Genomic DNA, 70,666 nt, shown 5'->3' on the forward strand with positions numbered 1-70,666 from the left:
CATCCACACCTCCCTGGGGAGATTTCTGCAACAAAAAAAGTTCTACATTGTGAGCAGCGCATGCTCAAGATTTCAATTTTTTTTTTGCCGTTGCATTTTACTATGCTGCGTACAAATTGCTTTGCCTTTTCTGTTTTCTGTTGTGTATATGGCATTAAAATAACAACATGTCAGGGCCACCCTAAAGGATACAAAATGTTTTCTGAAATGGGTGCCGAGAGGAAAGGAGGCCTTTAGGGAAAACAACAAACTCTAAACACGCATAAAGACATGGCTATAAAATACAGCATTTTCTATTTCATTTTACGGGGAGGACCAAGTATATCAAAATCCTACCCCAGCAACCTCCTATACGCGCCTCAGCATGCGCTCTATTGAAAACATCTCCAATGAAATACATAAACAGATTTCTAGGTCCCATTACGGCGCGCATTTGGGCACTGAAATCTGATTTCTCTCTCTTTGATGCCTCTTTTCATATCCCTCCTTCCTTCCCAGAAACATATGCCCCTTGTTACATCACGTCATGCCAACGAACAATCAGTTTGTCAAAACACATCTCCAGGCTCCAAGAGGAAAGCAGAGAAAGAGAGAGAGAGGGCCTGAGAGAGAGAGGGCCTAAGAGAGAGAGAGAGAGAGAGAGAGAGAGAGAGAGAGAGAGAGAGAGAAAGGGAAAGAGGGAGAGAGAGAAAGGGAAAGAGGGAGAGAGAGCGAGAGGGCCTGAGAGAGAGGGCCTAAAGAGAGAGAGAAAGGGAAAGAGGGAGAGAGGGCCTAAGAGCGAGAGAGAACGAGAAAGAGAGAGAGAGAAATAGATAGAGCCTGAGAGAGAGAGCGCCTAAGAGAGAGAGAGAGAAAGAGGTAAATAGGGAGAGAGTGAGAGAGAGAGCGAGAGAGAGAGGGAGAGAAAGAGAGGGGGAGGAAGGGAAAGAGGGGGAGAGAGAGAGTGCCTGAGAGAGAGAAAGAGGGGGAGAGAGAGAGGGCCTGAGAGAGAGAAAGAAAGAGAGAGAGAGAGGGCCTGAGAGAGAGAAAGAAAGAGAGGGCCTGAGAGAGAGAAAGAAAGAGAGAGAGGGCCTGAGAGAGAGAGAGAGAGAGAGAGAGAGAGAGAGAGAGAGAGAGAGAGAGAGAGAGAGAGAGAGAGAGAGAGAGAGAGAGGGGGCCTGAGAGAGAGAGAGGGGGAGAGAAAGAGCCTTTTAGAGGCTGCAGAGCAGGGCTGAAACAGAGGATACTGTCAGGGTATTACGGCGGCCCCCGTAACAGATACCTCCTCTCAGCCATTAGCGCTGGACTGACTGGCTAGCTCCAGGGGTTCACCGGCAGCACCTTCTCCTTGATGTGAGCGCTGGGCCGCGCTGCGCCACCATTGGGGCAGCGCTCCTGAGTGACAGCTCCAATAAGGCTAATTATAGTGGCGCGCAAGGGCCCAGAGTTATGCCGTCTGCTGACCCCACCCACTGTGGAGCCACGGCGACGGCGCTAACTACTGTGTCAGCCCAAGGTAGGCATCACGCTCCCCCCGCTGACCCTGTAGTGTACACACACAACAGACGTGTTGTTGTGGCACGCCCACGCACACACGCGCGCTTGCAAAAATATACACAAAAGCGCATAATCACATGCATACACTTAAACAAAAGGCAGACACACACACACACACACACACACACACACACACACACACACACACACTCTCATATAAAATAAGCATATGAACACAGGCATAGGCTGAACCAAAACACAGAAACACACACACACACACAAACACACACAGTGTTGCAGATACACACAAATAGGAGTGTGCATTATATTGTCGTCATGATTCATGCAGTCGTTGTGTGTGAGCGTGTGTGACATATGTCAACAGAGTAGCTACAAGAATGCATGCAGACCTTTGTTCTCGTCTTTGGGGTGAAAAGGATTAGTTTAGACTAGTGAATTGAAAGTGAGTCTATTTAAACATCCAAACGTGCAATGTGTTCACCGTCATGGCGCTGTACCTCAGGCTCGTAACAACAAATTCCCTCATGTGTTTTCTTTGTCATGTGATTGCAGCTTTAAATAACCTGTGGTTACCGCTGCTCATCCCTTAATTAGAATCCCGCCTGATGACTGCCATTAAGGCACATCACAATTCATTCCACCACCGTGAAGCCTTTATTTAACGCAGGGTTCAAAGTTAAATCACAAGCGCAGCAGTTCACCCTGCACAAGGGCTGCTGCTGCTGCTGGCCGGACCACCTGCAGTGACACACCTCCCTTCAGGGAACACTCAGCATAGTGTTGAATAATGGATATTGTATTTAGCATGTTTAGCGTTTATGCATCATATATGTGAGTCTCCATTTAAAAACCCTATCATGATATCTACAAATATATATGTATATATATATATATATATATATAAAGAAATATGCGTATAGCTAAATAAATATGATGAATATAATATATACCTATACATATATAATGGCTACCAAGGGGGGTTTGGCCGATGGGGGTTTTGTGCCGCCCCCAACCTGGCAACCCAGCAGGCAGGAGAGCTGCCTTTGAAAATGGGTTGGGATGGCGGGGGAGGCTCATTCCACAGTGGAGCCAGGGCTGTTTAGAGGCCCGTCTGGAGTCTTGCGGCGGGTCACTTTAATATCAGCCCAAGGCCTCACATCTGCCCCCATGCCGCTTCAGCAATTACTGCAGGATCTCCCCTTCCTCCCGCCACTCGCCCTCCCCTCCCCGTGTCTTCCCTGCTTCCTCCACCATTTCCCAGTCTGCCACTTTTTCTTGTTGTGTCTGCTCAATCCGCCACCCCCCCCCCCGCCCCCCCCACCGTCTCCACTTTCACTTGACTTTTATACTTTATCTCCTCCTGCTATCTTCTATACGTTTGTCTGCCGGCGAAGGTCAGGGCCGTTACAGAAGAGTGTAAACAAATTTGACACGGGGATGCTGGAATAATGCTCTGCACGCGTCGGCGAGCGCTTTGCCGCCATGAACATTTGTGCTTTATTCCCGCTCTTATTTATTTGAGGGGATTTTGACCAGAACCTCATTCATTCCATCCTCAACGCCGTCTCCCTAAACTCTGACATGAGGTTCTCGGTGATAATCGCTGACCCCTCATGTTTACACCACGTTGCCTCAGTCATCAGCTCTTGGTCCTCAGCCAGCTCTAACCCCCCCCCCCCCCCCCACCCCCCAGCTCAGTGTTTACACAATCAGCCATTCGCCTCTAAACAAAGTTCCCCCCCTTGTTCATGTGTATCTGGGCCTGAGTCTAAGTGTACACAATCTGTTGCCCGTGAGCTTGCGTGCGTAGCGTAATGCTTAGAGGGGGATCGCTGCCTGCAACGGGGGCCTTTTAACTTCAGTCAGCGCTGCATCCTGATATCCTGGTGAGACTGGTTGGAGGGGATAATTCGCTCCACCAGAAACACAGCCTTTTAGAGGTTCCACATGTACCTTGGCACCAGACAGAAGAGACGCCGGTAGGTTTCGCTAATTGTGGCAACATTCCTGGAGAGTTGCATGCAGTTTTTATTTGCGCCGGTTTCGCTCGCAGGCCCTATCATTATGCCTCATTTGGGGCTCTTATGCATTTCATAGTTGTCAAATAATAGTGTTCTATTAAAGACAACCATTAACCACCAACCCGCTCATTATCCACTAACGCATTAGGGCTGTTGTGTTTAACGCCATCGTGTCCCGGGAATCATGCGTTGTTGGCCACGAGGTTAATAACGTGTGTCCAATTTCCACAAATAAGCCGATATCTCCAAAGGTTTTCCAAATGAACTGAAGGAAATGAAACTTTGATAAGATCAAAGCTCAATGCTCCCATTTGGATTATTTTCTAGTTTTTGTTTGTTACTTTAGTCCAATGTTCAGCTTCTAGATCCTAGATGTCTACACTTCTCCAATATCCATCCAAACAGATTTCTGAAACAGATCACATTTCTCAAATTCTGATTGTTGTCGGCGGCCTTTATTGTCGTGAATGGCGACAAAGTGGCAGGAATAAAGTATAGTTCCTTCCTTAATATGATCTCACGAACACAGAGGAGATATTTCTCCTGACAGCTTGAGAGAAACATCAAGCTCTCTTTGAATGGGCCTCGGTTCACAGGGCCCCCGATCCAAGGAGCAATCTTCCTAATAACAGTAAATCCACAATAATTGACATCCCCAATTGCAGGCGCACACAAAAACCCTTCTTCCCTTGACAGACACATTGAGACAAGTTGAGATGATCCAGTGGAGTTGAAATTGAAAACAGCTCATTTGATTGTTTCTGCGGGAATTGACCCCGATCTCCCCAGGGTCAGGTTTGGCTACTGAAGGTCTGGCCCAGCTACCCCCCCCACCCGCCGCCCCGTCTCCCCCGTCTCCCCCTGACTCCCCTCCCCCTCCATGACCACCATCACACCCTGTCACCCCACACCCCTTCCTGGCTGCTTCCTGACCCCGGTGGAGCAGACAGGCTATCTCTCACCACCGCCGTCTCCACGGTTGGTCCCGAGCGATCGCCACGGTGACGAGACTGGTAGTAGACCAGTCTGGATGTGCATTGGTTAGCAGGTCACACTGGTGTTCACGGCAAAAGTTCTGTGAGCTAAAGGGAGTGGGGTAGGAGGGTCTAGAAGGGGCGAGGGCGCTTGACTTCCCGACCCAAAGGATCTGCGCGGGTAGCCCCCAATCCATGCGTCCTTGAGTATGAGTCCTAGCCCGCTCATGCATCTAAAAAAAAGTCATACAAAATACACCGGAGTTGTCACGCGAGCGAGGCCTGAGGGTCATTCAACAGAAATACACGATGACAATGTAGCGTGGTTGAATGTGTCAGCGAGCTATGAGGTTTCACCTCTCTTTCACACGCCCATCATTATGCTCCACACCTGAACAATAGTTGGCCTACACAAATAAGAACGTGCTGTCAATGCCAAGGCATGATTTGTTTGCACCAATAAAATGGCCTTGGAAATGTTTGTGCTGTGCAAGCATGACTCTTTTAAAGCAGTTTTCCACCGCCTCCTCCAGAGCCAGGATGATGGCGAGATAATGACGCTGATTTGAACTGCGGAGAGAAGACGACTGATTCAGTTGTAACTGCGTCGATGAATACTGGCATAATGTATAGCCTAAGTGCTTACCCGGCGCAGCAATGGACGCCGTGAGCGTGCGTTTCTGTATGTGCGTGCCATGCGCGTGTCAGCGGTGTGTGCGCGCTCGTGAATGCCTTAACTAAACACGACCCGTTGAAACGATGCGTTTCACACATCAAACGGGCGGACGGTACAAACAACCGTCTCCCAGCACACCACTTATGCTCCCCCCCCCCGTCTCCACGATGTCCAATCAGCCGCCGGCAGCGGTGGTCCGGCAGCACCCGTGGTTGTGTCTACGGCCCCCTTCCTGACGGTGCCTGCCTGGCGCTGCCCATCTCTCTGCACCCCCGAGGGGCTGAGCGCGTCAGGGTGCAGGGGGGGGGGGGGGGGGTGGCGTAGATCTCCACGGCTGTCGGCCTTCACATCCGATACGAGCCCAGAGAACCACAAACACTCAAAGCTGAACCTGATATCAGGGTGGGTGTGGGTGGTTGTGGGTGAGTGACTATTACCAGAGTTTGAAGCTTGATGTTTGGGATGTGCTGGAGGGGAAAGGGGGGGGGGAGGGGGGGTTAAGGGGGTCAATGATGCAGTTTGGCCCTCACACTTTTCACTAAGCCAGGCCGCTGACTAGGCATTGATACTCTTTAGGACGTGGCATTGATGTTTGGAGAGGACAGGGTTGTGTGTGTGTGAGTGTGAGTGTGAGTGTGTGTGTGTGTGTGTGTGTGTGTGTGTGGTTCGGATGGGCGAGAGAATGACAACAAAAGCAGTGACATACACAGTGACAAAAATAACAAAGAAATAATTATATTTTGACAGGGGCCTACATTTTATTTCTAGGCCTGTAAAACATTACGATTGATTTGAATAAATGTGCCTTTTTCGTGCGAATCTTCTTATATATAGATTGTGATTAAAGGACACTTCTTAACCCTGCTGTTGTTGTACTGATCACCTGCTGGCACCATTTCCCAGCGCCTTGGTTACCTGTTGTTACCCAAGTCATGAATTAAAGCTATTTGAAACCTCAAACCCCCCCAGGCACTCTACAATTACACTGGGCTGAGACCTGGCTTCCCTTGAACCTATTTGCCCCCAATGGCATGTTTGACTTCAGCATACACTCCGGGGCAGTATAAACGCTTTAATGCGACAGTTAAGTATTCGTAATTATAACCTGAAAAGTGATAACGAGACTCTGTCCTCGCCTGGCCCCCAGGTGTCTTCTGGGTAATGCTCCATGCCACAGGGGCAAGCTGCTAAATGCGCGTTGATAATAAGATGAGCTAAGAATTTGGTGAACGTTTGCCTTTCCGATTGTTCTGCCTTCAGCGCAACAGTCCTTGATATAGGAATATTTGTACAAAACTAGTTAAACAAATATTCTGCTGCCAGACAATCTACATATTTCTGTGTTTAAAAGGGAATTGCTCCTTAATTCCCTGTAATTCTTCCGGCCATGAATGCTGTACACTATACAAACTTGCAATCTATTGAGTTAAACAATGTCATCTATTTTGTATTTGACATGTCTGGAGAGAAGGCGAAGGGTTGCTTGTGATGCATTATGGGATATATGTAGACCCCTTGATTTGCAATGTTTGAGTTTAAGAATGCTCAAACGGTAAAAAGACAGTAAGTTTAATAGTAAGTATCACACTACTCAATCTACAGGTATGCTCATTTTCTCTATGTTTGTGTCTCACACACGATATACACAAACACATACACACAAAATCCACACACACACACACACACACACACACACACACACACACACACACACACACACACACACACACACACACACACACACACACTCCCCAACAAACACGCGCACAGAAGGGGCCGGGGTCCCAGGTCTTGTGATGTTGTGGTCATGTAGTGACTAACCCGGGGAATGAGAGGAGGCCCCCTGCTGACAGGATGTCAGGGAGCAGCAGGGGACAGTTAACTAGAGAGAGCATCAAAGACGTGACTGAATCAACTCCCTACCATCACAGCACTCTCCCAGCGCAGTCCTCGGGGCTACGGCCCGTCAAAGGCACAACAGAGGGGCGAATATGTTAGTATTTAAGACCCCTTCACCCTGTGTCATTTGAAGCCCCCGGAAAAATATGTTATTGGTAAATGGAGTGAAATCGATATATACTTTATCGTATATATCTCTTATGTGTTTTCTTTAGGTATTTCTAGCACAGGCCGTTGGTTACAGTGTGAGGGTGACCGTCCCTTTATTGAAGGGACAGTGTTTTTATACTTACTTCTTAACAGATGTCACGCTTTTATTTCTATAAACAGTGTTTTCTTTTCCTCTACACTTCAGTGAAATCATGGTGCAATTGCCCAAGGAATTGATTGCACAGAAAAAAAAAAGCTATGCTACACAGATATGCCTTTATGCTTTTCAAGTTAATCTCCAATGTACAGCTGTATCTACTTTATCCTCCTACTTTTTCCATTACTTTGGAAGAACTATGACACTAACCGCCATCTGAAAAGAGAGAGAGTGTGTGAGAGAGAGAGAGAGAGAGAGAGAGAGAGAGAGAGAGAGAGAGAGAGAGAGAGAGAGAGAGAGAGAGAAGAGCGAGCAATGAGAAAGCAACTTTCAGATATTGCTTTGGGCAGATGTTAAACATCAAATATCAGTCCATATTTTGTAAGAAAAGTGCGATATGTTTTAAAATGTTTTTCTGAGAACCCATCAGAGCAGGCCTAGGTGAGTAAACATTGACTTTGTTATGATCTAAGTTGATTTAACCTTTCGCAACCTTTGCACTGCATAACCTCATTATTGTGTGCAAGCTATTGTCCTTTATTCCCCCCCCCTCCTCCTCCTCTCCATCCCCTCCTCCACAAAAACTGTCCCCCCCCACTCTCCCACACTACCCCCAACTCCCCACTGAGTCTCTGACACACACACACACACACACACACACACACACACACACACACACACACACACACACACACACACACACACACACACACACACACACACACACACACACCCCCCCCCCCCCCCCCCCCCACCGGACCTGCATTGACTGCTACTTAATTACACACCATTTTACTCTGCAGTTTACCAGTCACAAGGAGGGGCTGGCTGTGGAGGAGAGAGGGAATAGAATGGGGAGGGGGGGGGGGGGACCGGGCCCCCAGTGTCCCCTCCATCAATGTCAGAGGCCCCAAGAAAAGGGCCCCGGTGACAGGGGATGAGAGGCCATAGTGGCACGGCCGCAGCCCACCGCTTAGAGCCACCCCCGTTCCTAATTGACCTCCAAGATGGCTGATAATGGGATGGCTTTGAAGTCAAAATGGACCCTAATGAGAGGGAGAGAGACAGAGAGGGGAGAGAGAGGGGGGGAGAGGGAGATGGAGAGAGAGAGGGGGGGGGGGAAGACAGAGAGCGGAGAGAGAGGTGGGGGAGAGAGAGACAGAGAGTGGAGAGAGAGAGGGGGGGAGAGAGAGGGAGATGGAGAGAGAGACAGTGGAGAGAGAGAGAGGGTGGGGAGAGAGAGGGAGATGGAGAGAGAGAGACAAAGAGTGGAAAGGGAGGGGGGAGAGAGAGACAGAGTGGAGAGAGAGGGGGGCGGGGGAGAGGGAGATGGAGAGAGACAGAGTGGAGAGAGAGGGGGGGGAGAGGGAGATGGAGAGAGAGACAGAGAGTGTGGAGAGAGAGAGGGGGGGAGAGAGGGAGATGGAGCGGTATAGGGGGTAGAAGGGGGGAAAGGAAGAGAGGAAAACACAGAATACGTTCCCTTTAAAAGACAGAAATAGGAAAGGCTCTCACAGGGCAGGCGTGGGGTTCCAACTGCAGCAGGAGACACAGAGTTAGAGAGGATACACAATGGAGACGGGATGGGAGAGTGCCGGCCTTCCCTCCTCTCCCCCCTCTGTGCTCACGGGAGCGTGGAGGAGTCCTCGAAGGGGGGGCTGAGACGAAGTCTCAACAGGGGTCTACCTCATCCATCTTCCTTCCCCCCACTACTCTCTCCCTCCTCACCCCTCTGTCTCCTACATAGTATCTGGGTGCCCCCCCCCCCCCCGAATTGGTGGTCAGGCAGCCCCACCTCTCCCCCTATCATCACTTTCTCCCCTCAGGCAACACCCCCCCTCACCCCCAACCCCCTTTCCTCTTTGTACCATCCTCATATCCTTTCTCCCTCTCCCTCCTCCTCCCTGGTGGTGGTTCCCCTGTCTGTGTGTGTGTGTGTGTGTGTGTGTGTGTGTGTGAGTCTCTCTCTCTCTCCCTCCTCCCTGGTGCTGTCCAGCCTGAGGGACAGGAACAAGGCTGACAAAAGCACCGCCGGTCGGTCTGGCGTCCGGGCCTGTCCCCCCGGCTCGTGGACATGCCTGGGATTCTTCACACCATCCCGCATACTTTCACATGACGCCCGGGCGACTTGGAGAGAGAGAGAGAGAGAGACAGAGAGAGGGAAAAGGCCAAGGAGCCATTTGCATACAAAGCATCTTTCTTTCTTTTTTTACTGCTCACTCCACTTCTCTCTCTGTCTGTCGGCCCCCTCTCTCTGATCCTGTTCTCTCGATTGTTGTTGCTTTGTCGCGACCCACAAAGAAGTCCTCCCTTTTATGGCCTCGAGTGTTTTGGGTTTTCTTCTTTCACGTCTAATTGAGTCCATTCTCCACGCCCACAAGGGCTTTTTTAGATCATTATAAAGAGCCGTGAACAAATAATGACCTGGTGATGGTAGTGAATAAGGATAATGATCTACTGTTCGTTACTGTAAATAACGCTCAATATTGACGCATTAGCACATTCATATATGTGTGGTTGAAATAAAGATGATAATCAGATGATGTCATATAGATGTCTCATGAGCAGGTAGGAGTTAGGGCATCTTGCTCAAGGATGACTACAGGAAGACTGCAGCCAGTGGGGGTCCAAGCCCAGAAACGTCCAAACACCATAACTACTATACTATCCTGCAATCCATTCTCTTGCTCCTATTGAATATGTTCATTCTGTAGTCAATAAAAACAATGCAAAACAGCCTACAACAAGGCTCTCTGTGTATAAACCAGACATGTGCCCTGAACAGCCATACCATATACTCACAACAAGGAACCCACCCAGGATGGGTTCCTTGTTGGGGGAGATTGAGGTCACATGCTCTGTCTTGAGACAAAACGCTCACAAGAGTGAGGCTGACTTCACTCTAAACCAGAAAGAATGATGGCTGATTTCATAGCCGGCTGAAACCTACTCTCACCTTCTCCTGACACTCCAGAGAACAGTCTGAAAACTATCTCTAGCTGAGGAGGCCCCTCGTCACAACTCTGCCTAGTAACACCATAAAAGCACAGAGGACGGAGCGGGCCCTACTCTGCCTTTATCAGTCCTCATCAGCAAGAGGGAGACACTCCTCGTGTCTTTGTTTCCAATTTGAACTTCTTGAGTTATATGGGTTTTTGTTTTTCTTCGGTGGCCATTTCAAAGAGCCACTCTCTCCTCCTGACAGAAAACAGAGACAGCGAGGGCCTTTCAAATGCTAATGCTTTCAGGAGCTAGTTGGTATTTACTGCGGAGGACGTTAAGTGCATCAATCCGAGAGAGGCTGATTGTTGCAGTGTTTGCCCGTACTAATTGGCCCAAAGGCATGGAGCTGCTGATATAATTTAAAAGGAAAGCTGGGATCAGAGAGGGGGAAAAAGGGGAAAGGAAGGAGCAGAAATTATAGATTAAAAATACATGCTCGGTTGGCAGACAGGGTTTTGATGAGAACATTAAGATTCCGAGAACAAGCCAGACATTGACATGTGGTGCAGCGCTGTTTATGCGCGGCTAAATTATACTGTATGCATTTCCTAACTCAGGGATGACCTACTTTATCAATGACTTTAGCTTTGTGTACAAGCTGTTGTATTGGAAAATGAAAAGCAAGCATATTCTATCAGCATTCATTATCAATACATTAAAAAAATGTTCTGTAAACTTGGAGAGAGAGAGAGAGAGAGAGAGAGAGAGAGAGAACCATGAGGAGGGAGAGAGAGGGAGAGAGAAAGGGAGAGAGAGAAAGAGAGAAGAACCATGAGGAGGGAGAGAGAGAGAGAGAGAGAGAGAGAGAGCGAGAGAGAGACCCGTGGGCAACTTGTCTACTTAGTAATCAGGACAAGCTGTGGGCAAACTTGGCCTGAACACACAACCGCAACATCTGCCATAGCGATGGAGGAGAAAACGACAAGAGAGGCGCTTGTTTGGTTGGATGACCAGAAAGGTGCCCGTCGCTGCTGGGATGGTCAGGATAAAGACCGGCTCCAAGTGGGAGTGTGGAGTGTGATGGTGCGTGTGCGTGCATGACTGAGTGTGTGTGTGTGTTTTTCTGCACATACATGCACATTTGGGAATGTCGCGGATAAAGAATATTTGTTTTTTCAAAAGACACGCATTGGTTCATTTTTGCTTTTTTTTTTTTTTTGCTGATGTGAGCTCGACCCTCCCACCCGCCCAAACAAAACAGAGCCGCTACTCATCAGCTTTTAGGTCAGAGCCGGTCCAAACTGACTGTGTGACATACAGTGGGGCGGGAGACGGCGGAGAGGGAGGTTCGAAATCAATGCGAAAGCCAAAAAAAAGTTGGGCTCTCAAATGGTCATGGTTGAAGCCGGTATTCACAGCGAATTTCCGGCCACAGTGCCATGCCTAAGTCCCCCTGATTATTTTCTGGTTCAGGGGTTGCCGCATTTCAAAGCCCTCTCCCTCTGCCCACGTCTGTGATTTGGTCTTGTTAAGGGGCCTATATTTCAGTGGAGAAACAAACAGGGCAGCTTAAACCCAATGAAAAGTGACTATCAATCACACAGTGTTCTCCGTCTTGCCTCTGACTTCTATGTCCTCCAACGCGCCGACATTTAGTGGGCGGCGAGCTGCCGAGTTTGTTTTTCTAATAGAAAAGGTAAGATTTACGCTTTGTGAGTTGAGGGAATTCTATATCAGTAACATTATAGGTTTGTGACCGGCAGGCCCACAACCCCACCAAAGATCCCACAGTATTCAGTTCAGGTTTTTTTTTTGGTCCCCTGTCAAGATATATTGTGGTCACTTACAACTTTTACAATCAAATTAAAATAACTTGTTTTTCAGTGTTCTGGTATGAAAATGGCTGTTACAATCACTATGACTAACAAAATATTTCATACCAATATTCATATACCGATCAATGCTAAATCTGCCTTGTAATGAATTTCCTTTGTTTTGTAATCAGAGGAAACACTGGGGGGTTTCCTTGGGCCACAAGGGGTTAACTTAATAGTACAGAAGTAAATGCCATTTGTAGCAGTGTGCTCACTCTATCAAACTCGTCCATACTAAACCTCAATATGCCATAAACTGACTCAGTCAACCAGGGGAGAAAGAGGGCATTCGGATGAGAAAGCAAGTATCTGTTTCACATCGTCTGCGCTCGCCCCCATCTCCCCCCCAACAAGACATGAAAGACATAACCTCATAATAAAATGGAATAAACCATCCTCCAAGGTTGAATTCTTGTAATTACGTGTAATTGAGTGTTTGGCGGCAAAACCATTTCCTCTTCAGATCCCGCATGTATATATATATATATATTTTTTTTTTATCACAATCACTTTGTTCTTGGCCTCAGCCACTGAGTGACCTTCTACAGTTGCAGTCTTTCATGAACGACTGTGACATGAGACAGAGAGGGGGACTCGCAAAGAGGCGACCACACCGTGTTGTCACAAGATGAGTTACTTTCCACCACTTCCATATGGTTCCAGTCACATATTGGACTCTATTGGTCTCTCTCTCTCCGTCTCTCTCTCTCTCTGTCTGTGTGTCTCTCTCTGTCTCTCTCTCTCTCCAACTCTTTGCCCCTCTCTCTCTCTCTCTGTCTGTGTGTCTCTCTCTCTCTCTCTCTCTCTCTCTCTCTCTCTCTCTCTCTCTCTCTCTCTCTCTCTCTCTCTCTCTCTCTCTCTCTCTCTCTCTCTCTCTCTCTCTCTCTCTCTCTCTCTCTCTCTCTCTCTCTCTCTCTCTCTCTCTCTCTATTTCTGAACACACATCAAGTCAGTCGTAACATTTTGGCCCTGGCCGAAATGAGCCTGGGGTTGAAAACGGGAGAAAACGGCCGCACTGAGCCAAAAGGGGTTTATGTTTTGATTTAGTGTCTCTAAAGTGGTTGGTTTTTGCTCTAGGTGGAAGTACCGAAGACAAGCCTGCATGAAGGGAATGGAGAATAGTGCCCATTGTTTTGAGGTTACCATGGTCAAACCAAAAGAACTAAACCCAACCATCTGAATAGCATAAAGCTAATTGACCTCAAATGGCCTAGTTATAGTACTGGAATAGTTCTAGGTTTATGAGTCAATAAAGATGATTGTTGAGAATGGGGATATATTTTTGCAAGAAGCGAAGAATACCGTGAGCTTTGTCTACCTCCCTTCTTCAACCGAAGCAGAAGAAGGTTCTTTTTCACTGGCTACAGGAGATTTAGTATTGACTCTGCTGGATTTTTCTCCAAACATGTTGACTATATTGCAGTAATTTACTATGGATGAGGCAATGGTGAGACAACCGGTGACCTGCTGTGTAAATGCTTCCATACATAGATGTTTTTTCTCGACATGTGAGAGTTAACATACAAGTCCCTGTCAAAGCAGAATTGTGTATGATGAAGTGATCCATTTATATACAGACATAATACCCATGATTTAAGACTAATGAATGCGTGCAAGGTGCAATAAAGTAACTGTCTCTTTCGGTATTAAATCGCGCAAGTGACATGATTCGGTCACAGAAATACACACATCTGGACTTGATATTAGACTTGTCCGGTTTATGGCTGGTTGCAACGGCTTATAAAAGGAGAAATGACAGAATAAATGAAATAAGATTTTGTTTTAGAAGATATTGAAGGTGATATTGCATTTGTGTTTAACGTACTGGAGCCAGCGACTGACCTGAATGTTTTTCATAGTTATGTTTATGGATTCTTAGCCATCTTGTGACATGGCTAACTGTGTCAGGACATATCAAGGGACTGGTTCACATCTGAAAACGGTTACACCACACATCAGACAAATGGTCATGACAGTTACTGAAGTTACTCAATATAACAGCGTCAATTCACAGTCAACTATACAAATACATTAGTGGATGTTATGGCCATTTATAAAGGTCATCAAACCAAGAATTTATTAAATCATATTCATAAAAAAGGAAATTAAATACTACACATATTTGGCAGTTCCAAAGGACTGTAAAATTGACATTTAAAATCGTAGGCTCTTCAATGCTTAAAAAAGCAATGATGAAATATATACATTTTGTTGTCAGTTGGAATAGAGCCCCCTTTGTTGATCCCATGGGCTCCAAAAAGTCAGTTACGATTAAGACGTCAGGCTGCCATTTTGGTTTGATTGGCTGATGAAAGGTGTAATTTAGGACTGCCAGGACACCAACTTCAAAAACCGTGAATGCAACATTATAATGGAATGTGAAAACTGTCCAGAAGAGAAAAAAAAGGATGATATTTTCTATTGGCTTTAATTACAAAGAGGATCCCCTTTCATTGGCGGGCCCCATGCTGTCCATTTTTGAAGACCTTTGTGGAAAATTACTAAATCAAGCATATCCAGAACTGTTATATCTAGAGTTTCTTTGCATGAACAGTTTATGGTTACTTTTTTTTCAAACCTACAGTATCTAAGAATTTTAACTAAAGTTCTAAAATAATTCTTAGAAAAATATATCATTAAGTCAATTAATCCAAATTGGATTAAAATATATAAATCTGCACAATATAATGTAATCAAATGAATTGCCAACCAAAAGGAAATGACTACTATAACTGGTATTTGTTCTTCGGGGTTAAATGCAAAACAAATTAAAGTCAGTGATTTAAACCCTGAAACCCTTTAGCTACCTATAAATAAACAACATTTAAGAAATAAATTATTCTTAATCCTTTGAGTGGATAAATTGTGCCTGTAGCATTTTGGAAATTGGTAATGCCCTTTAAAATCAAACTACCTTATGGAAAAACGAATATATGAATGCAAAATCTCTACTCAACCTATGGGAATACACATTATTTGTTGTTGGTCAAAGAAACCAAGCAGCTAAGATGTTTTTCCATGAGTCAATTTCCAGAACATTAACAGAACAAGTACACGACCTTGCATGCAATGACTATGATCCATATGCAAACTGAGACCCTGGATATTACGCCTGATTGCAGAATGAACCACTGACTATTCTCTGACATGCAAACTGAGGCCCAGAGCTACAGTACACAACACAGTGCGCCTACTGTATTGTATGTCCGTCGGCATGTCTCATGTGTGGGACAGAAACATAACGGCCTCTAACACCATTTGACCCAACAAACAGAACAACATTTCATCAGAGAGAGAGAAAGCAAGAGCATGAGAGAGAGAAATAGATCATATGCCATGGGCCGACAGTTCAAGGGGACAATCTGCTCCGCCAATCTAACGTATGGGGCACATTTCTGGAGCCGTGGAGTATAATCCCTGAGAAGGCTTTTCTCCGAGGCACTCTCCATGTCGTCATACAGCTGATTTAGTAAAAAAGGGTCATTTTCATGTCTAAACTTCTCCCTTTAACCCCACCTGTCAGCTCCAGTAAGGCCGGGACTCTGACAAGACAGTAATGAGTGGAAAGAGGTGAGGAAAAGGCACAGTTTAAGGAGAATTGGGGCTTATCCAGCAGCCAATGGCTTATTTGTACGCCTACAGGGTGTGGCCGGTAGGCTTCCATCTCAAAGGCCAGCGCTCCCTCCCCTCTAATTGCCGTTCCTCAGATCCAGTGGCCTGACATTCCTTTCCTCCGACCAGTTCAAGTGACCACGGCCAAAGGATCCACTGATAATTACCATCAAAGGGGACAACACTATCTGGAACTGGTCTCTGGATTCAATTTTAAACACATCGCTGAATTCATTACCGCATTCATAAGAGCTTGGTATGCTACAGATGTAAAAAAAAAGAAAAGGAAGAAGACTCTGTGACCTCTTTGCTTATTGGACACCCAAATATCATTTCAGGGGATTGTTTTTCAGTTATAAATCATTTAGCACTTTACAATATGTAAAGCCCCCCACCCCCCCCCCACCCCCCGTCCAGAAGTGGTCTTCCGATCCATGACTGGACAGCTCCACATAGCAGGAGGGAGGTTGCATCCTGGGGCTACGGGTGCAGATAAGGTCCCCCCCTTGATAAGATCAAGCCCTGCGTCAAACAACCAGTAGATGAGACCGGGCGGAGATAAAGGGGCCAGGGCTGACGGCTCTGATAATAGAGAAGACAAAGAGAAAGTGGAGATTAAGGAGTTCTTTTTCAGGCGCTCAAGTGGACTGCCCAGAGGACACCAAAAAACATGGCTGATCTGTCAGTGACACGCACAGAATGGATACCATCAGCAGCAACGCTTCAGTCTCGCTCGTTGAGGAGAAAAGATAAAGAGCCTTGCATGTAAAGAATGCCAAGTCTGATTCTAAGTTTGATTTGCGGTTTTAGATAGACTGTATTGATTATATATATATATATATATATATATATATATATTTAGGATGGACCTTTAAAACATGGTAACATGGATACACTCCTTGCAGAGTATGCACAACCAATCCATTGTAACCTATTGATCGGCACCAAGATCCCCTAATGATTATGGTTATTTAGGACTTAGGAATTACCAGAGAGCGAGAGGACATGATGTTTGCATAAACCTTGAATTGGACACATCCCCATGTCATCATGGCAGTCTGGGCTAGCCGTTGTGTTCCTGCTACAGTTCATGAAAGGAGGCTCTCTTTTCTCAGGGAAAATCCTGAAAAAGCTGCTTCAGAAATCAATGCACAAGAGGGAGAGCTATAGCGGTGGAGGCTCGCTGGTGCCCAGCGAGGGAAGACAGTCACACTGCTCGACTGTAGCACAGTCTGGCACAACACTAACAAAGGAAATGAGCAAACCGCACAGCAAATAACAGTCTTTTATTCGTCACCCTGGGGCCCTCATCTCACATCTCGGTGCCAACACGAGTCACTTTAAAATAAACAGATTTATGAGAAATATTATGTACAAATTACTACATTCGTCTAGACTTGTTTTTTTCGTTTGCGTACGTTCGGTGTAGCCACGCAGTGTTTTTATTAAATATGGTTATTGTTGTATGTCAAAAATCCCCACTCTCAAAGTCACATTAAAATGAAAAGAGGTGAATCAGCAAGTTGACACCCCTACCCACAAAGTAAACTATACATGTGAAATGGACTGTGTTACAGAGCAAACAAGACAGCTTGTGCTGAAAGTGGTTAAACGTTCAAATAAATGGTAACTTAGATGTTAGAGTTCGACATTTGTATTCTGTGTGAATGTATATGTAAGGATTAACTATGACGGGAAGTCCCGTTAGTGGAAAATAATGTACGACCGAAGTACATTATTTTCTACCCCGGACTGGTTTATTCCACTCATACCAAAGTTACAAACAGTGATTATATATTAGTTACTTTCTACTTTATTTCTATTTGGAGCATATTGTTTTTGCGTTGTCAAGTAAACATCTGGTTGATAGTTGTACTCAACCATTGTTTTTAATGTTGGATTTGTAGCACATTGATTCAGAACGGTTAAAAGGCAGAGGTTTCCCGTCATTGAAAATGAATACGCACCCATGGAACCTCTTGATTCTGATCAATACACGTTCCAACAAGACACATCTTTTAATAGATCTGTTATAGATCTGCTACAAATTTAATTTAATTGTATGGTATACAAACGAGAAGGGAACCGTTTCTCCCCGAAAAAAACATTGTTTTCATAGAATCATATATTTATCAAGCAGATGTTTGCTTGAGTTTGCAGTTGAAAGCAACAAATATCAAATCATTGTTGGTAACTGGTATAAGCAGAAGAAACCGTCCTATTGTTGGTAAATAATGTGCGCAGAGGTGTTGGTGGGCCATTCCATACTTCTTAACTGCCCTTCCTAAGTGATCTTAATGTTTATGGCCACGGTACTACCAAATTTAGCCTTTATCCATCAGCATTGTCCAAATGTTGGGGATAATTTGTCATTATCCTGTAGCTTTGAGGTGCTTGCACAACACCCAACAACGGAATGCTGGCTCGGGTTTGCCAACACAGATTCAACATGTTTGCTAACCAAAATGTAATCTGACAAACTGCCACCAACAGGTTTCGGAAACCGGCACAATGTTGGTGAGTGTTGGCATTTGTTTTGTGTGTAAAAAATGTACTGGTATGCAGTAAGATTTAGAAATTAGATATATACATATAGGATATAATATTTCTGTCCTGAACTTAGATAAGACAAATGCCTTTTTAAGTCATCAGGTTATTGTACACTATACAACTACACAGAAGGCAATGCTGAGGAAATTCAAGGCAATTTGATTGATTAGGATTTTGATATTTGGTAAAAATAAATAAATAAAGTTGGTTCAGAAAGGTGTAAATAAGGATGGAAAAAAGCATATTGGACTGGCAGCAATTTAGTAAAAATAATGTAAAATCGACTCTACAAAGTTAGAAAAAAAAAACAAATAAAAGAAACAAAAGAACAAAGACAAAGATCACAGAAGTTACAACTTAAAACTAGAAATTATTTAATATATCTACTTCTTCTCATTCTTTCTTTCTCATACGTACACACGCAAAAAGACACACAAACACACACACACAATAAGCATTACTAGATACCTTGTTTAAACATCCATACTAAGCACTGACAGTAAATCAAATGTAAACTATGGACGCGCTTTGGGGATTATTTAAATAAGAAACTTAAGGACTGGCGCCATACTAAATGAGCACACCTACTTCACAGTATTTCTGATGGTCGTGTTCCAGAAACGGCCACACGTTAATGTGATATATCCTCTTTAACACTGATCTTTCGAATACACATCATTCTGCCTTTTCAGCAGCTTAATCTTAAGAGAATAATACTCCTCTTGAAGCTTGAGGACAGCCTCTTGTCTTCGAAGGACAGACATCTCCAAATCCATTCGCTCTTGCAACGTGGTGTGCTGTGAGGTGTGCGGTGACGCCGGTGTACTGATGACACGAGGCAAAGTCAAAGGCGCCGACGGCATTGAAGGAGTGTTGACGGTCATACCGTGATTGCCTATGTTCATCACGGGAGAATGGTGGACGCTGTTATAAAAAGACACCTTTTGTTCCTCGGGAGAGTCGAATGGATCACTGAGGCGTATCGTCGCGGACTCGTTGCACGAATGATGGCCGTTCTCCGTTAGAGGTGTGTTACAAAGATTGCTTTCTTCGTCAAAGCTGAAATCAAAGAAGGACCAATTTAGCATTTAAGTGGCAGTTGTGGTGTTGATACACAAATAATCAAATATAAAACACAATGAGCACAGTGACCTCATTGCTTATTGGACACCCAAATATAATTTCAGGGGAATTTTTTTCAGTTATAAATATTATATTTTAGTCCTTTACAGGATGTAAAGCTATGACTACAGTCAAAATTTAAAAAAAAATGAGTTTTCAACATTATATATATATATATATATAAGTGCAATTACGCAATCATGCTACTATGACAAGGACAAGCAACGACGAGTCCTTCACTGTATACTGTTTGCTTATTAGAAATCAGCTCATGTAGCAACCGTCGGGAAATCCTTCTGGGATCTAAGCGGTCTCCATCTTTCCAATGCAACTCCAAGACGTACCAGTGTTTAAGCAAGGCTCTGGTCATGGAGCTTCGTCGAAAGAGGACAAGGCTTATTAGGTCGCTAGAATCTAGTACAATCTATAGTACAATCTAAAGTTTATTATGTTTATTTACTTGCATCTGTGGCTGCAGCACACTTAGGGAATCAAAACACACAGGCCAGAACAAAAACAAACATTCCGACCCGGCAAAGAAATTTCCACAGAGAACATACTGGCTGTAGCATTGTTGTTGACATGATGATATCATGTCATGTCATGATATCATGGTGATTTTATGATTCAATACATTATACCGTTCACACACCTTTAACATAAAAAATAACATGTATTTGCAAATAAAGATGCTGTATGAAAGTGCCACAACGGTTAGGTTGGAAAATGTTGAAGAAACAAGATGGGAAATACTAATACTATACTAATACTAATACTCGCCTCTTTAAAACTGTTCCATACCTTAGTGATACATTAAACGATGATAAACTATATTGTCATTTCTCATTGCATTCTGTAATTACATTTTTTTCATTCGTTTTTGAAAGATAGTTGGGCAAAACATATTTCACACTATTGTGTTCTATTGAGACAACTGAATGAGTATTATTTTGTAAATGTTGTGTACCTCTGTTGAGATTCGCTTAAAAGTAGAATAGAAGGATCTTTCATCTCCTCATCCATTCTGTCAGAGAGGTTCATCACAGAAAGCACAATCTGGGTGACATCACTCAACTGGGCAGGGGACAAGTCTTCACCTGTGAGAAAGACAAAGAAAAAATAGCATTTATTCAAGTATACCAAATAATGCCAAGCTGGAACCGATGTGCAACATGGACCTTGTAATACCACCATGTGTGAAGCTGTTATAAAAATACATCATATTTTGGTATATTCACCTATATGCATTCTTTGTCTTTTTATTTCATTTCTTGACTTTGCCAGCAAATTCTCCCATTTTTTGGTACAATCAGCAACTGTCCGCTGATATTGTGGGAAACCTATATTAATGGTATGGGCTATCTCTTCCCAAGCTTGTCTTTTAGCCAGTGATGTAACTCCAGCACTGCACTTCCTTCTGATTATCTCTTTCCGTTCTTCTATCAGCTGAGCAAGGAGTAGAGACTCTTCATCGGTCCAGTTAGGCCTTCTCATTCTCGCGTACATGCTTGACTGAGAGAAGGAGAAAGACGGCGAGAGCATGATAGATTAAGCAAACAGCAAAACCGTAATATGATTATATTAAAATGGGACATCTGATTAACGATGTGGAGCAACAGCAGTTAAGAATATATCTGCAACGAATCCCCAGGCTGCTGTTAGAGTAGCCTGCAATAGTCAGGAGTTATAGATTACTCCTAACTTATTATGACAAGATATTCTTCTGCTGTTGCTTTTGAAGATTTCTACGATTTCTAAGAATTATAAATGGCGCCAGCTCGAAATGCTCGCGGCAATTAAGCAAACATTCAATGACATGTACAACGATATAATATCACCCTCTATAGATTATACATACTGGTTGTTTAATAAACAAGTTAAAAGTAAAAATGCCGTTGTTCTAATCCTTAAATGTGTTGTGGTTCTCTCACTGTTGTCCTTACAGAACACCATGTCGCGGAGTGATGACGTAGCGCTCGGTGACGTGTCGGTTTGTTTACAGCTCTCAGGCTACAGCAAGATGGCTGTGGACATAACTTTACTTTTTAAAGCCAGTGTCAAAACTGTCAAAACCCGAAACAAGGCCATGGGAGTAGGGTTTGATTCTACCAAAGACGAAATATTCAAGCGGAGTAAAACAAAGCATGGATTCTCCCCCAAGGCTAAGGAGGTGGTAAGTTCAGTTGAGGGTTTCAAGCTACTGGATTGCTAGCATCTAATGTCGACTTAAACTTTACCGCTATGTGTCTTCTGCTGTGAATTACTTTGATTTCATCAGCCACTCAGGTCACACAACTTTGAGACCCAAAACATGAAACGGCTCAGAGAGGAACAACTCTTGGCTCGCTAATGGACCGTTAAACGTTCGCCACGTCTTCGCTAATGCTTAGCTTGAAGTTGTACACTTTACAACGAACAAACCATACAAATTAAAGGCCAGCCAAAATAAGATGACAAGTACGTGGAAGCGGGCATTCAATTACGTTTTTTGTGCGTCAAAAACAAACATTTTGGACACTTGCATGGGTTGAAAATGCATTGTGCTGTTCTTCTTAGGGCTACACGTGACAACTTAAGTTGTACAGCGATGCCTGCTCGCTTGTCATTGCTCTGTGACTGACTGACAGCAGGCTGCTGCTTGTGCTGTTTACTTTCACTATACGCGTCCAACATTGCAACTGGTCCACGCGGTTGAGATGCACTATTTAACACAAAGGCTGTATAAAAAAACAATACTTAATTAGACAGTAAGTTAACACCTCACACGTTTTCGGCAGGTAGATCCCAATAAGCTGATCTCCTTCTCCATTAAGCTCCTTTTTTATATAGCTCGCCTTATTTTTGTTAAACTATTAGAGAAATGTTTCTAGACACAATCATTTTTCCAATAATTGCAGTTAGCTATGCATTGATTTTATGTTAACCTATCAGCAGAGGCTGCCGCAGTGGCGTATTGCCCATGACACAATATTAATAAATCATTACATAGCACATGATTTCTTTTTCCATATGTAATATATCAGTGAATAATATGCTCATATACGTTTGTAATGCTTGCAAGGACCGAATGCAGCACATACTCTAATAGGTTTATTTTATTGGAAAATGAATAATGGTTGAGGTTCTACAAATGATTCATGCTTGCCAACCTGTTTGTGTGTGCATTTGTTTAACTTGATTCACTGTCAATCCTGTTTATTTGGTAATCACACCCAAGTTAGTGTTTAAGGAGATACAAAGGGTTCAATCAAACATTTATTTTGTGTAGGTGAATAATACCTCAATAGCACCTTTTCAGTGCCAAAACGGATTTTGAGTTTTCTATGGCTGCTTGATCCAATTCTTTTTTCTTCCCATTACCATCCAGTTGGGGCTAGTTAAGGTTAAAATAACGTGTTTTGTAACTTATTTAGTACCGTTGCGCAAGGTATCCGTGCATAGCCAAACCATTCTCTCTTTTCTCATTAGTTTGGGAAAGTTTGCTGTTGGCATTGTTTGTTGTGGGGTGTCGTTAGACCTTACTTTGCACCTGAGGGCTGTATTTAAAAAAAAAAAAAAAAAAAAATTGTCTGATTGGTACAGTGATCCTTGGTTGGAGCCAAAGAGATTACACGATTGGTCAGAAATGAGCCGGGAGCAGTTTAAAGTTTGCCCCCAATAGCTGACTGATGGCTATGGAAGGATTTTCAAGAGTAAATAATAGCTCTGAATCCTACGTCCAGCCCTTTTTAAGTAAAGAGCAGAGTCTGCATCGGCTTCACTACATTTTACAGGGTGGAAGAAAACTACTACTATGAGGCCCCTACAAAAGGCTCTGCAGTGCTGATCATAGGATTTTCTTTTAAGGCAGGGTGAGGTGTTTTCATAGGCTCCCAGTCCCAATGCCATGTTTGCAATAAGTTGTGAAGCAGCATAACACATTTTGCCTCCTAACTGTGATGCACATTATAGAATGTGCAGACAGAGGGCACTGGCATCTGACAGCTCATGTCATGAATCCAAACTCCTTTAAAGGCCCTAGTCTGCATTTCCTTGGGGAGATGGTGCCTTCAAAGGATACCTGATGTCTGCATTGAGGGCCGGCCAAGTCACAGCGGCTCCCACACAACCAGGCTTTTGTCACGCACTGCTCACCCTTGTTGCACTGATATTGGAAATGGTGGTTTAATAAAAGCAGAGAGATGCTGATTCAAAGAAACTCTAACCTTTCCTGTGGTGCTTGCCCTCTACCCACCTCCCCCCCCCCCCCCCCCCCCCCCAATGCCGCTGGCTTCTGATATCATCTCCAACCATCTCGGTAAACTGGCGTTGGGAGAAATTGAAATTGCGAGTTTGGAATGTTCTGACTGCCTACAGTTATGTTGTGGTTTTCATCCACCTCTCTTCCTCTCCCACTATCCATTCGTCCCTCTGCACCACTTGAGATAGCCTTTGTGTGTGTGTGTGTGTGTGTGTGTGTGTGTGTGTGTGTGTGTGTGTGTGTGTGTGTGTGTGTGTGTGTGTGTGTGTGTGTGTGTGTGTGTGTGTGTGTGTGTGTGTGTGTGTGTAAGCCTGCTCTTCGCATGTATAATTCCATAAACATGCTGCAATAACATTTTCTTTCGTCTCTCGAACAATTTTGGGGAGAAAGTCGATCCTCCCAAGAGCCAGTGATTAAAGGTGGAAGATCAAAACAAAGAAAATATTAAATTAGGTCCCCAGTAACAATGTTGACGGCCGGCGCCTAATGCACAACAGATGTGGGTTTCCCTTCAAGACATGCACAGCTCCCCCCTCCATGCAGTTCCCACTGAATCTCCAAAAAAACAGATAAAAAAAAAAAGACATCAAAGAATGAGAGAATGCATAAAAGCTCCCTCTCACTCTCTCAACCGCTCTCTCTCAAAATGATAATATCATTGCATGGAACAACGTGATGTTTCTAGGCGCCGCTGAGCCATGCTGATTGGCTCATAACAGGCCCGATGTTTGCAGGGGGTTGTTTGGTGCTGGGGAATCTTTTCCATGTCTAGAGGGGTCCCCCTTGGCCACTGTGATCTCCATTTCACTGCTCACCTCCTCTCTTTTCCGCAGCAGGCTGCCCTTCTCGTGTTTTAAATGTGTAAAATTGTTAAATTGTGTGTAGAAAATAGTGCCTGGCTTCCCACTGAGCCTGTAGCAGCGGTAAATTGGCTCTTTCTCACAGTGTTTTCTTTGAAACCCTCAAGAATGTGGCTGTTAGCCAGAAGCTAAGAGTATGTAATGTTACTCATGGGGAGGGATGTTTATAAGGGGGGCTCCGTTCCACAAGGAAAGTTTGAAAATTCAAATGACAATGTCACGTATTCTTAAAATATTGAGTTCAGATTTAAGAAAGCGGTTCATTTGATGTTTTGCTTTCTTTTTTTTTTTGCAGTAATGGTTAACATCCCGGAGCTTAAAAGCTATTAAAATAATCCTGAAGAACTCTAGATATGATCTTGGAAAAAGCTTTTTGGAGAATTGTTGCAAACCACATAGTCCTACAAAATGGTGAACTTTCTGTTGCCTAATATACTGTACTAACACAATACAATACATATGTTCTTATTGAGTTAGTTTGAGGTTGAACCGGATTCTACTTAAGCTATTTTTTTGTGAGAGAATCAGTGCCAATTGACAGCTCAGGTTTATAGGCTAAAATGTTTGGTTTTCCAAAGCCCTTATTTTTTAAGTTTTTAAAGTAGATTTTGATGGCTTCTTCATGAATACTTTGGGAATTGTAGACTGGCTTTGGAGGGTTTGGGTAGCATGGAGGGTAGGGTTTATTACACATTTGAACGATTACCTGATGTTTGTTTGTGTGTTGTTGAAGTGGTTGCTTGGCCTGTCAAATGGTTGTTAAATATACCAGGGTTTGGTGAAGCAATTGAAGCCAAGAAATATTTTTGACTGAAAGTGATTCAAATGCATTATACATTTTTTCTTTTTCTTCTATTTATTGAATTGTAGCATAAAGCTGAATATTTGACAACATATTGATTGTTTACCTATAATGCTATATATAGTGCTATAATCCTTTGGTTTAGGACGGGACTGCCTTCATTATTATACATCCGTCCACACATTCAGACACCCCACTGTTATGGTGGTTGTTGTGTATGTCGCGATTCAAAGAAAGAGGCCACTTGACCAGTAAAGGTTCTTTCAAATGATTGTGCTCCGCACTTAGACCTAGCAGTGAAGAATAGGAGTCAAAGTTGATTGTCTAAGAAAGGTTAGCAATTAAAGTATCAACGTCGACTGTCTGCAATTAAGGTACATGTTTGACACAGTGCCATCTTCATAGACTGCCCGTGACCTGCCAAGCAGGTTAGCTACCTTGCGTGACCCTGCAGGCGCTGATCACATGTTCATTTAAGGTTTTAAGGTCTTGGAGCAATCATCATATAATGACAAATCATGTCACGATAAATTACTAGGCAATGACCCAAAAAACCAATGCTACCATCATAATAACTAATTCCATGCTCGTATGATTCCAAAATGGAGGCAGTCAATGCAATGCACAAGCTATACACAAGATAGGGGACAATGCATAGTTAATACATTTTTGTGATTCTCATATTTATATATGGAAATGGTTTGCAATTAGAAACTGGATGTGTATATATTCTGTATATATACATATACATACATTGTGCTTTTGATATCCAGCATAGTTTTTAAACTCCTAGATCAGGAACTGCTGTGGAAGGCATCCTTGATTCCTTGATCCTTCTAATCTTTTTATAATTAAAAATAATAATAATACATATCTCTGGATATCGACAGACTGAGACCACTTTTTTGGGGAAACGTATAAAGGGTCATATAAATGAATATGATATGTCAGTGCACTTTACCTTTAATTCTGTAATAAAATGCACAGTGTATGTAATATATGGCATGTGTTGGCGTGCACACTCTTTAATATTTTTTTTTACTGAAAGCCTCAAGTGAAACTGAAGCAAGCATTAGGGTTGTCCAAACATCCAGCAATCAGCTTAATTCTGTAGCTTGTTAGTCGTGTTAGTCATTAAACATTTAGGCATCGATGAAAGGAATCGTTAAAGGTCACAAGAAGTTGCCAAGATTAGCCTAAGTCCAAGCCAAATCCAGTTGGACAGTTTTATAACGGTTACATGCTGGTTTATTTTTCTCTGTTTCTCTCTCTGTATTAAAACGCCTGAATCTGTAGAAAGATCTTTCTCATCGTCTAGTTAAAAACTTGTTGTACAGCTTGATTGTTAACACGCACAATTGCAGTATATTAATATGTGTAGATGCGTCCTTGCGGCCTATATCTATTCATGAAAGCATCCTTATAATGTCAATTTGCTCCTATTTTCAGCAAGCAAACCCGTGGTAATGAAATCAACATGTTCTCATCTGTTCTCCCACAGGCAAGCATCTCAAACAGCAGATTGGTTTGTCTATGGTACACAAAGCTCGTATGACGCAGAGCCCGCCCCCCCAGTCACATCAGGACGCTCATTATGAAAGTCTTGTCGGTTTACCTGGATTTGGCTAAACAAAGAGGGCCAGCCTCAGCTATCCCTGAGACTTTGGAGTCTTTACTGCTGCTCTATCATAGTAATCCCCCCCCCCCCCCCTCAAACGTGATGGTTTCAGCCGCAGCTGGAGGCTAGCTAGCTAGGGCTGGGGGGTGAAAGTGATGAGGTGAAGTGAGGGTCCTTGATGCTGCTGCTGCTGCTGATGATGATGATAACATTAGATGTGGCCCGGCAGACTGTCTCCGTCCTCATGTAGTCACCACTAGAGCGTGTGCACACACACACACACACACACACACAAACACACACGGAACGGCTACCCTCCCTTTATGTGTGAATAACACAATACTCATAGACATACACTCAGACACGCACACGCACACACAGTGCACCACAAGGACCCCCTTCCTCATTGTTGGGGAATTACTTGCTCTTTAGGGTCTTACGTTACAAGAGCAATTGATCCCACTGACCCCCTGCAAGCCCTTGAGGTTGTGCTGGGAATCTGAGCCCCAATGTATACACACAGGAGACGGCTCAGCCCCCTGTGACATGGCTCCCTTGCTCTCTGGCTCCCTGAGTCAGCACCTTCCAACCCTGTGGCCTTAGCACTGCCTGCTGGAGGAGTCTGTGTAGTGCGTCGACACGCGGGGCTTTGCGGTGCCCGTAACTCCCATGATCTTATACGCATATTTAGATGCTTTTGAGCAGTGCAGCTGTAGGTCGTTCCTATTGTTTTATGATGGTTTTACATGAGGAGGAGCACTTTAGGCCAGGTCCTTGATAGGTTTTTTTAATACAAAGGAACATAAAAGCTTTCTTGCCGAACAATCCAGTGAGGTTTGACAGAAAGCAAATCCTTCTTATTTATTTTTTTTTCATTTCTTTTTTACAGCCCTTCAACCGACATCGCTTCACTTCTGACCTTGAAACAAGCTGGAGTGCTCGGAACAACATTTAAATCCTGACCTCTAATAATTGTATTATTACAAGAGGTGCCTCGACAGATTTCTCTTTTCGTCCGCCTCTGGCCTCCCGGAGCAGCACCCCCCCCCCCCCCCCCCCCCCCCGTATATCACTGTACCACTATTGCCTGTCTGGAAAAACGAGATCTCAATTACGTCCACGAGCTGTTGGGCTCGTGGATCTTGACACCCATTTCTCAGACACGGTGCGAACACAAAACGCTGTTGTTTTGTCTCCTCCGAGAAGCAGAGACGCTATTAGACTCTGGCTCATGTTACCCCTTACAACTCAAAAGGGGGCAGGCAATTTGATAATTGGGGTTATTAGACCCGAAAAACAAGACTGCGGGTCGAAGACAGCGTTGCCGCGCCATCAAAATAAACAAGACTGCCAGTCGACGACAGTGTGGCTGTCAAAATAGCCTCACACCCAGGGGGAGGCGGGTGGGGGGGGGGGCGATCCTGTCTCACACTCACACACTCGCACACTTTGTGTCACATTTTCAGACCTTGCACTTGTCTAAAAAGTCCTGTCATTCTCCGAATCCCAACAGAGCCAGCCGTGTCCGTCGCCTCTTCTCACACACCGGCACCGTCGCTGCCAACCCCGCCCCCAGAACGGACAGGCGTCCCTGTCTGCTCCTCAGTGTTTGACTGAATTACAGGAGCAAATATTGGATTAAATAGAGTTTCCTCTGGTTTCCGTATACACAAACACACTCGTGGCCCGTTTTTCTCCAGGATAAACGCTAAACGGATGAATGTTTTTTTTAAAGCCTATTAGAGATTTTTCTGAGACGATTCTGAATGGCAACCAGCAGACGCGCGCCTATTTACAAGTGCTTTCTTGACAAGGAAGTCACTAGTTTGTTTGCTGTATGTCCGAGGGCAAACACATCGTCGAGGGTAAACAGCGAGGACGCAGTGCGAGATCGATGGGACACGGTTGCTTGTGACAGTAAACAAATAGGAATAGCCACATTGACTTTGGCTTTGGCTTTTAGGTAAATGGGACAAGATGGCTTCCTGGCACACCTTTTTTAAAATCCTTCTTTATTATTTTTTTAAAGCCACGCTGACACTGCCAAAATACCCGAGACATATCGGAGGCATGGCATTTAAAGTGCACCCCTGCCAAAGACATCACTTGACATGTATAGAACCGGTTAGTAATGCCACTCTTCTCTTCCTCCTGGCAGATCACCAACATCACTAAACTGAAGGACTTTCTGCTGCAGCACAGGAAAGACTACATCAATGCTGGCAGGTATGCGTCTTCCTCCCTCCGCCCTCTAACCGGGAGCGCCGCCTGGCATTGCACCCACTGTACAGAATGGTTGCCACCGTTTACCATCATCCAGAGCCATGATCCCTGCGCAACGACCGTCCAACAGAGCGCTATGCTGGACTCTTCGTAAAAGGCCATGAAGGAAGCTGTGTGTGTGTGTGTGTGTGTGTGTGTGTGTGTGTGTGTGTGTGTGTGTGTGTGTGTGTGTGTGTGTGTGTGTGTGTGTGTGTGTGTGTGTGTGTGTGTGTGTGTGTGTGTGTGTGTGGCATCATTGTAGGGGTACACGGGGCCGTTGGATGGCGTCTGAAGGTGGGCCTGCTAGTCGGGTGGTCCCTGGCTGCAGTCTCCAGTCTAATTGTCTGGAATAATTGAGCTGCAACCGAGGGGAGAGTGGCTCACGCCCTGGGACTAATCCTGGCCCTCCCTCCCTCCCTCCTTACCCCCGTCCCACTCCCGCCCTTCCTCCCTCCCGCCCTCCCTCCCTCCCTCAAGGCCCCTCTGTGCTTTGGAGTGTGCACGTGGGTGTGTGAAGGCACGTATGTTTTGTTAAACTGTGTTGATAAAGCTTTTAAACATAGCCATTAGGCTGTCATCAAAGTGTGTGGGCGGAGGAGGCCTTTTATTGAGATTGCGGTGTGGGAAAAGGTATCACGTCAGGCCTGGTTGGGGATTTTTGATGGTCTCGGTTTCAGTCAAGCATCTCATTCGGCCCAGTTTTGAACCAGATACTCCTGCCCTTGAGTACAACACAAAAGCAAAGAAATTATGTGTGTGTTAATATATATATATATATATATATATTTTTTTTTTTTTTTTTTTTTTTTTTTTTAGCTTCTTATACCCTTTAATGAAAAGTTTTTGACAATTTTTTTATTTGTACATATTTTTACATTGATAAATCTTTAAAGAAAGGAGGAAGTAGAGGGCTCGTTTGAACATGGAGAGGAGGTAGCCGATGATGTGATGTTCTGTAGGGTGATGCAACACACATTTAGAAGTTTGACCCTCACTCTTTTAAAACCCGGATCGCCTAAATCTATTCATGTTTCAATCAAAGACTGATTAGTGAAAACCACTTACAACATGATGTGATTATCACGTTCTCAGCCTCATCTCGTCGGACCTGACCCGTATGACGGACAGCGAGCGGGACCAGATAGACCAGGACGCCCAGATCTTCATGAGGACGTGTTCTGAGGCCATACGGCAGCTCCGCTCTGAAGGTGGGCCAGCAGTGTTTTCACCCTGGGCCGGTACACGAGGGTACCGCCAGGGGGATACTTGCCATTCATGTTCTTGAAATTTTAACATTTAACAATAATACAAAACTTTATGTAGATAATAAAAAATATATATATTCTTCAGTTATTTATGGTGTTTCACTTTATGCATTCCATCAAAGGTTTTTCCATTGATGTTTTGTGTTGATTTGTGTTAAATAAACATGCTATGCTGACTTGCTGCACTGTTTCCCACTGACCATAGCCTTCTTGCTGTAATGAGTGTGTATAAAGGGGGGGCTGGCATGTTTTTTTGCACACATGTGTGTTTATCTATTTTTTACCATTTGCACATGAAGTAGTTCACCAATAGCCTGGGAACCAGACACATCTTGCAAGCTCATGTTTCATTTGCTCTGCAGATAGGTCTGGCCTCCCCCTCCCATACACATTTCTTTCTGCCCGGTACGAAATAGGCCGACCAATCACAACCATTTATCGAACGTGAGGCGGGATAAATACGATGGCGGTGCAGGCGTGCAATAGGGGCATTAAACAACAACAGAGATGGCAGCCACTGCTGTAAAACGGTCTGTTAATTACGCTATGGGGACGGTATTAAACAAACTGGACACTGGTATATTTTAACAGACAACTGCACGGAAAGTTTTTGTTGAGAAGGAATGTTTTTCGTCGCTCAGTACTGCGTCATCCGTTTCATTTCTATGATTGGTTGTAGGCCTATCCAATTGTGTCCAATGGCATTTTGGTCTGCGCCCATTAGTGAGGCCCTTTGGAAATCTAAAATGAACAGAGAGGTTCCAGACTAATTGCTGTTTCAATTCGTCTGGCGATGCCAGGCTAGTCCACCAAAGGTCTTGATGGCGATTCAAAGGTTGGGAACTACTGGGCTAGCATAGCACAGCACAAGTTAATGAGTCTCTTTGCTTCATTCTTACTTGCAGCTGCATCTCTGTCCAGAGTGTTACAAAATGTACAGAATGTAACATGTTGTCCTTTTTGTTGTTGTTGGCTCCTGTTAGCTGAGAAGCAAGTGTTGTCTGCTCAGATGAAGGAGCACAGGGCAGCAGTACTGGACCTCGTTGATATGTATCTCAGAGGTGAGTTCGGTTCACTTCACTCAAACTATCCATAATAATACTCTTGGTAGGATGTAGTGGGCTTAACAGGGATTTCACTACAACCACCTTACAGTGTACGACATGTGGCTTCATTGTGTCTCCCCTGATGTATTCCCTTCAAGGCGTGTGCAAGATTTACTCTGAGCAGAGGGCCATCCGAGTCAAGAGAGTGGTGGACAAGAAGAGGCTGTGAGTACCGCTTGGTGCGTCATCGCTCGACGGTGGAAGCCGAACTCTCCACAGACCACACCTGACGCCGTGATGTCATTCCCCAGGTCCCGACTGGAACCCGAGCACCAGGGGAGGGCCGAGAAGGTGGCCTTGCCTGAGCCCACTGAGGAGAAGACCCCGGTGGTCAAGGAGGACGGCTCCGGTAGGTCTGCTTCCATCCCAGACTCTCCATGTGATGTTCACAATGCTCAGACCGACCACCTGGTTGCAATAGTGACATTAGGGTTAGGGTTGCGGTGACGTGTGTCTCCGCCGGTTACCGGTTCAGATTTAGATTTCAGGGATTCTAGGTATTCTTATTCAGTGTCACATTCACTCGTACGATTAAAAATAAACTTTGTTTATTTATGGTGTCCAACTCTGGGGGTGGGGGGGTGACTTCCATGAAGTCGCCGGCCAACACATGGTGGAATGCAGAGGCCGAGGCGTGGATCCATAGTCTGTTCAGACTGCCCTCTCGATCGGTCATAAGACACATATTTGTGTGGTTCGTAATCAATTGACGCATCTTAAATGCCAAGTGTGAACGGAGACCGTGGAAGGCACGCAGTATCCCGGGCCGCACAATGGAAGCTTTCTTTCACTCTCAAGGGCAAGAGACACGCTACTCCGTCGCCACGTATGAAAGCCATGGGCATGTCATCTCTGGCGTGGAGGGATGCGTGTGAGCCGGAGTATGTTCTTGGAGCGCGGATGAGCAGAAAAGCTCCAAGATCATATCCGTCTAATGCATGCAGTAGTGTGGACTGTGTTTGAGGAAGATTATACACTCAACTTCTTCATCTTACCATCGTTATGTTTGTACGATTTGAGAGGAATTTGAGATAATTGTGAGTGTAGCGATTTATGTCAATATTTTCAAATGAGAAGATCCTTTTGAGCGTGATGATTGTTTTTGAGATGATAAAGTTGATGAATTTGAAATGTGTGTGAGAGTTCAGTCTGGCTTATTTTCTCTCTCTCTCTCTCTCTCTCTCTCTCTCTCTCTCTCTCTCTCTCTCTCTCTCTCTCTCTCTCTCTCTCTCTCTCTCTCTCTCTCTCTCTCTCTCTCTCTCTCTCTCTCTCTCTCTCTCTCTCTCTCTCTCTCTCTCAGAGAGGAGCATGTCGGAGCTGCTGGACAACAGTGTGAGCCCCTGGGAGGACAGCCGAGCGGAGGACGAGCTCTCTCCAGAGGAAATTCAGATGGTGTGGCAGCCTGTCCAGCAGCCCTGCATACACTTTCAACCACTGAGCTGCTACAATAACCTGCTTTGTATCTCTATCTCCAGCATCAGGCCAATATGAGTTGTATATGTGTCAGGATTATAATTGGGCATAAACAGCCCAACCTTGTTCGACCGAAAAAAGATTACTCAGACAGCTGACTGAGCCTTTACACACGTTGCTTCCAGGCTAAAACTCATTTTTAAATGGACACTCCTTGAATTCAGTCTGGTTAAGTGAGCTCCACCTCACACCAATTAGTGTTCAAGTAAGGCCTTATAGTTAAGGCAAGGCCCTACACAGTTGGTCCTCTGTGCTCCAAAATGCACTTTAAGATATCTATTGTCTGTCGTGTGCAATCCCTAATTATTTTCCCATGTCCTCCATTCAGTTTGAGCAAGAGAACCAGCGGTTAGTGAGCGAGATGAGCAGCCTAGTGGATGAAGTGAGGTGAGAAGTGTTTGAGTCATCTGAAAGACGGCAAGGCTATTCTGTTGGTTTGACAAATCAATCAACTTCCAACGTGCTTTCAGGCAAATTGAGGGCAAGGTGGTGGAGATCTCTCGACTCCAGGAGATCTTTGCTGAGAAGGTCCTCCAACAGGTGAGTTCTTCAGGAACAAGTTCTAATACGTGAATATGCTTGTACAGGTACACGTGGATGTTTATGTATGCATTTCTTCCCCAGGAAACAGAGATAGACAATATTCACCAGTTAGTCGTGGGCACGACAGAAAACGTCAAAGAAGGGAACGAAGACATTAGAGAGGTGAACAACCCTACGTTATAGTCCTCATCAATCATCCGTATCAGCCGAGAGATCTTGTGTTGCAACTAGCAAAGTTCACCTTGTCCACATTTTTATGAAATTATTAATCAACCTACAGAAGGTTAGGTACAGGTTTTCATGTTGGAACTCGTGTCTCCCCCTCACTCTCTCTCTGTGTCTCCAGGCCATTAAAAACAACGCTGGCTTCCGCGTGTGGATCCTCTTCTTCTTGGTCATGTGCTCCTTCTCCCTGCTCTTCCTGGACTGGTACGACAGCTAATACCTCCCTGACGTCTGATTGGACCCCACACCACACAACAGGAAGTGGACATTCCTGACCTCCTCGCCTTGTCTGTTTTGTTCAGCTAACACTTCATGTGTAATAATGTCTTAAAGACCCAATGGACCCAAATGAAGATGATCAAGTTGGTGTGCATGAAATGCAGTTTGTAACCACGCGCTGGGGCCACAGTCTCGTCTGTAGCTGTAAAGTGGCAGCTTCCATGTAATACAGCACTGTATCCACTAGAGGGCAGCAAGCCTACTGGGTTGAATGTGCTCTGTCCACTTTTCGTTTTGAGTAGTGGCGGGACAATCATTGTCTTTTAAGCCACTTCAGTGCTTGCAAATTAATTAAAGGAAGCAATTGTTGAAAAGACAGAGGGTTCAGTTGGTTGTGTCTTTTTTATTATTGCCTCCAATGTATTAAAGGATACTATGTAGACTTGCATTGTTTGGGCTAATAATGATTAGGATTCATCAAGAGAACTCTTTTTGTAATCGGACCTTGAACTTTTCGTGTCCCTCATTAACTTCCATGTTAGACTGAACTACCAAAACCCTGCAAGTCCAGGCTGAAATAAACCACCAAGAGCACCGTTGGTTGCTGCTGTTGAAATTGCACTGATCAACCACTTAACCCAATAAAAGCCTTAATGCTTCAAATTCTGCGTTGTGCTTGTTCTTCAAAATACATTTAACACAAACTCGAAAACATTAAAGTGGCCAGCTTCATTTGGGCTTCTATCAGCACAATGCATTGGTTTGTCCTTAAGAGCATTTTAAGGACTTAAAGGGACAGAATCCTGAACTGTTTTGTTCCATAATAAAATGCAATTCAAATTTACAGGTTTAACAGGTTATATGTTTCTTGATTTAATATTGAATTGAGTGATATCAAGAGATAGACACCTGAAAGCAATGTAGTAGTAGGATTAATTTATTTACATTTTCTCATCAGTGTTGAAAACCCATCTCAATAACAAATTTCCTTCTAACAATTTTTAACGTCAGTAAACCATTTCTTCTGCTTTTGTTTGTTGGCACTTCATTCCCATTCTTAAGTTTACAGTTTCAGTAGCAAATGTACTTTAAATATAATACTTCATTGTTTAAAAAGATACATCCTTTATGCCAGCTACTGTGAAATGACTGATACAGAAAAGGCAACAACCACAAGTACTATTGTCAGATTGTTCTACTACATCAAATTGTACTAGTATCTTTTGAAAAAGCTACCAATAGCCATCCATTGTCACTACACTAAATCAATTCAAAGCATTGCACAAGACAGTATCTTCATATTGCAGTGCACAAAACATTCAATACATTAAATAGATTATGCTGGTAGAAAACCCGTTCTAGAGTTCTTATGCAGTTCTTGCATTGTTTACATCTTCTTTGTGTATTTTGTCAATGTATAACGTCGAAAAAAATAAACACGGTGGTGCTGCTTACAAAGAGTTAAACACACTTAGACATTCATTTCAAATGAATCAGAAACATTGGGTCCTGTTTAATCTAGTGGCCAAAGAGTCCTTAAACACACGGAAGGTGAAGACCAGGGAAAGTACTAGAAAAGTGGAGATGAACACAAGACACTGCTGGTTCCACTGTCATAGTCTGCCTGTCAATAGTGCATTAGGACTCTCACAAGACTGAATCAGCTGTCGAATGACTTGAGAACCAATCCACCGTGGCACAAGTCATGCATGTGTGTGTTGGAAAGAGGTGAGGCCGACGTAACCAACGCTCACTCCACGAATGCAGTTCTTAAGTAGAGTGAGATCTCTGTTTCAAACGCGTAAGCACAGAAGACATTGTCCGTGCGCCTGTTGTTGCTGCTCTGCGTTCATGAGGCTTTTCTACGTTTTTAAGCACTGTCTTTAAATGTGTAATAAGTGTAAATCGACCTATGCTGCTCAAACAAACCAGGAAATCCAGGGCGCCGGTAAATCCTTGCTTTCCCGCAAAATCGCTTCACAAACATCCCCTCAAAATAAATCCCTCACTTAAAAATAGACCTGGACTTTCACCTCAGCCGACATAGCATAGCAGCTCAGAGGGAACACACTCATGTTTGACCCCACAGAAAAACCAATGTGACGTGTTTTAGGTTTTGCTCAGAAAAGCACAGACACAAACATTTTGGGTGGCGGTCAACGCCGCTCGTTCGGTGACTGCGACGGAAGGCGGGACGGACGGAGGGAGGGAGGGCGGTGCGGCGAGGGGATCAGGCCAGCTTCTGGGCGGTCTCCGTCTCCTGCTGGGTGACCTTCTCCTCGGACATGACGGTCATCCACGGCGACACGGAGCGCGTGATGGTCTGCTTGGCCATGTTGTAGTGGTTGATGATGGTGAAGAGGCGGCCGCGGCCCCCCGGGCCCTGGGGGGGGTAGTAGCCGTACATCCCGGCCGGCATGCAGCGCCCTTGCTGCACGGAGGAGAAGAGAAGGGGAGGGGGGGGGGAGGAGGAGGATGGTCCCAGTGGGAGGAAGAAGGGAGGACAATACATCAATTGTTTAGCCCTGGAGGGAGATAGGGGTAATGTTCTGGGGAGAAACGGGAACATAAGAGGTAGAAATATGTTGTGATGAAGAGTAAAGCTGAAATGAATAAATTAATGTTCATATTTTTAGACCACTGAAGGCGCTCAAAAGGATATCTTGATAAAGATGTGTCTATTTATCCTTTTGCCTCACCCATGTGAAGCAAAAGGATTGAGGGTTGTGGAGGCTGGAGTTCGCTCACTGTGCTGGAGCGAGACGATGTGTAACTGTGCTTGTGAAAACCGATTAGCCTATTACCGTAAATGAGCTAATAGTCACCAGCAAAGCAAAGGCATGTTTCTCCATGGCAACAAGGATTTGCAATCATTGTTGTGTCTTTGTCATGTGTGTGTGTGTGTGTGTGTGTGTGTGTGTGTCTATGTGTGTGTGTATGTGTGTGTGTGTCTATGTGTGTGTGTGTCTAATACACAAGTGCTTAACGGTGAATTTGGTTAAAATAACATCTGGTAAAGTAACCCGCAGAGGTAGCTGCGGTATTAGTTTGATTAAAAAACCAATACATTTTAAAAAACAAGACCTTAGCAGTGACTTTCCTTCCACCCCTGTGAGTTGAAACTATGACGCATTTGGTTGTTTTTATTTATTTATGCTATTTTAGTGTTTGTCAGCCTGATATTATCGGTTGAGGAATGCTTTATAAATAAAGAATAAATAAACAAATAAATTAATTAAATAAACCAAGGACCATCCCCAAACCATGTATATATACATACATTATATACTCCCATTCTTCATTGAATGTGACATCTATAAATATTGTTCCGTTGTACCCCACAAGGCAGGGCTTGGCTGCTCACCGTGTACACAAAGCTCTCCGGACAGGGCTGTTCGTACTGGTAGACCTTGTAAACCACCAGGAACACCACACACACCAGGAAGGCCAGGGCACAGATCACCAGCAGAGTCACCTGGAGAGGGAGACACAACCAGCCACCAGCCACCACCACCACGTCACCCATCCATGATCAAGCCAATCACAGTTCAGCAGAGTTCATTCAAACTGATATGCAGTACACATGTTAACGGCTCATAAAGGCCCAAGTATGATTCCGCGTCGAATAGCCGCATTAGTCTTTTCCGAATGTCTTACACGCACGCCTTATCTTACACCCTTATACCCATTCATTCAAAATACACTGAAAGACGGCTGAGTCGAAACAAAGATTTTCACCTGTCATTATAAAAAGTATTTAATCATCAAAGGACCGATGAGTCATTTTGATGCCATAGGTATCATGGTAGTGGGGCTGCCATGACTCGAAGAGCATGGCAAAGGTTGAAACACGATAAATTATTCAGAGATACAAGGTAAACTGACATGCACTCTGGAGGTGGTTCATGAAGCCTCCAACAGACCCAGGTCAATCTTCTCTATACTGGTACAGGCGGAATGGTAAAATAACGATGACTATAGGGTCTGAATTATCATTATATGGGGTTGAAACAAGTCGGCACTATGAATGTGTGGTCCAATGAGGTAATAATATAATTTAACATTGTGTGGTCTAATAATAGACTACATTCATTTGACATCAGGACCTAACCTTGATGTATGCATCTCATCGTTCTCAACACTTGAACAATGCGAAGTGTTGCAAGGCAAGGGGAGAAGCAGCATTGATATGTCGGGTAGTGTGCGTCTCTTCGCTCTCTCTTTCTCCTGGGGATTATGTAACTGCCGGCAGTGTCTCTAGGAGACCAGAGGGCCAGGGCAGACAAGATGTTATTAAAGTCACTTCATCATTTTCCCGTTTGAGAAGTGGAATAAATATATTTTTTCAAGCCGTGTTCCCTACAGGCCTACTTTCATGTGGGGTGCCTGCAGTGGTCAAACTGTGGTTAACAAAGTCTCTCTTACAAAAGTTTTGGGACAAAATTAGAGATGAGATGTTATATATGTGCGATGAGGTCCACCCTTACAAGAGGAAAATACATGGATAAAGATATTTTGAGTGGCTTTTCCACAGTGCATGATGTATTTTGATGATATCTTTGAGCCTTAGTCTCTCTTTCGTGTGAGAAACATTCATGTCAGGATTCAAAAGTATACGCAGTGCTGGAAATAGCTTGTGACATGAAAACGGCAACAGGAGTGGATGAAAGGGAATCCCATGGCGGGGTCTTCTTAACCCAACATATCAAAGCACAGACTGTCACACCAGACATGTCCCTCCTTATCTTTAAAACTGGTTTTCTTCTTGCACATCAAAGGACATACTGTCATCAAATCAAAGACATTAGATGGCTTTGATTATGACCTTTGATTTATGATGTTTCTTTTGCCATTATAAACATCTGTTGAGGATTTTATTTTATTAATATAATTATTCTCATCATTATCATTTCTATTTATTATGTACATTTAAGATATATAATAATTGTCAATATTAGCACTTTGTTCCCCACTGTTTATTATTCCACAGCCACTTACTTCTATAGTTTTCTTTACATCATGTATCGTAATCCATGGCAGAGAAAGTGTTTGGGTCTATGTATGTCTGTGCAGCCAAAGAGGATTTGCCATGTCATGAGCAGACAATAATGATGTCTATTATAATCCAATTATCAAAACCATTGTCGTTATTATTACTATTATTAAAATAATTGAGGGATACATGTTCTAATGAGCATCACTGGTTCAGCCAGACCTTGCTGTTTGGAGGCTATCGCCATGGCAGCAACGGATTTAATGAGGTGTTTGGGGGCGGGGGATATAGGTAGTGCATTATGCATTCTGTTGTGTGCGCATGCAGCTAGCAAACCTTTCCTGGTGGAGCCCTCTTGCTTTGCAATTCACTGAGGTCCCTGACACAAACCGACATGTTCTTCCACACTCTAACTCTGATGAGTCGAGAGGGAGAGAGGGAGGGACAGAGAGAGGATTCTGCCAGCAAGTGACAAATCATGCACTGCAAAGAAGCCCCAAGGTGGTCGATATTAACATGTGTGATTGTGTGCGTGTGCACATGCACGTGTGTGTGTGTGTGTGTGTGTGTGTGTGTGTGTGTGTGTGTGTGTGTGTGTGTGTGTGTGTGTGTGTGTGTGCGTGCGTGCGTGCGTGCGTGCGTGCGTGCGTGCGTGCGTGCGTGTGTGTGTGTGTGAGTGAAGGTGTGTTTATGGAGAGGATGGAATACCACACAAATAATAGACACACAAGCACACATGAATGCAGAAGAGGGGTGGTGTTTCTTACCTTGAGCCGCTCAGACACTCCCTCGATGATACTTATAGAGAACTCCGCGATTTTAGGGGACCTCAACTTGGCCTTCTTGCTGTCCCCATCGTAGTCGCTCTTTGTCTTCACCACCACCTGGCCCAGGAACACACAAGAGATGCATGACGTTTTACGTGCTGCATGGTATTTCAGGAAATTATATTGGTGACCTCATTGTTATTTTCCAATACAAAGGCTTCATCTTAATTATGTTCAATGCATTGATGAAAATCTATAAGAAATTGAGACCTTTTCCGGAGCTGGAAACTGCAGTTGACTGGCATCTAATGGTGTGATCAGGGGGATTGTGTCGAACCCGTCTTCACTAACCCCCTTCCCATTATTCTTGTCGCTAAAATTGTTCCCTAGTTTGACCATTTTTCTTCACAATAAGCAGTAAACCTGAGGAGAAGAAGAAGAAAACATGCGCATTTCAACCAAACCATCAGACGTAGCCTATGTGGAATTCTAAGATGCTTATTTTAATAGGCTATGAAACACCCGGAGAAATGTCACGTTTTATATATATAATGAATGAAAAATCTCAAACTGTAATCCGCACAATATGATAGAATACCCTGCAGTAAATGATAAGACAAATAACAATACATATGTGCTGGTGTCCTCGACCGCGGAACACGATATTAATGACAATAGAAACGTTATTTTATTTTTTTTCACCCGGCTGCTGTGTGTCGTGATAAACAAGTCCCATTATAAATCTTATCGTGCACTTACCCGCTTAATTATGATATTTTCTTGATTCCGGATGGTGCTTCTGTCCTCCAATATATTACAGCTTGAGCCGTCGACGTTGCCAAGGTGTGACGCAGCCGATGTACGAGTCGGGTACACAGATATGGCCAGGGACTGCACGGCGGGTACCCTTATTGCTGAACCACGCTGCCGGCGGTGATCAGCGGTACTGCATCTCATGTTGAAGCCCTATAATATATAAAACATTTTTAACCATCAGTTTCAGTGCAGAAAAAGGGATGCATTTTCAATGGGGAACTAGAATAGACAGTACAACTGTGAAAATGACAAGGGACAATACTGTTACAAATAAAATAAGAAATAAAAATCCGAAATAGACCTTCTAATATCTAAAAACTCAAGTCATATTTTTTATTTTTTTGTATCAAATATTGGAATGTTGGCATTTTTTATTTTAAGAGAACAAGTTCAGGAGGCTCCAGAAATACATATAGTATGCCTATATATATATATATATATATATATATATATATATATATATATATATATATAGGCATACTATATGTATTTCTGTGTATATATATATATATATATATATATATATATATATATATATATATATATATATATATATATATATATATACACACACACACACAGTGGGTTACATTCTGTACTTCATATACAATTTTTTAGGGTTTAATTTAAATGTTGTTTTGGAGTTAGCGGCTCTAAACATTTAATAACCAAGAAACTCTCGCGGCAGAAACAGTAGTACATATATTCCGGGTACAAACGTTAGCCTTATTGTGGAAAATATCACCAGGTGGCGCCACACGCAAACCTTTATTTCGGTGAAGGGTGAAAGGGGCTATTTTATGATTTTGAGCCTTTGTGTTTTGTTCATACTTCCAATAGTATGCTTTATATGACATCAATATAATACAGTTCACAACCAACATCACGTTGGTATTTCCTCCAATTGTTAGGTAAAAACGTAGAATATTCGACAATAATCATAATCGGCTTATCATATCGGCTGACAAGTTTGCCTCAAGTATGTTAACGTACGTACACAATTTGTAGGCCTATCTAAAGCATATATGTACATAAAAAAATAAGTTCATGCTCTTGCTGAATGTTTGGATTTGGCAAATTATCTAGAAACGTTTCGGTTGTAGGAACGTTCATTTTTTGTCTATAAACATTACCCGAGCGTTTTAAACCTCCCTTGTTCCCACTAACACGCGTCATCCTTTGGGTTAAGCTGAAAACAATAAAGAACGATGTTACAATGTAGGTTAATCCAAAAATGGTGTCACTGCAGCCCCGCGTCTGCAAGTAACTCTTTCCTTGGCACGTGTCCCAGAAAGTTCATTTCTCATTTCCTAATCCCCGCCGCCCGCGCTGCTGAGGATATGTGTCTTGTGTCAGGACGCCGGAGACTCGTCCTACCCCGTTATACCTCTCAAGGCTCAGACATCAACAACAGCAGGAGCGCACTTATACTGGAGCTATTTAACAGATCACACCAAACCCGTGTCCCCCCAAAATACAAGGTATGTTAACACACTTTTTAAATTCACATTCTGATACGGCGTTTATATTTCGGTGGTTGCGTCATTTTCATGGATCTCTCATCCAAAGTTATGCGTCTCGAATGGCCATTTTCATAATCGAGGCTGTTCTTAATCCACGTTTCAGCGCATGCTTTGCTAGTTGTTGTTTTTTTACAATTTTTTACAAAATACTTTTCCTAGCCTAGCAGACTGCACTTTGAGACTTAAGCGCCGTATAAAAAAAGGTTTCTGCCGGTTATTACTAACTTCACCACCATGCAAGTCCCTTTAACACACACACACACACACACACACACACACACACACACACACACACACACACACACACACACACACACACACATTGACAGTAGTCAACCTTGTGTAAAGTTGTTTTTTCCCGGTAAACGCCTTTACATCGGAAAATGTTGTTATTCATAACCATATGGAGACCTATCACGTGTCCCAAGGTTTCCGGCGATTTCTGGATGTATGAGGTCACTTTTACGCCCATTGGCCCAGGAATGTTACTCTTATTTGCGGCATGCTACTGAGATGCCTGCCCCAGTAGACAGAGCATTGTTAAGTGTAGGTTTTGGTTTATGTTCATTTTAATGGAGCAGCAAAAAAGTCAATGCTAGATTTGACTCTGATGATAATCATTCAAAGATGAACTGTCATTAGACCATGAATGAACATATTTACAATTGTTAGGTCTGTTGGCTGAAAGATTTGACATGATTGAAATAGCAGTCACTTAGGTCTATGATAGATTCCAGACGCTACAAACCAAACAAGGTCATGTTTGCTAATATCCGTTAGATGGTCCAGAAGTTTTCCCAGTGGTTGTGCTGGTGTTGCTCGGCCAGTCGTGCGGTCGGGGACAGCAAAGACAACACAGGGCTGGTTCTCAGCCTCATGTTGCTCATGCTCCCCTGCCTTTCAATTGAGTTATGAGCACAGTCTCTCGTAACGTCACCAAGAATGGAAACACAGAGTAAGAACACACACAGTAATGTTGTGGCGTCGGTGGAAGCCATTGTGTTTAGTCTGGCCAGTGTCAGTGCTGCTTCCCCCCACAGAATTACAGGAGGGTGGTGGTTTGAAAAATGTTATTGTCAAACCAATGACCAGAATATAATGCAACTGTATGTTAGGTATGGCCTACTGATGTATCAGGGGTTGGTAGAATGGATGGACAACTAACTCAGGCATCCGAGCAAAGGCTCATGACGACTCAATTGCATTAGTATATGCCCTTAATCACAGTTACGGTCTCAAACTACCTCACAGGGCCACATTACATAGCATCCCCTTTACCCTAAGCCTTTTCAGAGTCAAGGGTTAAGATCCTGATGATGGTCATGAAGTTGATTCTGCTAAAGGGTTAAATGATTCCCCTCACCTCAAGGGGATGCACATATGAAGCATGTAGTTTCCCAGTGTAGTTTACAATCTGTAGAATTGAACATGCTATAGTGTACATTAACCACTGAAGACATTGTTCCATAACAGACATATAAAAGAGGGTTGGTCATTTTCTAACATGGCAAATGCAGGGCAATAAAACCAGACATTTGGTTGAAATAAGTGTGTTGGACTCCTTTTGACTGGAGAGGGACAGGCTCCATCTGCAGACCCGCCCCACCACCACACACACATGACCATGCGCGGCAGCGCTAACCACGCTACATAAGGACTTCATTCAGCTCTACATCGTGGTTCTCGCCGCCACTCGCCTTCCCAGGCTGTTTACAAGCGAGGACGCCCTTATACAACATTCTGTTAAGCCGGAGTGACCATGAAACACCCAAGTCCCAAAGTCACGGAACATTGGCTGTTATGTTAAAGTGATTGTCTTTTTTGCTTCTTCAATGAAAACTGTGTGTTGAAGAATATGCTATTTTAGTCAAATGACAGACTGCAGTTGGTTTTGTTTGGAATACTGTTACCATGGTGTTGGGCCCCACAGGAAAGGCATTGTGGAAATTATGGCATTCCCTAAACATGGAAGTTTTAGTCATGTTTAGGGGTGGAAGGAGTGGTTGTCACCATGCACACGCTATATAATATTGTGGTCATTCCAATGAACAGTTGGGTTCTGTACTACAAATACATGCGGTACTCATAGCGTGTACCAGTAGATGTCAAGCTTAACCAGATCACAAATGTGGCCAAAAGACCTCCTGTGGTCGGGCCTAGAGCTTATGTTCACATATCATTAGTGGAGGCAGGGTTTTAGTCTTGTGGTGTACAAACTGTCCCATCACTCCAGATAACACGGGTAATCCTAGAAAAATTCATCATGTGATCATGTATTTAAGGTGTCCTTGAGCACATCGATGAAACAAATGTATCACACATTTAATATGGTTAGATTCATTTGACTGTTAAAAATATCCTTGTCATCTTAAAATAAAATAAAATTTGTCAACAAAGTCACCCATGGCTTTAATCCCCAGAAGGACCGATACTAATCATGTCACAAGGGGGTCTGTGAGAGGAGATTGCCCTATTCCCATGTGGAAAAAGGCCTTTAGCCAGTCAGCCTTGACTGTCACAGATTTAAGAGAGTGGAATTTAATTCCAAATCACATCAGACAGCTAAATATTTTGTCAGTAGCCAATTCAAACAATGGATGATTAATGCATACACATGACAAGACTAACCTCTCGGTTTCCTGCTGCTATATGTCCTGCTTGTTCATAATGTTGTCCTATATGTAGATTTGTCTGCATATGTTTGTCTATATGTATATTTGTTTGCAATGTTGTTCTATGTATGACTGATTCTGCATTTTTTAACAACTGTGTGACCTTTTTTGATCTTTAATCTGCACGCCCTGTTTTTCTTTCGTTTTTATGTATTTTAGAGAGCATTTTAACACTGTGGCTAGGGACTACAGATGAAAATGTTTTCCTCTGGACTGATGCTGGCATTTTTATACATGTGTATTCATTGACATTGTTCCTTCTCTCAATTAAACGAAACAATAAACAAAATTATAGATGAAATGTATTTTCTGAGAAGGAAATAATTCTGGACTGATGGTGTCTACTCTATCGAACATTCAACATCCCACAAAAGCCACCACATTAAAAACAAACAAGCAGGCCATTCAGAACAGATTAATAAGTATTTAGCTCCTGAAAGTGTGTGAGCTACATCTCGTCTACAGGTTTTCACTGAAGCCTCTTGTGGACTGGGGGTCAAAGGAGGGTTTAAATCTAGAGTATGCACTTTGTAGGGCTGGTAGTTGGAGTAGGTTTGGTCTGGGTAAAGTTAGACATGATAAGGCTTTTGTGACTGTCTCCTCCATTTGCTTCTGACATAGTGTAAACTCCCGCTGTGGAACATATGCAAAAGATGGGCTGATAACATGTTATAGTAGTTCCATTGTCTAGTTGCTCATAACCTCTGTTGTCTGCACTTTGAGCAAGAACTTATGCCCCCTGACCCCACCCCCAAATACTTAAAATTCTATTCATAACATACTGTAAAAGAACAGTCATTGGCTTTTCTGCAGCCATGACTGACTGGAATTTCTACAATTGAACCATATCTGTAACTTGTCTGATTTCTAGTTGTGGAAGAATCATAGCTTCACTGACTTTTGACCCTGTTCTTGTCCTAACCAAAGATAGGGAGAACGGTATGTTGTCACTAGTTTAGCTGCAATAATAGGCAAAGTAAATTGTATAATGTCACTACATGAAGTTGTAAATTCTTTACTACCAGATAAGCACTTGATGATGAGGTGCTTTCTCATTTATATGTTTAATTATCTTGTGTGGTCTCGTGTGTGTTAGCAACTGGTAGCATAAATCGTGTGTAGGCAATCAAGTCAACTGTTACTTGAGGAAAAGACTTACGCTAATAGCTGTAGTTCCTCTGTGTTGTCTTCTATTCTTCAACTATTTAGCTGACATGTTCAGTGATAAAAGCCACTTTCTAGATAAAAATCTCTCTGAAATGTCAAACGTTAACTTCAATGACTGGTACAAAAAATACCCAGACGCGACCAGATTCCTATCAAGGCTGAGAATGCTGGCCTTGTACTGAAGATAATAAGATACATAAAGTATTCTTGGAGTAATTTGTATCCATCATTGTCTATCCACTCCAGTCGGAAAGCAAAGGTAGTTGTTGTACTCAGCTGTGTTGGTTGTCTAATTGAACAACATGTTCCTGCAGGCATTTTGAGAGCAACCAGCTAGGAAAGCTGTAACATTGTCCTCTGTGCTGTGGGGTCATCTCATCCCTGTTACAGATGCTCAACAGCATCACCTCTAGCCTTGAGGTCCACTTCTGTTCTGGTCATACGTTTCATGGTTCATCACAAAAAGGGTCAGGGTAATATAACTTTTATTTGTTTTTATTGTATTTGTTGTTTGATTGATGACTGTGTGTACTCTCAGCATGCTGTGTAAATGTGGTGAGTAAAGAGGTCTAGTGTTCCTGGGTGAATCATCTCTTCAGCAGTGCTAGGAACTGGTCAGGCTGGATCTCTCTTGCCAGCCCGAAGCCACACATTGATCCATCCCAGAGAGCAGCCCCACTGTTTGGGCTATCCTGTGACTCTAAGCATGACCACCGCCTCTTTTTCTTTAAAGGGAAGATACTTTATGTAGTCGAATCACACACAAAGACGCAGGGACACAACGGATCACAGAGGATTTTCCGAGGCTGTTGTTCTGTGGTATTATATACCTGTGGAAGGAGTGGTCAAGTGAGGTTAGGGAGGAGGAGGGACGTTGGTGAGAAAGATAAGAAAATAAAAGTGGGAGTGTACCTAAGGAAGGTGCGAAATGAGCAGGCAGGCAGAGAGAGAGAGAGCGAGAGAGAGAGAGAGACTTATGTCAAAGACCTGTGAAACTCCAGATCAGCTGCGATCAGCTGTAGAGTGACGCCAATGGGAGTGGAATGACATTCTAGCAGAGACATAGCTAGTGGTAGGGACTACTGCGGACACACAGAAGCTTAGTGGGAGGAGAGGGTCCCCTGGGTGGGACACGGAGTCGACCATGGGTAACTCTTCAAGTCAGCAAAAGAGCAGCAGGAGGCTGACCAACTCCAGGCCCCTCACCAGTAGTAACATGTAAGTTCAAATGGACTGTTTAATCAGTTGATCAATGTAGACCGTATACACCAGCTTATCATTCCACCATTAATATGTTATTAATTTCCCTACGTCTTTGCATTTGTGTTGATTGTTTTTCATAATCTGGCTGCCCTCATTAATTTCAGTGTTCTGTGTGTACTGTTTGCACCCACATGCAAATATTCACAGACCCTCAATGAACTCACTGATAAGGGTCACGACTTGCACAGGTCTGTTAAATATTCATGTCTGACATGTTACTGTATAGTTGAGATTGGTTCTGTTGTACTATATTGACTATTGGCTTCAAGTATGGAAATTATCTTCATAACAAACTCTAGTCACATTTGATAGGTGACAGGTAGATTTAATAGATTTACTGCTTAGCAACCCAAAACTGTTTTGCAGCAGTCAAAACAGCCGGTTTCCTAATCAGAATGAGAGGTCATTGAGAAATACATCCTCTCTGTGTCAACAAATGCTTCAGGCCATTCCTGTCTTCTGAGAGAAAGACCCATGGAAGCTCTCCCCTTTGTGGGCTGGGCTTCACAAACAAGTTAGCTATCCACACACTACAGCTGAATGCATCAGTAACCTTTATTGAGGTTGTGACATCAGTTAAATTAATGCTTCAACCACAGTTCTGGTCTGAAAATGTATATATGGACTTTTTTTTAATTGGCAGTGAGAAAATAGCACATTGATCATACATTTCACGATAAAAAAATAACTGAATACATTCAGTTGTTTAAAAAACAAAAAACAACAGGACAAGCACGGACACAAACCGTTGTGAGGCTTCATGAATATATCAAGCCCAGGACAGCTGCAGAGATCGTATGCAAAGTAAACAGAGTGGCAGCAGGTTTGTCAGGTTACCAGGAAGTACGGTTGTTTTACAAGCCAGTGCTCAACTCATAAAATCAGATGCAACGCACTCCTCTCGTGCCAACTCAATGTAATTTATTTGGCGCTTGAGGGATTCATTTGCGTTGTTTATCACAGTTTATCCGCTCCACTGCGTGGGGGTGCCGTTGTCGGGTTGTGTGTCTGTGGTAGCTGGGTCTTCTGCTTTGAGCCAGGCTTTGGGGGACCTCTCCTTGGCGACTGGCAGCCCCGGTTGGCAGGTGTCAGCGAACCTCTCGCGAGCTTTCTGCCAGTTACTGCTGGACCTGGATGGGGCGAGGAGTGCGGCGTCTTCCGCGGAAACGACGGCACCGGCTCCCAGACCAGACTTTGATTTCCTGACCTTGAGCTGGATCTTGGGTGGTGGAAAAGAAAACAAAGGAAGAGGAAGTCAACCAATTTCTTCCGAGACACACAATAGAAAAAAATACCCCTTTCATTTGAAAAAGACCCGCCCTTGCTCTTTCCAAACAGTCTTACCGGGTCTTTCATCCCCTTCCCTTGCTTGCCCAGCCCATCTCCACGCTTCCAGCCCATCTTCTCCAACATCTTCCGGCCTTTATTGACATCACTGATCTCCCTTTAAAAGCCAAACGTTAACAAAAACAAAATGAGTGAATTCCCATTGCCTCAGGTTTTCGGCCACAGATGCAGATGCAGTCATAAAAGAGAAGCATGCGTACACGTGGACCGAGGCCGGAGCGTCGTCCCGCTGGAAGGTCCCGTCGCTGCCCACCGTCTGCCTGCGGCACTCGGCCCGGTCCTGATACCTGGGGTTCTTCAGGGCCTTGGCCTCCTCATACTCACTGCTCTGTATACAGGAGAGACCACGGTGCACAGTGGTGAATGGCCTGTCGATGGTGCGACAGTAAGACTATGTCAACATGGCATTTGTTGTAGGATGGTACTGACCTTGAGGCCATATTTAGCCTTCATTTGCCGCAGCTCCTTCTGTCGCAAGATTTCCTTCTCCTCTTTGATTGGGCCAATGGGAACTTTGGAAAACGCAAAACACACATCCAAGCCAAAATTACTTTTTAGTTAATCCAGTTTCCTCAAATCAGTGCAGATAATCAGTACACAGTATTCACATTTAACATGACACTGACTGTAAACTAACACATACTCTGTGTAAATACAAGTAAACAGAAAACGAGTTCAGCTCATCTTTCATCCTCTGCATTCAACAGTTTATCCAAATTGACTTTATATGACATTAAGGAGCAGGTAGGGCTTATGCATCTCACTGATGCCTACTGGTAGCCTGCAGTCATTGGGGTTTGAACACAGTACATTTCCAATTGGGTCCAAACAGACTCTTCATAATCATATTCCCTGAGTTTTAGTGAAAGGAACTATGGATGTGGAGCAGTGTGGAGGAGCATGAGATACGACGAGAGCTGCAGCCCTGATGCTGGCGTCTTACCCGGCGTCACTGCCCTCTTGTGCTTGCTGAGGTGGGCCATCACCTGGCCGGGCTCACAGCCGTCACAGGTGTCCGTCCCAGAGTGGATGTGGAATGACAGCACCGTCTCCCCCATCTTCACCTCGTCCCCGTGTGTCAGTGCACAGGGCTCGCACTTGATCTTTGGCTGGACGTTTCAGCAATATAGTGCATGAGCCATGTCATTTCTTTATATAGATATATATTAGTATAATGTGGAACATGGATCAACAGCAGGGCTTTCTTATGGACTGACCTGCAGGATTCTGTTCCCGTTGAGCACAGTTCCGTTCTGGCTGCCCTGGTCCACCAGCATGTAGCATTGTTGGTCTTGGTCAAAGTAGACCACTGCGTGACACTGGAACCACAGAAGTAAAACAGCCACATTACCACTAGGCAGACTTCACACCCCACCCTACAGAGGAAGGTTGAACTGTGTGGAATACCTTGCTGACTCCCATCTCGGCTATTCGTATCGCATGGTCCATATCCTTCTCTCTGCAACAGAAAATGTATATTTGCGTTAAGGGCCGAGGTCTTGATTGACATCTTGATGACCATTCATATTGAAACATGGATTAAGGTTGTGTATGTTGCCCTTCTGTCTTAAACTGGATTGTCCTGTATTGGTAGCGAAGCCAGCCTATAGCTCACAAACACAGCTCCAGTTTTGCCTCGAGATCTAGTCTAGAACCCGCCTGACCCTGACAGCTTTGCTGCAAACAAGATTAACTTGCATGATCAGCAAACCCCAGCGAAATGTAGTTAATGGTGCATTTCTGTGTCGTTTTGAACAATGGATTTATTGGTGTTTTATTTGAACGCAAGACGTTTTTACGTCAATGAGAACGTTCACTTTTTGAGTAGTGGTAATGTTTGCTTATGGCGTCACTCAGGATTGATTCTCATCAATCATTCTCATCAGCTGCAAAATAAGGTTGACTGACTATGGCCCTTACAAACACTGCCGTCGGCAGACTTTCCAGATCTCAAGAGCTAAGAGAATATGGTCTGGCTGTGTGAGGCTACTGTTTTGCAGTCACTCACCTGCCGATGGTGGCTGGGGCGTCTGCTGTGATGATGAAGAGCGTGCCCACCTGGAGCACCGGCGACCTCACCACAGTCACCCTCACACAAGGTGGCCAGATGTCTGTTGTTGCTAAGGGGCACAGAACGAGATCATGATCAACATCTGAACGTTTACTCTTCAGCTGGTTGTGCAAGAAGGATGCTAATGGAGTAAGCACTTATCCCCGTTTACATCAACGTTAAACCATAAACTATAATAAGAACGTTCAAGAGACATTTATCTGTTGACTACTGAGCTGATATTGCGTATGTTTGTGTGTATATGTGTGTGTGGGATGATCTGTTAAAATTCCCTGATCTGATCTTCAGCCCCAATCTCTCACCTTCTTGGCCCTCGGCCTCCACGTCCGACTCTGCCTCGCCCCCCGCGGGGGAGGACGATGAAGACAGGGAGGGGCTAGTCTCCCTCTCTCCCTCCGTCTCTGTGAGCTCGCCCTCTTCAGGCTCGCTGTCTCCGTCCGAGTCGTCGCTGTCCGAGCCTCGGCTCTTCTTGCTCTTCTTGCTCTTCTTCTTCTTGCTCTTCTTTTTGCTCGTCTTGTGTTTCTCCGCCTTGGACTTCTTCCTCTTCTTCCGGGCGCTGCCCTCGTCGTCGGAGCGGGAGCCGCTCTTCTGCTTCTTCCTCTTCGCGGCGGGCTTCTTCCTCTCCTGCCGGGACCTCGAGGAGTCTTTTCGGCGCGGAGATAAGTCGGGGCTGGATGACTGCGGCCGTGGTTTCCGTAACACGCTCCGCTTGGCCGGCCGCCGCTCCACCCACTCGTCTTCCTCCTCTAGCTTGATGTCCTCGTACGACAGTTCCTGCCCCCAGACAGCCACCAACACCACTGAGGTTACCATCTCCATTAAGCGTCACGGACAGGCTGGCTTTTCATACACGTCCCTAAAAAACGTCCGCTTCTCAAAGGTCTCAGTGTTCAAACGAAGCGGGTCGTGGTCCACCGGTGTGTAAAAAAGATTCTTTCCCAAGATTTGTGACCGATGCCTTGCGTAACAAAACGTTGAATTCATTGTAATGTGTAATAATGTAGTTACTAACTTTCTGTGTTTTTTGTTGTTTTTACCAGGTGCAAAATGTGTAGCATGACACTACTGTTTAACCTATTATTCTCAATAACACATTCTTTGATTATTAAAGCGAATGTGTACCTTTGTATGATGCAGTGTTCCCGTTAGAAGAAATCTTCATATTAGCCAATGAGCTAGTCAACTCTTGCACCTGGGTGAAGAGGGATAGCGGTTTAGCTATTAAGCAGTTTCCAACCAAAAGTTTATAGGACACAAGCTTCATCATTTGAAGACTGAGACCAAAAAAAAAAGACTGTATGCCCGTAAAAAAAGGAGGCTTTGCAACAAAAGCCAGCTGTCGTCCAATTTTGCAGAACTAAAAAAGCAAGAATACATCAGAGGCGCATCCAACACTCACTTTTTTTTTGCATTGTCAAGGAAAAATTGAAAGGTTGATATTTATATTGGAACGCTTTTGTTAACATTGGATTTGTAGCGCATTGACTCAGAACTGTTAAAAGACAGAGGTGTGCCTTTCCAAAAGTGATGCACACCCCTGAAACGTTATTGACCAATCAGGCTCTGAGGCTGTTGTATAAGCAAGCATTATATCCCCTCTTTGTCTGCATACCTTGTGATTCGGCTGAGAGGTTTTCTTGGTGCACTTCTTGGACGTTTTCCCTTTCCTCTCAACAGGCTTGTGGTCTTGGCCTGGCTCTGCATCAGTGTGCTCTGCTGTGGGAACCACCTCTATCTTCGAATGGAACTGGTAGCGCCCACTGTCTGCCTCGTAGCAGTAGTAGATGCCAGTGTTGTTATCGTAGTACAGCTGACTAGCCTGAGGGAGAGAAAATATGGAGCAGGAACTTGACATTGTAGTGAAAACAAAGTTTAGCTGCTTGCTATGGAATGAGAGTCACCTAAATAAATCAGCAGAAATACAAATCACTCTTAATAACGAGATTTATTTGTATATATATTTTATAACTATTAGTACTGTAATGCACCCCTTTTGAGAGGCATGAAACTTTGGAAGGTATGGGATGCAAAATCATATGATACCATTGAGCTATACAGTATTTCTCAACCATCTACTCAAGAAAATCTCAAATGTAGAACTATAATACTGAATGTGTAACCAACCGAGTCATAGTAGAACTTGGTGCTGTGGTCGTAGTACATGCCGGTGGTCTCGTCAAACACGAACCCAGTCTGGGTCATGGCCTGCTCAGCAGTAGCCCTCAGCATGTCTGCTATGGACCCCTCCTCGCCATCCTGAGAATGGAGGAATAAAAGCATTTATAGGGAATAACAACCCTTCAAATAATCATGGTACAGATATTCACTGTTTGTGATACAGCTTCCGCAATCACCTAGCTATGTGATTTTAATGTGCAACAGCAATTTAAAAGGGGGGGGCTCTGTATTAAAGGGTCTCCTAAAATGTGTGTACTGTAATTCATTGTAAATAATAATCTATTCATACGAATATATTATGATAATTTGTAAACGCCCTTTCTAAAACAACCTACCTCTGTCTTTGGTGCGGTGTGAGTGTCTGGCTGACCAGGCACTTCTAAGACAGCCTCGGAGGTAGCTGGAACCTCTGTGGCCTCGTTGCCCTGAGACGGGTCCTGTCCCACTGTGGCCGTAGGACCCTGAACATCCGTAGCCCCTGTGTTCTCATAGCTGGTCCCATAGTAGTAATTGTAATAATCTGTAAAGATTAATTCCATAACAAGTTAGTATTGTCAAGATTCCATCCGTTAGTTCAATGTTACTAATTATGATGACCACAACAAACAAAGAATCACACACCTGTTTCAGACCAGGTGTACTCTTCTGTCTGAGTTTCACAGTCTATTCTGTCTTTGTCTTTCTTCTTTCTCTGGTGAATCTCTGCGCTCAGCTGATCAACCTATTAGTAAAGAGCACAAGGATGCAAGACATTCTTGCGTCATGAAATGACATTCACTGTGATGATCACCTGAACTGACCATTAATCATGTCCTACGTTAAATGCGCTCTACCTGTTTCCTCAGGTCTTCGTTGTAGTTCTCGGTGTTTTTCTGCAGTCTTTCAGAGTGACTCAGTTGTTTCTGTAACTTTGCCAACTCAGCTCTGCAATCGTGAAGTTCTTGCTTTAGGAATTCTACTTTCAGTTGAAGCTCAGCAACACCGGACTCGTCTCTTTCCACGTTGTTTTCGTGGGTCTCCATGATTACGACTAGGACAGATTATTGACACACATGGCAAATTGTGAGCCTTTCTCCAATGTAAGCTTTCAGAATCAGGGCAACAGGCCAAAACTTTTGTTACGAAGACAAAAGGGGGGAAAATACAAACCAAGCAATCATTTCTGGCAGATAATACGTGTCATCTACATACGACTGTTCTAAAATACAAGATAGCTAACGTTATAACAACCGCTGCTGCTGGTATGGATAATGGGTGGTCTTACCATTGATCACGTCCAGTCCGTTTTTCTCTGCTTATCAGTACATCTTCATTCAGCCCCCGTTGAAAATGAACCTGCAAGTTGAAAATAAACATCGTGTAACCATCTTGCATGTTCGATACATCCTGGTACAAGTTTTGAGGATAATTAGACAGTTACACTTATAACAGGTGATTTTTTAACAGTCCGTCGTTTTCATCACCGCCATTTTCTGGCTAACTACGTCATTAATGTAGGTCTTCTTCCTCCGGGGTTTAGTTGTGTTAATTCAGTCATTACTGCCTCCCAGTGGCCTATAATATATCCTGCGTTCTCCTATTCTGTGTAGATGTGTGAATATTTATTTGAGCTAAATTCCAATACACATATATGGACATTCATAATAATTCATGATAACATATTACTTGTCCCATGTAATATAAAAACAATTCACAGTTAATACTTGCATAACTACTCTGTGAAGGTGCAAAGTGTGTCTTTAAATGTAAGTACATATTAATAATTATAAAGTTTATATTGTAATTAATTAATTGATTTTGAATCCTACACATAAGGAAAAAAAGAGTCTCCATGCTATATCATTGTTACAGAGCTGCTCCATGTATGTAGTTGCCTACGGCCCTACGCCATAGAATAATGAACTCGAAGCTACAATACTATTGTTACAGTGCTGTCCCTACTGGCCTGAAGGCACTGGGGTAATATCCTCACAACTTCCTCCCACTGATTTTCTGCCAAGGATATGGCAACATCTGTTCCAGAAAAATAAATGTTTCTAGTTACATTCGTTTTTTAAAACTTTTTAAAACTTGGTTATGCAGAATAACACATGTAATACACTCTGATACCACTAGATGGGGCGAGCAACCCTTCCAACTATTTAGGCTCACAGCCACACGCATTCAACCTTTCAAACAATGTTCAGAGAGAAGTGGCCAGTTGATTCAGTTCTTTGCCTATTTCTGGCAATACTAAAATAGCTGTTATGTAACCATTCAGTTCCGGTATTGTCCAGTATTTTATTCTCTAACATTGGGAGATACTCAGTTGGATATGCTATGCTGATGATTTATTACTATCAGCACATTTTGTGTCTAAATATTTACATTTCAATCCAATGAGCTGTGCTGCTAATGGCCCTTATTTCAGAGCTGCTGTGCTAAATAAATAAATCTATTTAGAGGAAGTCTATCTCAACACGGCGTCATAGCACCATTGTGTCAGTTGAGGTCTATGCTGCCGAGAAATATGTGTTCATGTAATGTGTAGGCCGCTACAAACCTGTGAAGCTAAACAAAGAAACGTGTTTGTTTTTCTTCTTCTTTTTTGTCGGGCTTCAGCATCTTCTTCCTTGTTAAGTTTCTGTTCTGTTGCTGTAATCTAACATCTATCAGCTTCCCCTTCTGTTTGAAATTCAAGCCCTCCATGTTTAGTTCTGCTTGGGTTGCACAATGGAACGGCAAACGCAAATGTACTGCTGGGGTGTTGGTGATAAGAAAGGGAAGAGGTGTTCTCTCCTGTATGGAGAGACACACACACAATAGCATACAATGACCCCAGAGACACATGTATATGCTATTAGTCACACCTGCATTGTACCACGCACCCTCAATGTACTGACTACTACCTGCTTTATGTTTATACTGAGCAGCAAAAGGTCAAAACTGGAGCCCGACATATCGTTTGGCCAATTTTATCAGCCGATATTGGCCTATCACAGATATCAGTATCGGTATCGGTGTATGTGTTTGCAGATATGCGCTGATATGAAAACTTTCGATTTATGAATGTAATTACCTCTTTATAAATCCTATGGTGGTTGAACCTCTAGTCTAAATGCATTGACTGAGCACGTCCATGTAAACACTTATAACACTAACGGTTTTACATCATGTTCTGTGTGAAGGTTAGTAGCACCTCCCCATACAGGTATATTCCTTTAGCTCTGGGTATTAATACAATGTTGCTGTGACCCGAAGCATTGCTGGAGGGTAAGCAGCAAATTCCAAGGAGGTGCTCCACCCCCAGGATACCATGATGTACATATTTAGAATAAAGGCAGATATATCTATATTTTGAATATCGGCCGATATATCAATATCGTTAATCTTTGACTCCCTAATATTGGCATTGGCCCCTAAAAGCCAGTTTCGGTCGGGCTTTAGAAACGTTTCCCATTTGAAAGTCTGAGTGTTGTGTTGCTATGATGCTCGTTATGTTATATTGCTGCCAATGACCGCCAAGACTGCTGGCTGACAGTAGTTATGCAGCCTCCTACTAACAGTGACCCCATTGAAACAAGGCCAACAGTCTTATTAAAGGGAATCCATTGAGCTATCCTTCCCTTAGAACACACACTGTGCCAATTCAGCATTTCTAGGGATTAGCATAATTAGTTTTATATGTGTAGTATTTGTATTCCCCAAACAAAGAGACTAAGATTGAGCATGTCGGCAGAGGTAAAAGTAATTCCACCCTTTGGTTGCTTCTGACTACTGAGGTGTGGTTGGGTTTTCTCTGACACACTAAAAAAGTGTTGAGACGGGCGTTGAGACGTTGCATATCACTGAAACATCTGCAAATAAGACAGTAAACACAGGGGGTTGATTCAGGGCCCCTTCATCTCTTATTACATCTAAACCACGAGCAGCCCAATATATCAGGGTAAAGGCCCCGAGCTCCACCAAAACCCACAGTGCACATGAGAAGAGAGGGCCTCCGCCCTCATCTTCTGGTCCATGATGTGGAACATCTGAGCCAGACTGGAGCCCACGTGGCTCTCTGCAAACTATATAAAATATCCCACATGCTGTTATGTGTTATTATGTGCTAATGTTGCATGATGAATCATGTAGGGTAGGCCAAGGTTTGTCATGTGCTACAGAGGCGTAATGGAAGCACGTTGCTGTCTTGGTAATTATGGAATGTCTTATTGGTCATGGGGGGGAAGGCTAATTCTGGTAGGCCAGAATCCAAATGAATGTCTATTATTTTGATATATATTTTGGACTTCCTTGACTTCCCATCCAGTTTCTGTTCATCAGGGTCAGATGCCTCACTATAATGTTAATGTAAGTCTTTAAGTGGCATTGCATAGCAGATACTTTACGTCAGGTGGCTGTTTTCGGGCTATGCAAGAGAACCAGTTCCCCAGGTCTGATCTATGCATGCCACTGAACCAGCAGCAAGAGCAACACAGTTAACAGAACAGCCTGGGGGTTGGGGTTAGGGGGAAGAGAGAGTGTTAAGATCCGGTCCCACATTCCTAACCGCTCTCGGGGTAGTAAAAACCTGGAGCTCCACCAGTACAGCCTCCCTCCTCCCTTCTCCCTCCTCCCTCCTTCGTCTCTCCACTGTTTGTTTTCTCCCTCTCTCCCTTCCTCGCTTGCTTCAGATTGCAAGAGCCTCCACGGTTGGAACATACCATTACTCAAACCACAGTGGGGGGAAACTAGCGTGGCTCATTCCAGGCTGAGGTACAGCCTCTCAAGAGACACTGGCTTTCTGCCTCACCCGTGGTCTCCCTCACAGTGGACCAGTCCGGGGAGTTTAGCAGGAGGGGGTGGGAGATGCTCAGCGAGAGAGAAAGAGAGTTGTGCTTCTTGGAAGCCAGCTGATCAGTGCTGTGGTTTTCTGCCACAGAGGCAGCGAGAGAGAGGAAACGTGACCAGAAAAGAAAGGAGGTCCTTCAGAGAGAGAGGGGGGGAGAGAGAGAGAGAGAGAGAGAGAGAGAAAGCAGTCAAAGTCTTTGTCATCTCAAGAAGGCACCCATAACCTGAAGGCAAGAAGAAAAACATATTTTAGGAGGGAAATGCTGTCTGAGAGCCAAGAGGAGGCAGCACTGTAAGAGAAGCCTGTTGTGGAGGATGTGAAGAATCTTAACATGCTGGCCGTTTCAAGAGGGGAAGGAAGTACACAGGAAAACAACACGCCAGGGCTGTGAACCAATCAGGCGTGATTCACACAAACCAACGACCAGGAGTACAGTGCGAAGACCGAAGAGAAGACATGTCCTGGCTGTCCCCGGTGTCGTGGGCCAAGTGGACGTGGACCGCGGTGCGAGGTGGAGAAGGAGAAGATGGGGAAGACGAGGAGAGAAGAGGAGAGGAAGGAGAGTACGAAGGAGAGTTTAGGCGGAGAGCAGAGGAGGAGGAGGAGGAGAGATCTCAAGGCGGCAGGCGAGTGTTTTGGCAACATTTTGGCCCCAAGGATTAAAAACAGAGGGGCTTTCACTGTCTGGAGGATTGTGTGTATAGGTGTGTGTGTGTGTGTGTGTGTGTGTCTGTGTCTGTGTGTGTGTCTGTCGGTCTGTGTGTGTGTGTGTGTGTGTGTGTGTGTTTCTTTGGGTCTGTTGTTGTTGTCTTATGTGTGTGTTTTTTTATTTTTCACCTGTGGAGTTTGGGAATCAATAATGTACAGCTGGATTGAATTTATGTGTTGTTTTTGTGCCTTTTTCGGTATTGACGTCTAGACGACATCTGCCTCATGTGGAGGGACAGTGGTAATTTCAAATTCGTTTCAAAAACCCATTCCCCCAGTGCCTTTGAAGTATAGCATGCATTTGCAGTTCTAAAGCTATTTTATGGTGCTGGATGTGATGTACTTCTCTGTTTGCTCTCCGTGGATCTTTAGTATGGGAGTCTACAGTGTGGATGTCTTCCCTGTTTCTCTTTTACATTTGGAGGGACACTCTTGTTTACACTACAACTGCACTTTAATGCCTTGGGCAGATACAAATGAACATGGACACACACACACACACACACACACACACAACGAACAATGGTTAGCAAACACACAGGCTCTCATCCCTCTGTGTTCATGGTGACTGTGTTTGATGTCTTTGTTTGGTTCATCATCAGTAATTTGTCCCAAATGACGATGCTTACTGAGCATAATAGTGGGGACTGACACTGGCCGTAAATCACTTAGCAATGTTCCTAAAATAATTCCTATTCATCTCCTAGATATCTCAAGTCACAAGGTTCCTATCAAACTATGACTGCAGAAGTCATAGAAAATAAATTGTATAATGTAAATGGTGGCGTGATAAAAAAACAATGCAGCCTTCTTTTGAAAAAACAAGGTGTAATGATTAACCGCCCACTTTGGTCAACACATTTGGGTTATCACCATCGAGAATAGGTAACCTGTGTTCACACAGCTTAGATCCAACAGTGTATCTCTTACTGTTTCTTTATCATTTGTGGCCTTTTCTCTGTTCCTCTTTTTGCACACACACATGTTGACAAACTCAAATCTGAATGTTGACCTATTTGACAAGCAGACAGGCATGTGTGTCCGGGCTTATCAGTAACAGAAAACCAAGTCTGTTGTGTACCTCTGATTGTAGAGGATTGGAATGATTAAAACAATTAAATATCAAATTTAAAAGGATTTAAATAATGAAATAGGTGTTTCGTTCCCCCTAAAGTGATTCCCTTCTTATGGCAATATCCAGTTTACTGTTCCTGTTCCTGTGGTGTAGTATAATACCATATGTTCTTGAGAATGGTTCAGTCTGGTACCGTATGTTACTGTTGATTTAACTTGGAAATACTAAACCCCATGCTCCCTTTCTATTTTCCCTTTGCATAACTCACCTTTCTCTCTCTCTCTCTCTCTCTCTCTCTCTCTCTCTCTCTCTCTCTCTCTCTCTCTCTCTCTCTCTCTCTTTGAAACATACTCTCTTTAACATTCTTTCTCCCCCCTCTCTCTCTGTTTCTCTCTGGCTGCCCATGGTGACAACAGCTCTGACTCAGAGGGCCATTTTGAGACCCCGGAAGCAGCCACTCCGGTCCACGCACCCTCCTCACCAAGAGAGCTGGAGCACAACAACACGCATGCAGACAACACAGGTGAGAGCCCCACAGTAACACGTGATGGACACACACACACACACATGCACGCAAGCAGGCAGACGCACACACAAACACACACACACACACACACACATACATACACACACACACACACACACACACACACACTGGCAGGAGATCCGAGACTGGCAGGAGATCCGACAGATGGGCAGAAAATCATAAAAATTGTCAGCAGCCCTGAACACAGGCAATTCTTGAAGATAATTTGTTGCCACGGCAACAAGGATCTCCGTGGTGGCCCCGGGCACGGCCGTGGAAGCCACGGCGGTTCACGTGTGTGTGCATGTGGCAGAGAGCCCAACGAGAGACAACGGGGCTGTGTTACAAAGCACTCCTTGAAGAGAAAAGGTAAACACTGCCTTTGCCCTGGAGCCAGGCACCAAATCTCTTTCCGCTCCTGGGGGCACTCTTCTATGTTTGAACTGGTGCAGCATTAATTATTATTATTGAAAAATACTAGGCATTATGTGTGCATTGTTTGAGCCATCTCCATAGTGCTACTGGATTGCACTAATAGGTCCAGATTATATGAATTCACTCATTATTCACCATCACAGATATTTTCATGTTATAAACAAAGTCCTCAGGTTGACATGATGTAATCTTGAGTGCCATTATGTAATCTGAAAACAGTGGAGGAGAGGGGCCATCGCGCTTCTGTGGTAGGGGCCCCTCCCCCTCCAGTGTTTTAGATCAGATCGCCCCCGATGCGCTGGGAGGCGGAGCCAAAGGGTGTGGTGTGGTAGTAGTGTCCTTTGCCCTGGAATTCCACAGGTCAGACAAAAGCTGTGACCTTGTATTGTTCTGACTGACTGAGTGCCTTATCAGGGTGTCCCCCACTCCAAAGACCCCTCTCTCACTGCCTTCAATTTCTACAACACAGCCAGCCAGAGGGGAATTGAGAAATATATATGTGAGTGAGTGAGACATATTTTAGAGAGATATATTATATTTTCAGAGAAATATTTTAGATTTCAAATGTCTGCTGGCGCAGAAGAAGAAAAAGAAGAATCCTGAGATGTAAACATGTGGTTCATGGAACTGAGAAGCGCCTCTGTGTGTGTGTGTGTGTGTGTGTGTGTGTGTGTACAGTTACAGGGAGCAGTGGGTAACTGTCACCCATCTCGAGAAGTCTCTCTAACGTAAACAACACGCTGTTGCTAGCCAGCTAGTCCCATGAACAGAAACGGAACAGACAACCTGTAAATGTGGTTTAGATAGCTCAGTGCTGTCAGTGTTTAACCTGAAAGGCTCCACACCCACATCAGCAATGCTTGTAATCCCTACATCAGCGATGAAACGGTTACAGTTTGAATTCCTACCAGCAAGCATCCATCCATTTGTCAAGACACACGCATTAATGGTTGGTCTTGAGATTTGGTTAGTGCACTACACAGCCTCATAGGACAGTGTGGTTGTATTGAATATGATAGGACAGTAAAATGTGCAATTGATTTAGAGATAATCAAATTTGACTGAGAAAGTGGTCAGATAATTGACATGAAAGTAAAGTATTCTACAAATAGATTTAGTCTGAGACATGTCATTTACTTTTCCCACACCCCCTCTCTCCATCTCTCGTGCACACACACACAGGACTTTTCACTTCTTACACATTTACAGACAAAGCATAAGAAGAAAGCGTTGGTTAAACAAAAGCACCCTATATTGTGAAACAGGCTTATAACAAAGCCCATTTTCACTTTGAACAGTGCTTAGTATATAGGCATGTTGGAGCACATCAATATTTTTTTACATCAAATCTGTGCTTTGTCGTTAACGCGATGTGGCGCATTGATGTGGGTATAAATAAGTCAGGCTGTCTTCCGTCTCCTAGCAACGTAATATCGCATGAAAGTGGTGAGAACGACAGACGTGGTGGAATATGCTGTCATCTCTCTGGACCTCTGCTGGTGTTGTTTACCACAGTCCGTCTGCTGTTCTGCTGCTCATCCTACAAAAATATATATTTTATTTTAATAACTGTACAGTGCAGTAATCATACTGTCCTCCGATACCATTATCTCCAATCGCCATGATATTTAAAGTAAAACATCACCATGGTGACGTTAGCAATGTCCGTTACTACACACCACCTCGGTGACTGCCCCACTACACCTAGGTGACTTTTCTTGGGCTCCTCCAAACAAAGGTTGCAGGGTAGTGGTGTTAAATCCGGTTTATTGTACGTTTTGTAGGTAATGCCGAATGCTGAGGGTGCTCCACTGCCATGCAGGAGATCTCTCTCTGAGTGTGTGTGTGTGTGTGTGGTGACCGCTGGTTTAACCTGTGCACACTGATGTGCTCAATGTGCAACAGGTGTGCAGCCTCACCCAGCCCCAGAGTCTAATCAGACTCGGCCAGGTGAGGCTGCTTAAGCCAGCCATCATCCACACACACACACACACTGACTTTGTGTTTAGATGATTGATTGTCCAGACCCCTCAAACAGCAGATTCTTGAAGGCACAAAATTACTTTTGGTATTCAATGGTTTTGTTCCCCTGCGCTGACCGGTGTTTGTCTCTTCTCCGGTCCTTTACAGATTGGGAACCGGAAGAACACCTGGTAGTGAGCGTTCCTGCGGGTGTAGAGCACCCATTACTCGGGGTCATGGGTCAAGACGAGCCTGCGGCAGCACTGGTTGCCCCGCTGGATATCAAAATCCAAACCCAGAAGGAGGAAGAACCGGAGGAGAGAACCCCCCATACCTCGGCCTCCTCCGCCAGTGCTCCGGACACATTTGCGACCGAGGAAAAGCCCGAAATATCCGATAAGCAAAGCACAACTCAAACGGTATTACCGCCACGAGAGCCGACGCCACCTCCGGCTCTAGCTCCAGCTCCGGCTAAGGCTCCGGCTCCAGCTCCGGCTCCAGCCCCAGTATTGGATGCCCCAGCCCTGGCTCCAGATACACAGAACACAGAGCCGGCCTCCACCCAGGCCAGCGGGCCTCCGGGTGGCATGCATCCAGGCCCGCCTGAGGAGATCCTCCCCGCCGCTGACCCCGAAACCCAACTCAGCGCTCCTCTCAGCCAGCACGCCCCGACCGCACCGCCCGCCAGGTCCAAGCTCCCGCCCCTGAAGATGAACGCAGCCCGCGACGAGACCCCCCCCGGCGGGGACGAGGAGGCGGAGATCCGGCCTCCCCAGGCCAACTACAAGTTTGACCCGGAGCAGCTGGACGACAGCTTTAACCCCTTCATGAGCGGCGGATCCAAAATCCAGAACACGCCTCCGCCCGTCGACCCGGCGTTCCGCCCCAGACTGGAGCCCATCGGCTCTGCGTCCGAGCCCGTGGTCAAAGTGGCGGAGATGCCGGAGACGCTGGCGGAGGCCAAGCCGGTGAAAATGGAGTTTGGTCTAGACGAGGGGGAAGTCACCAAGCCACCCCCCAAGAAGTTAGGCGGAAGGAAGACGGCCACTAAGGTCCCAGGTAAAAAACTAAGACCCAAAGTGGCGGGAGGCTCCGGTAAACCGGCCCCCGAACCCACAGTATCCGACGCGGCCCCCCAGCCTCTATTGGAGCCGGTCCCCGAGCCAGCAGCGGCGACCGCATCCACCACCGCGTCGGACCCGTCGGCCCCGTCGGCCCCTGGGAGCCTGGACGACGTTCCCATTCCCAAGTCGAAGAACACCTTTGACCCCAGCCAGTGGGACGACCCGGACTTCAATCCGTTCGGGAGCAACAGCGCAGTGAGCAGCTCCCCCACGCCCCCCAAGGCCTCCTATCAATTCGATCCGGACAATTTTGATGATTCTGCGGACCCCTTCAAGCCCTCCAAGGGACTTAGCAATGAGGGGCCCACCGTGGGGGCCCCTCCCCCCGAGAATAAAGTTACCGAAGTGGCCAAGGAGAAAGCGACGCCTCAGCCAGGGGAGAAGAAAGCCAGACAACTCCCCAAGAAAAACAAGGACAGGTCAATTACGTAAGTTTGTGCAATCCTGTGATTTAAATGCCCCCATAGAAGCACGGTTTGTTGAGCTAACGATGAGCTGAGGTGAGCTGGTGAGCTGAATCCTAACTGCTCAACAACAAACAAAGAAGCCTCTGGCCTACCTTTGAGATTGTGCACCAGAAAACAATCCTTCGAAGCATGCCAAACAGTGCATGTTATTCAGAGTGTTTATATGTTTACATATTTATATATTTATATATATATAGTCTGTTAATTGTCCCCAGCTCTGATGGTACATCTATTCTCAGCTTTCACGGGCCTGTTCAAGGCGAGACATTCCCCGGATTCTAATTTTAAGTCTCTAACACGCCACGTCACTCACTGGCCCTCGTTTCTCTCCTCTCTGTCCTTTTTTTTCCCCCCTCCCATCTCTCTCTCCCATAACTTTCTGCATCCCTCTATCCTTTATCCTGCCCCTATCCACACCTGCTTTGGTTATCCTCCTCCTCCTCCTCCTCCTCCTCCTCCTCCTCCTCCTCCACTCTGCTGTCCTCAGGACCTCTGAGCGGGCCAAGCTTTTCTGTTTTCCGTTGTAAGTAGCCTTTCAATGCTTTCTGCACTCTGTCATTCTCTCTCACTGTCTGTCTGCGCGCTCTCATACCTGCTCCCATGCATCTTTATTTCAATTCAATATTGTCTAGTGGACAACACTAGACAAGGTAGTGATCCTTTTGTTCTTGTGCTTGGTTTTTATAGGAACGCTTGCAAGACCAAGAACCTTGAGAATCAAACCTCGGCCCCTGATGTTTGTAGTCAGGTAAAGTGTGTGTGTGTGTGTGTGTGTGTGTGTGTGTGTGTGTGTGTGTGTGTGTGTGTGTGTGTGTGTGTGTGTGTGTGTGTGTGTGTGTGTGTGTGTGTGTGTGTGTGTGTGTGTGTGTGTGTGTGTGTGTGGAACAGAGCACCGCTGACTAATAAAAAGTGTTCAAGTGTCACTGCAGTAAGGGGGATTTTCAGCTGAACGCACACACACCACGCAGGCACCCAACCAAACAGACTACGCAGGCACCCACCCGAATACACCACAAAGGCACCCACCCAAATACACCACAAAGGCACCCACCCAAACACGCACGCAGCTGAGATAAGCATCCGTGTGTCCAGCTCTGCAGTGTTCTTGGTTTCAGTGCAGACTCCCTTTGACTCAGCTCCCATTAGGGAGAGTGTACCTCCCATCCCTAATCACACACGGTTGTGTTTGCACGGTTGAGCATTATGGTTGAAATGGTTTAGCATTGGTTTAGAGAGATGGTATTAGGTTCTACACATTTAGGAAGTAAGGTAGGAAGTTTATCCTGTGTTTTTCTACTGCTGCTGCGCTATTGCAACAAAGCAATTTCTCCTACGGGGGATTAATAAAGTTGTATCGTAGGTATAAGTAGCTGGTTTAGTTTAGGAATTAGGTTAAAGAGATGGGTAGGTTTAGGTATTGAGTTATAGATATTTTGGTATACTTGGTAGGAAGTTTAGGTATTAGAATATCTAGAAGGATAAGTATTGGGTCAGGGAAGTGGTTTAGGTATTAATTTAGCTTGGTGGTTAAGTTTAGGTATTAGGTTAGTAACACAGTTATGTTTACATTGGAAAGGTACCTGATGTGACTTAGTAGACCATTAACGTCTTCAAATGTGTCTGTAGGAGGAGGATGAGGTCATAGTTGTGGCTCCAGACATGACTCACAGAGTGCATCACGCCACAGATGAGGAGAAGCTGGCTTCCACCGCCATCATGGGTCAGACGGTGGACCTACAGGAGGACAAAGTGGACACACAATGCAGTAAAGGACTGGTCACCACTCAGCCCAGCAGTCACGTCACCATCACCAATGGTATTTACAGTTACAGTATAGCTCTGTTGTGGTCCGTCAGAACATGGTTGAACGATTAGATAGTAGACACAGAAATTAGGCTTGCTGCTGGGATTTTAGTTGAGGTCAATCTGATGCTTATATAATGGGAATCTGATACTGATGTGCCAACACGCATCCGTGATGAATCACAGTCTCATTCAGTCTAATTCTGGAGGCTATATGCAGTGTACTTGTGTGTACGGCAGAGGGAATATACCAAGTAAATGTTGTGTGGGACAAGAGATGCGTTTCCAATTGTATAAAGCTCAGGGAATTGGCACCTTGCAACAAGCTTGTACTTTTGACATATTTTAATGAGTATTAAGGGTATCCAATGAAATGGCATTAGTTAGTTTCATACCCACTTGGCTTGTTTGTAGGGCCAAAGATGACAACATCAGACATCCTGGAGGAGGATGACCTTTGCAGTCTGAAACAACACATAGTAGGTTCAGTTACTATTTCATGTATTGCCTCATTTTCACATTTGTATATAAAATGCATATGCAGCATATGTTGGCTGCATATGTTGTGAAATATTATTTTGATATTTTTGTATTTTTTCTATAATACTTTTAGACATTGCTTAGCTATATATATTATATTATAACATTATATAAAAAATTACATTTAAAATTTAAAAATTACATTTCTTTTTCAAATGATTTTTCTCTACTTTTTCTCTACTACTCTGTTTACACCAATGCCCTTGTTTTAACGGTCTGCCTCTTGTCAACTCTGATGTTCAGAGCAAGGAGCTCCCCGTGAAGCAGGCTTCCAAGGTCCCGTCCAGCGGGGACCAGGACACCCTGATCTTCACCCAGGACGGCCTGCCCCTCAGTGAGATGGACAAGGCTGCTGTGCTCACCCTCATCAGGGAGGAGGTGGGTCATCATCATCATCACACACACATGCACGCACACGCACCTTCCCCAAGCAGTTGACACCTAATACGCTAACCTTTTTCCTTGTTCTCGATCAGATCATCACTAAGGAGATGGAGGCCAACGACTGGAAACGGAGGTACGAGGAGAGCCGAGAAGAGGTGATGGAGATGAGGTATGAAAATCGCCCGTTCTGTTTAATTCATGGCTCTAGGGTTTGTTTTTAAAAAGCAATTGAAAAATAATGTTTGAAAATACTTTGGATTTATATATGTATGTATGTTAAGTATTTAAAACAAATAACAGCTTAAAGACATCTCCGGGGCTAATGGATGTTTTCTTTACAGGAAAATAGTTGCAGAATATGAGAGAGCTGTTGCACAGATGATTGGTGAGTAATGTCGCCACCTGGTGGAATATTTCCTTTTGTATTTGTATCATATTTTTCAATGCTGACAATCATCCATGTGACTGACGGTATCCTTTTTCTATCTGTTAATTGTCCCATTATAAACTATTATTAGGTGATAGAATCCAAGCACATTTGACCAGTATAACAATTTAAGTCTTCACAGATGCTTAAAGTAAATTCTATCCACACGTTAAATTAAAAGTAATTTGATGCAGATCTATTACATAGATCTTTCATTTATCATTTAATATCATTTTCTTCACTCCCTCAATATTAAATATATCTTATCCCTATCCCACTGTTTTGCAATAGCCGTCGTACTAAAAACAGTTTCTCAGTAGTCATGGTCATTAACAATCAGGGATTTCTCACCGTTTTTGATTGTGCTTGGTCTCCACCAGAGGATGAACAGCAACAGAAGACCCTGTCTGGCAACAAGACGGTCAGGCAGCTGACCATGGAGAGGGACCAGGCCATGGCCGACCTAAACTCTGTGGAGCGCTCGCTCTCCGACCTCTTCAGGAGGTACGAGAACCTCAAGACGGTCCTGGAGGGCTTCAAGAAGGTCAGTCCAAGGATAAGTCAGAGCGTCGACGACCGATCAGCACCACCCGTCATCTTTCACTTGAGAGCTAAGAGGCCCGTTTCTCTGCTCCCTAGAACGAGGAGGTGCTGAAGAAGTGTGCGCAGGAGTACCTGATGAGGGTCAAGCAGGAGGAGCAGCGCTACCACACGCTCAAGATCCACGCAGAGGAGAAACTCGACAAGTAAGAGGGAGGGCTGTCGCGTTTAGACTCGCGCCGGTTGTATCACATCCTGTACATGGATTGGTTTGTACTGATTTACTGAAACGGATCTTTAAACATCTGGTAACATATTAGTAGAATTTTTAAAATATTTCAATTTTATTGAAAGAAAACTACAGTGGATATAGGTTGTTTAAGAGTAGTTATGGGGTCGGGCATCTTGGTATTAAGGTAGGTAGCAGACATTGGGGAACGAACCCAGAACCGTTTCTGCTGTGAGTCGCGACACATTAACTAATTCACTATCCTTCTCCCACACTATCCTATGCCCTAATCTGGTCCTTAAATCTCAAATAGAATTAAGAAAAGTGATAATATAATGCGGGAAAAAGTTTTTGAATGAACCATCAAAAAAAAAAAACTTGAATGATTCATCATTTTAAATAGTGTTGGAAGAAATTAACATGCAATTTCTCCACTTTCTACGATGGTGTCGTCTGTCCCATTTAATTTAAAGTTATGTCCCACGTATGGCCACATGTGTCCCATCTTCTGTTCCCTGTGTTCTCCGCAGGGCCAACGAGGAGATAGCCCAGGTGAGGACCAAGGCTGCCTCTGAGGGCGTGGCCCTCGGGGCAGGCCTGAGGAAGGAGCAGATGAAGGTGGACTCCCTGGAGAGAGCTGTCCAGCAAAAGGTACGTATAAAAGAACACATCTGAACACATCTGGCCTTTGATTACAGCCTGGCGCGGTTTGAAAGTCTCTTTCTATCTTTCTACATTTTTCCTATCCACATGTTCCACTGGACAATTCCTTTTGAAGCCTTCATATGTGGATAACTCTCTCCCCCGTCTCTCACAGAATCAGGAGATTGAAGAATTGACCAAAATCTGTGATGAACTGATTGCCAAACTGGGAACAGACTGAATGGCCTTGGATGAAGCCAGGATCACCGAACTATTTTCTCTTCCAGCTGTCATGTAAATAGCACACAACCACATATTGGCACAACGTATTTTCCTTTTGGAGAAAGAAATTGTATACTTTTTTGTTTTGCTTTTATAAATACGAGATGGCAATATCAAAGCTGAAGATCCACATGTTCTCTCATCGTTTACGGAAGCAAATGGTCATCATCTTTATCATAGACATATATTTTTTAACAAGTGCTATTGAGACCCTTGTTGTTTACTTCCACGGTTTTTGGGGGATCTCTAGGTCTATAACATAGTTGGGGTCAGGCAGACAGATCTAGTGTTATTGAAGTGGCCCTGCATTCATTTCTAATCAGGAATACTATTGATGTTCAAATCCTAAATGATCAATACACAATACACTCCCCTAATGTGACCCTTGTTTAATCACATCCCATTTTAACTTGGAAATTCATCTTATCAAGGCAGGAGGAATGAGAATTGAATGCATCTTTAAAAGCAAACTGTTTTTGGGAGAATAAACTCTTATTGACCCAGTCTTAGGCCAGTCTAAAGTCTAGAGGCTAAATGTGGACAAAATTACAGAACAAAAACCCACATATGCCCACTGAGCGATCCCATTTTATACTACATGTATCATTAAAATTAACATTTAAATGTATGTGGGAGAGATGTGTGCAATATGTCTTCATAAGTCGACAAAAGTAATAAGTATGTCATGCTGGGAGACGGCCTAGAAAGATTAACTTCTTGTTGGTCTATAGTGTCATTTGTAAAGTTGATAATATCATATTTCACAGGGAAGGATTAGCTAGTATCAAGTATATATAAACCGATCACAGTATGTTATGCTTGTACACATGTTTCATCTTGAATTATTGTTTTTTGACTTATTTTCTAAGTGCAACTATTCAAAGTGCTAATTATGTCTTGCCACATAATTAATATAATATTTGTGCTACTATTTGTATTGTATCAAAAGTGAAATTATCTATAATCTAGTGAATATCTTAATTTGCCTTTTGATTCTAACAGACAATTCTGCATTGCTACATACATACAAACATACATATCTGAGCTAGATATGGCCCCACATTTGTGCAAATAATTTAATTGTTTATGGAGCACCTAAAAGACATACACAGATCATCAGTTATATTGTTGCATATTCATGTTGCATGATTTGAAGTGTATTTAGAAAAAAAGAAACATATTATAAACCAGCAACCTTTTTGAGATAAAAAAAAACAACAACTATATATTGTTTAAAATGAAGGTGTTTTTTTTTTGTTTTTTTGAATCTGTAAAACCAACTGTTGCTATTGTGCCTTTGTTTTGTTTTTGTTTTCTGTGTAGAAAACATGTGCCAATCTCTTTGCCAACTTTGGTTCTGAATCTGATGCCAACGTTCCACTCACAAACTATCCAGCACAAAGTAGGGAGTTGTTAGGACATTGAATAACTGCACTTTTAGATTACAAAGCAGGGTTATACTGGTTCATCAAAAGACCATATGAATATATATATTTTCAGATGCCACCAAGTTATGTCCTGGTCTAATGTTACAGCACAAGGGTTGGGTAAATCAAGTAACTGTTTATAACTTAAATTAAGATGTGTTTGTGGATCAGAACAATCAACTGCCAAATGCTGTTGCAAAATCACATTGGTTTCAATATGCGTGTAATCCTATCGTGTCAGCTTTGCATTTGTTTAAAGGTGCTTTTGAAATGGGAAAAAAACATTGTGACAGTACAATTTGTGTATATTTTATACTAAAATGATATGTATTATTTTTGTCTTTAATGTTTGTAAAATTCCAGAAGTGGATATGCCAGATTCTATGTTAACCGTTTA

At 44.0% G+C, this 70,666-nt stretch overlaps 5 protein-coding genes across 9 annotated transcripts in view; 2 read left to right on the forward strand and 3 right to left on the reverse strand.

The window, feature by feature from the left end:
* Positions 1-17,184: 17,184 nt before the first annotated feature.
* LOC311338572 (uncharacterized protein) lies at positions 17,185-21,476 on the reverse strand. Of its 2 annotated transcripts, XM_084463867.1 has the most exons (4): positions 21,334-21,476; positions 20,714-20,987; positions 20,443-20,572; positions 17,185-19,412 (listed from the first exon to the last, which is right to left on the reverse strand). In XM_084463867.1, the coding sequence occupies exons 2-4, from the start codon at positions 20,979-20,981 to the stop codon at positions 19,004-19,006; spliced, it is 807 nt and encodes a 268-aa protein (XP_084319993.1). In that variant the 5' UTR covers positions 20,982-20,987; positions 21,334-21,476; the 3' UTR covers positions 17,185-19,003. The 2 variants fall into 2 exon arrangements, with proteins under 2 accessions (XP_084319993.1, XP_084319992.1); XM_084463866.1 differs by having other exon boundaries at positions 20,714-21,476.
* Positions 21,464-34,730, forward strand: stx18 (syntaxin 18). The gene is made up of 11 exons (XM_084463868.1): positions 21,464-21,648; positions 29,154-29,221; positions 30,350-30,465; positions 31,506-31,583; positions 31,727-31,793; positions 31,880-31,977; positions 32,929-33,020; positions 33,430-33,488; positions 33,572-33,641; positions 33,726-33,806; positions 33,991-34,730. The coding sequence occupies exons 1-11, from the start codon at positions 21,496-21,498 to the stop codon at positions 34,084-34,086; spliced, it is 978 nt and encodes a 325-aa protein (XP_084319994.1). The 5' UTR covers positions 21,464-21,495; the 3' UTR covers positions 34,087-34,730.
* Positions 34,731-36,318: 1,588 nt separating this feature from the next.
* Positions 36,319-40,247, reverse strand: LOC311338494 (neuronal vesicle trafficking-associated protein 1-like; the record flags this gene model as incomplete). The annotated part of the gene is made up of 4 exons (XM_084463774.1): positions 36,319-36,519; positions 37,453-37,563; positions 39,849-39,965; positions 40,119-40,247. The coding sequence occupies 4 exons, from the start codon at positions 40,245-40,247 to the stop codon at positions 36,319-36,321; spliced, it is 558 nt and encodes a 185-aa protein (XP_084319900.1).
* Positions 40,248-47,909: 7,662 nt separating this feature from the next.
* On the reverse strand, positions 47,910-54,350 carry aggf1 (angiogenic factor with G patch and FHA domains 1). Of its 4 annotated transcripts, none has more exons than XM_084464865.1 (16): positions 54,306-54,350; positions 54,150-54,220; positions 53,719-53,915; positions 53,507-53,606; positions 53,221-53,405; positions 52,832-52,963; positions 52,320-52,526; positions 51,010-51,481; positions 50,645-50,756; positions 50,044-50,095; positions 49,854-49,955; positions 49,580-49,745; positions 49,066-49,148; positions 48,837-48,964; positions 48,634-48,733; positions 47,910-48,508 (listed from the first exon to the last, which is right to left on the reverse strand). In XM_084464865.1, the coding sequence occupies exons 3-16, from the start codon at positions 53,905-53,907 to the stop codon at positions 48,254-48,256; spliced, it is 2,283 nt and encodes a 760-aa protein (XP_084320991.1). In that variant the 5' UTR covers positions 53,908-53,915; positions 54,150-54,220; positions 54,306-54,350; the 3' UTR covers positions 47,910-48,253. The 4 variants fall into 4 exon arrangements, with proteins under 4 accessions (XP_084320991.1, XP_084320994.1, XP_084320993.1 ...); XM_084464868.1 differs by lacking the exon at positions 51,010-51,481 and adding an exon at positions 51,830-51,899; XM_084464867.1 differs by having other exon boundaries at positions 54,330-54,344.
* Positions 54,351-57,810: 3,460 nt separating this feature from the next.
* The window catches only part of tacc1 (transforming, acidic coiled-coil containing protein 1), a 12,893-nt gene continuing 37 nt past the window's right edge, over positions 57,811-70,666 (forward strand). The window contains exons 1-13 of the mRNA XM_084463538.1: positions 57,811-58,324; positions 59,898-60,004; positions 62,573-63,956; positions 64,683-64,743; positions 65,622-65,811; positions 66,213-66,277; positions 66,582-66,716; positions 66,815-66,891; positions 67,064-67,107; positions 67,530-67,693; positions 67,789-67,895; positions 68,449-68,569; positions 68,736-70,666. The exon at positions 68,736-70,666 is cut by the window's right edge and continues 37 nt beyond it. Of these exons, the coding sequence (XP_084319664.1) occupies positions 58,155-58,324; positions 59,898-60,004; positions 62,573-63,956; positions 64,683-64,743; positions 65,622-65,811; positions 66,213-66,277; positions 66,582-66,716; positions 66,815-66,891; positions 67,064-67,107; positions 67,530-67,693; positions 67,789-67,895; positions 68,449-68,569; positions 68,736-68,801 (2,691 nt within the window). The 5' untranslated portion in view covers positions 57,811-58,154 and the 3' untranslated portion in view covers positions 68,802-70,666. The remainder of the gene's footprint in view (positions 58,325-59,897; positions 60,005-62,572; positions 63,957-64,682; positions 64,744-65,621; positions 65,812-66,212; positions 66,278-66,581; positions 66,717-66,814; positions 66,892-67,063; positions 67,108-67,529; positions 67,694-67,788; positions 67,896-68,448; positions 68,570-68,735) is intronic.

This window comes from Micromesistius poutassou (genome assembly GCF_964030765.1).
Source record: "Micromesistius poutassou genome assembly, chromosome: 2".
NCBI lineage: Eukaryota > Metazoa > Chordata > Actinopteri > Gadiformes > Gadidae > Micromesistius > Micromesistius poutassou.

Bases quoted from the DNA above. Each gene is read 5' to 3' on its own strand.
- LOC311338572 (XM_084463866.1), bottom strand. From the start codon at position 21,017: ATGCTCTCGCCGTCTTTCTCCTTCTCTCAGTCAAGCATGTACGCGAGA. The intron at 20,573-20,713 runs GTGAATATACCA...TCTTTCTCACAG, and splicing joins AAGACAAAGAATGCATATAG to GTGAAGACTTGTCCCCTGCC. The intron at 19,413-20,442 runs GTACACAACATT...CTTTGATTTCAG, and splicing joins TTAAGCGAATCTCAACAGAG to CTTTGACGAAGAAAGCAATC.
- stx18 (XM_084463868.1), top strand. From the start codon at position 21,496: ATGGCTGTGGACATAACTTTACTTTTTAAAGCCAGTGTCAAAACTGTC. The intron at 31,978-32,928 runs GTAGGTCTGCTT...TCTCTCTCTCAG, and splicing joins GGTCAAGGAGGACGGCTCCG to AGAGGAGCATGTCGGAGCTG. The intron at 33,642-33,725 runs GTGAGTTCTTCA...TTTCTTCCCCAG, and splicing joins CTGAGAAGGTCCTCCAACAG to GAAACAGAGATAGACAATAT.
- aggf1 (XM_084464865.1), bottom strand. From the start codon at position 53,907: ATGGAGACCCACGAAAACAACGTGGAAAGAGACGAGTCCGGTGTTGCT. The intron at 53,406-53,506 runs GTGTGTGATTCT...TAATCTTTACAG, and splicing joins GTACACCTGGTCTGAAACAG to ATTATTACAATTACTACTAT. The intron at 50,096-50,644 runs GTGAGTGACTGC...TTTCTGTTGCAG, and splicing joins GCCCCAGCCACCATCGGCAG to AGAGAAGGATATGGACCATG.